Source organism: Cinclus cinclus, chromosome Z, assembly GCF_963662255.1.
Source record: "Cinclus cinclus chromosome Z, bCinCin1.1, whole genome shotgun sequence".
Classification (NCBI taxonomy): Eukaryota; Metazoa; Chordata; class Aves; order Passeriformes; family Cinclidae; genus Cinclus; species Cinclus cinclus.
The window spans coordinates 48,416,691-48,488,779 of NC_085084.1; the positions used below are offsets into that span (position 1 = coordinate 48,416,691).

Genomic DNA, 72,089 nt, shown 5'->3' on the forward strand with positions numbered 1-72,089 from the left:
AATTCTAATAGGATTATAATTTCAAATGTTATTCTGACCTTTTATAAATAAAAATACCTATGTAGGTTATTTTCCTACCCTTATAAATTAAAAATACCAGGACTAACCTCTCTGACACTGAGGTCAGTGGACATGGCAGTGTCTACTTTATTATTGAACTGGATATGCCTTCCAAAACAGAGTGGCCACGATAAAACTGGATTATCCCATCACCCAGACAGTGTTCATTACGACAGAGAATCATGGGAGACGCTAGCTGCGCTGCAACTAATGCCAGGAATTGTTCTAAACAACCTAACAGAGTAGGTAGTTGAATTTTAGCGTCTTTGCTAGGAATTGGCACTTACAGAATCATCAGTTGCAGTCAAGGGGACTGAGAGAAACCATCTGGTTTTGGCTGAGGTAGAGTGAATTTTCTTCACAGTTCCATGGAGCTGTGTTTTGGATTTGTGCTGAAAACAGGGTTAATAACATAGAAACTGTTATTGCTGAGTAGGGCTTACACAGAGCCAAGGCCTTCTCTGCTTTTTTGTACCCCACACTGCTGAGGTCTTTGGGGGTGTCTGGGAGCTTGTGAGGCCAAACAACCAGGACAGCTGACCCCAGATGACCAAAGGTATATTCCAGACCATGTGACATCATGCTCAGTATATAAAGTGTGAGAAAGAAGAAGGGGTGTTTGGTGTGATGGCATTTATATTTCCAGGTCACTTTATGTGTGATGGACCTGTGCTCTCCTGAACATGTCTGAACACAACCTGTTCATGGGAAGCAGTGAATTAATTCCTTGTTTTGCTTTGCTTGTGCATGTGGCTTTTGCTTTCCCTATTAAACTGTCTTTATATCAACCCATGAGTTTTCTCACTTTTATCCTTCCAATTTTGTCCCTCATCCTGCTGGAGAAGTGAGCAAGTGGCTGTGTGGGGATTGGTTGCTGGCTGGGGTTAAATCTTGTCACCATCCAAAACCACTGCCAATGGCGTGTTGACCGGTGATAGTTTTCCCCAGGAATACTGCCTAGAAGTCTCAAGCTGTAGGAATGTCCAATGGCCCTGTGGGCACTAGGCAGCTTAATAGCAAAAAAATCCTCTTGGGATCCACAAGTGAGACATTCTTCCCTCATTCTTTTAAGGCCTGCCCTATTGATGGCACACAGAGTTTGATGCAGAGTTTGCCTAACACAAATAGCAGAAGGTTTCATGATGTGAAACAGTGGCAGCCTTTTACCTAGGGTAAAGTAGGAAGAAGTACCGAATATATGTGTATTTTTTAAGGAGAAACATGAAGGTAAGAGCATTACACACAATACTAGAGAAGAATTCAGTCTTCCTCTCTGAACAAATTTCAACTTTTTTTGCTCCAGGTAAGCAAATATATTTCTCACTGTCATACAGCTGCTCAAATGATTGAATAGACACCATTTAGTTAGAATCTGTGAAAATAATGTAAGATTTTTTTGACAAGACAGAGAGAAATAAAAGATGGATTAGTGATCAATGGCATATGGAAAATTGTCATCTAGCATTTTCACCAAAGACTCCTTTTGTCTAGTTATAATCCACTGTAAAACAGAGATGTCTGGAACAGTGGCTTTGAGCAGCTGTGTGCTTCTTAATTCCATCCCTGTCTCTAGTTTCTTTGTGGTTAGGACACTTGCATGAGGAAAAAGAAAGGTAACCTTAATTTCCTTCAGGCAAGGCAATGATTTAAACTTCAATCTTCTACTTCTGGGGAAATGTTCCAACACATCGAGCAAGAAAGTGACATAGGAAGAGGGTGAAACAGTGACCATTGTGTTTGCAAGGGAAACCTGGACCTTGCTGTGTTTTTGAAGGAGCTTTGGCATCATTTTGCAGAAAAAGGTCAAAGCTAATCCTAACTGGAAGGAGGCATGTCTGTTTGACCTAACACTGTTTATCTCTGTTCTGAAAAGGACACTTCCATGCTCTGTCTTCAGCAGTGCTCATTGTTAAAAGGATTTGCACATAGGGAATTGCATTTTGAGAGGTCTATTTCTTTAAGAATAAAGAAGTTCCATCAATAGATGAGATTTGGTTTTGAACTACTAGAACTGAAAAAACTATGTAGACTACCCAAACCAAGGAGGGCTTCCTGTAAAAGATGAAATTCATAAGTATTGCTAGCTGCTCAAGTTATCCAAAAGCATTACAGATTTTGAGAATTTGCAATGTAATTACATGTCTTTAGAATAGTCTTTAAAAGTAATTTTTGGGGGGGCTGGAGAACTCATTAGCACAGCATGAGGGTGACAGCTAACATACTCAAATTAGGCCCAGCAGTCATTATCAGTCATTTCAGCATCTCCATGACCATTAAGTAGATCAACAGAGAAACTTTTAAAAAGACTTCCAGTACTTAATTTCTGCAAAAGCATCTTGGCTACTTTGACATCAAAATATCAATGGTCTCTTTTGTCTTTTGCAGGCTGAAAATGCTTCACCTGAAAGGTTTATAATTCAGTCATGATCTGGAATTTGTTAGTGTTATAATACCATGAAGGTCTTTTACAACTTCATTGTCTGAACTGCTAAATTTTTATGAGAATTAAAGAAATATCTGTATATCCTGAAACATTTTTGGCTTTTAAACGTATCTCTTCTTAGACGAAGAACTTTTATTGTCACTCTTTGTCTCATTTTTTTCACAAAGTCAAAGCACAAAATTTTGTTCCTTCAAAATATTATTTTTTAATTTCCTGGACTAAGTTTTTAAAGATATAGATTACGCCTTTTCCCCTTAAGAGACCATAATGATGCAATTTATCTGAGAAATACAGTCTACATGATGTCTGCTACCACATACATTACCCTTATTTTTCAATTCCAGACAGTAAGGGTGAGTCATATTCAGTAGACTATTCAATATAATAAAAATTATATACAGCAAGAATGAGAGCATGCAGAAATGTTCCATAATACGTCTCCACACTTGGCATTTAATTTGTCCACCTATCCTATGTGTTTCACACAAAGAGCAAGCCACGATAGAAACAGATAAACAGTTAGTTTAATGCCATCAAAACACAGTTTAATGCATCAAAGTAAAGAAAATGCCATCTAAGTAAAAAAAAAGGGCAAAGGAAGACACCTAAGAGAATGACAGAAAGTGGAAACCAGTGGGAAGGAAGAGCCACTACCAGGAGATGGAGGTCTCCATTTCCTGGAGACCTCCCAGACTCTGCTCTGCACAACATCCTCCTCTCCCCTTGTCCTTCTTGTGTCTGTGGACACTGTGCTTTCCTTCCTGATGGCAAGAAGGTAGAGATGGAGTGTCATACTGGGATTGTGATACTTTGAGATGTATAGTGACTTGTAGAGGTGCTAAAGTTTGTTTTGTGGGGGGAAAGAAATTGGAGTAGGTTTATATAATTAGTTTTCAGAGTGTTGTGGTTGGTATGATACCTGTGTGTGATATTAACTGCTTTCAATATCACTGGTTGAATCTATTTTATTTATGCTCTCTTTACTTATGCTCTCTTATGTCATGTACTTTCCAAGTAGATTGTACAGTTTGTATTAAATTGCTTAAATTGTCCAAATGTAAAACAGTAAAAGGTGAATAAGGGAGTAACTGCAACCACTGAGGCATAATCTCAGCCACCTCTAATGCTGGGAAATTTAGTTCAAGTATGCAGGAACTATCTAAAAGATATATTCTGTCCTCAGTATAAGATCAAAATAGTATGGATACCATTGTAGATAATGCCCAAGTCTGCAAACAATAATGATGAAAAGTAAATCAGTGAATAATTGTTCCAAATTGTGTTCCATTTCCTAACTTTTAAATGCTTGATGTTCCAAGTTAAAAATCTTCACTTAATATGTATGTAAGGTTCCTAAGACAACATATAAGGAGGGATGGGAAGAAGGCTGCTATTTCAGGCATGGAATCTGCCTGGAGCACAGCACTGCAGCTTTTTCTGGCTTCTGCATAGCTATGTGTAATCACTTTCTGGGACCACATACGTTCAGATAGCATTCCAAGGTTCCATAGTTTATCCCACTGGTCAGCTCAGCTTCTCTGCTCTTTTACTTCCTGGGACAATAAATCTTGATGTCATGTGTTGCAATGCCTTTCTTTTCTGATTTACCTGTCTCTTCTAATCTAAGAGGTAACATTTAACCTCTATCTCTGTAATGGTGTCAAAACCCACCTTTTTACACTCAGCACAATAGGACACTTTAGTAGTGATACAATGAATCCTTTCTTGTTCATCTGTTGCCTTAGGTCTCTCTAAAGAATGATTTAATTTACTCTTCTGCCTCTTCAGCCAAATAGGTGCTTAGGTTAGCTTGTGAGTTTCATGGCACAATGAAGCAAAACAGATGATAGATTGAAAACTGAATGCATGGTCTATCTGTAGCTTCAGTACCATATGCACAAATTTAAAACTTCTCTTATGAATTTAAAACTACTATGCCACATAAACAGTGCCTTCTATTTGCATATTTATTTAATTTAGAACTGGATTTGAAGAGCAAGTTGTTCTAAGAACAGGGACATAATTTCAGAGGAAAGCACTGTTTTGCTACCATTCATTCTTTGGTCTTAACAAATAAAACATTTATGATCTTTGTGCAGTTGTGTCAGAACTATTCAATTAAGCCATGCCCTGTCAAGCAAGTGTGGGCTGTGTAGTATCATGAAATATTGCAAGCATGATACACTATGCTTCATGCCAGTGCCTGATATTTGTGTGACATAACTTCTCTATCAGAAAAAAAAAAAAAGAAAAAAGAAAATACCCTACTACAAAGTCTATGCCCTCTACTTAGCAGCCCAAGGTAGTGACTACCACTAAAGAGACACACAAGAATAAGTAAAAGAGTGGGTAGGATAAGGTTAACTGACCAAGGTCAACACATAAATCTGCACAAAAATAAGGTGAGCACAATGATTTGAGTAGGAACTCCCTATCTGGCTAGTCAGACACACTCAGACCTGGATGAGGCTGTTCCAGTTCACCTCATGAGCTTGTCCACTCTGAAAGCCAAATGTCCCAGCTCCTATAAACAGAGACCTGAGTTGTACATGCAAGAGAAATTTCTCCCTTTGATGGCTGAACAAACCTTCATCAACCCCTTAAAGGCTCCATGACACTTCAGGTATGAAAATTTGGTAGACAGAATAGGAAGAAAAGTTTTGTTAAATTAATTCTGTTTTACTAAAACACTAATAAATTGATGATGAGCCCACTTTGCTACTATTCATAATTTTGCAATTGTGTGGTGGAATTAATTAAAAAGTATAAAATCATAAATTTAAGTTTTTCTGTCATCTCATATTTTAAGCTAAAACTTATTTTCCAAATAGCTTGACAACTACATTTCCTTAAAGTATGGGGAACATTTTACGAAACTTTTTATTGTCTAAAGAAAGATTGTTAGCTGTCTGTATAATCCTGATAGGTTAATAATCAAAGGCTGTAAAAAAACACAAGCCTTCGAGGGCATTCCACATCTCAGGCAGACGAGTACTTGATAGATCTCATTCACAGTGTGTGATTTATTGAGGAGAGGTCAGATGGGCTATTTGTGCTTTGCTGGATCACATAATTATGCTGTGTGTTGGTCAATAAGGAAATGCTGTTTTGACAGATTTGTAGTCTGTTTATCCCAATTGTGGTATAACACAATTCACATTTGCAGATAGACAGAAACAAGAATAAGTGTAGGGCAATAAATAATAATTTTAAAATATCCCTTAGATTCAAATGGAATCTGAGTCTTCAGTCTGACTTCAACAAGGAAGGCATCTTGACTTCTACCAAGAAAGATACTTGTTCTCCACAAAACATTGAAAAGCTGTCTCCTCTGGTTAATTGATTTGAATGCCTCTTTTGCATTTTAGTTTAAGATAGCATTTTAGCAACCCACATTTCTACATCACTGGTGGTGAGACACCTGAGAGCACATACCCTCAAGGTATAACCCCAAGACTATTTGTGTCAGCGAGAATTTATCTGTTCAAACTCTGTGTCGTTATACTGGTTTTGGGTGTTCCATGAACGTGAAGAGTATTTTTATTATGTTGGAGAACGGAAGTTAGGTTTTCACAGCTTACGGTGACCGCACAGTATCAGGACTCACATTTGAGCGCTGCAGGGGGGGGGTGAGACATGCTTTATACTCTGTCTGTAGTTACCTGCGCCGTCCGCAACTCGCCGGGCTCGACGGGCACCCCGTGCTCCCGCACTCCGTGGGGCAGCGGGGCCGCTGCCGGCTCGGGACCGCCCCGCTCTCCCGGGGTGCGGACGGCCCGGCCCGGGACCTGCCCGGGCCCGGAGCCAACACCTGCGTTCCGCCTCCCGGCCGCGCCCGGCCCCGCGGGGCGCCGGGGCGGAGCAGGGCCCAGCCCGCCCCGCTGAGCCGCAGGTAGGGCAGCCGCCCACCCGGTCCCATCGCGTTCTGCCCGCGGTCGCAGTCTCCCGGCGCTGGCAGATGGATCCCGAGGCGGCGGGGGACGAGCTGTCCCGATTGCGCGCTCTCTTCCTGGCGTGCGACGCCAGCGGCTCGGGCCGCATCGAGCGGGAGGACTTCGCTGCTCTCTGCGCCGAGCTGCGAGTGCGGCCGGCCGAGGCCGAGGCCATCTTCCAGCGCCTCGACAGCGACCGCGACGGGGCCATCACCTTCCCGGAGTTCGCCCGCGGCTTCCGCGGCGCCACGCGGCCGCAGCCCGCTGGCAGCGAGCCGGGGGGCGAGGGCATGGAGGAGGAGGAGGCGTCAGCGGCTTGGGTCGCCGCGGGGCTGGAGCAACCCTGGAAGGACTTCGAGGTGCGGCTCGGGGACGAGGCGAGATACATCCCCAGGTAAGGTCCGGCCTCGCCAGCTCCGTCCCACCCCAAGCCCGACGGTGGGAGCGGGTCCGCTGCCCCGGGCTGGCGGGCTGAGCCGTGGGCACCGCGGCCCCGCCGCTGCCCAGCCTGCCCTGCCGTCCTGGGGGCGGGAGCGGCCCTCCCGGCGGGGCCGGCGCTGATGCAATCCCAGCTGGGAACGGCCCAGTCGCCTGACCCCTGGCCCCCTGCGCCTGCAGGTGTGCAGAGCCCTCCGCGCACCTGCTTCCCGGCTGCCGTGGTTTGCAGCGCTGTTCTTCCAGCGGGCAGCCGCTTCTGGTTTCCTCCGCTCTGTTCTGCTAGCCACCCACGTGGGAAAGTCGGGCTGCTACAGTGCACGGGATGTAAAAGTTCTGCCGGCTCCGCAGGAACTTCCTCCTCCTCGTGCTATTCCCCGACCGGCCCCCCAGCATTTTTCTTCCAGCTCTGTCGACCTTTTCCTGGTAAAGGCTTACCAGCAACATCGTTGCCTCCACGTTAACGGTGTTGGTAAATATGGCCCTGGGTCTGATGAGCTCACTGAAGATTGTGAGAGTTTTTGTCCCCGGTCTCAGTGAAATGATGATAGCTGATTGTAACTCGGTTTGAGATTTAAACCCGTTTACCACGGGTCTGTCAGTACGGGGCTGTTTCCAGTGTACAGAGACACATTTTGATGACTCTCACGAATCTGCCTGAAAACTGTGGTGCTCAAAATCATATGAAAATGTTGGCCATAGGAAGTATAAAGTTTAATTTAAAATTGTAGTTTATGATGGGAAACAAATAATCTGAGTTTCAGGATTTGGCAGCTAGTCAAGAGAATTAAAAAATGTCGTGTGTGAGAGTATATCTCTATGTTGTCTCGAATATATCTCTGTGGTGTCTCTATATAGTGCTCCTTAAATTCCTACCTATACCAATAGTTTGGTTCCAGCCCCATTAAAAATGTGTTTGGATTATGAGGTGAAAAGTTTCTTCAGAGAAGAAACTTATATGCAAATTTGGAGTAAATTTTCTTTTATTTTTGGACTAATACTCTTTAGTCTTATTGGACTGCCCCATTTCAGACAGATCAGTAAATTCGTACAGGTCTTTCATAATTTGTTCATGGTGCTTTCCTTGTTGTACACTTGCTTTCTACAGAAAGAGAGCAAGAACAAAAGGCTGTTTGAAAGCTTGCAGACATAGTTTATAACCTGAAGTCAGAAACTCAATAGGAGCTGAAAAAAAAAATCTGACTCATGAACAGTGGCAACTTGTGAAAGCATCTGTCTGCTCTCGGTAATAGTTCTGTTTCAGTAGCCTGGTTACTGTTTGCAGCAGCAGTTTCAGTATAGTCTAACTGATTGTCTAAAAGGATTGTAGTAAGGAAGGGGAACAGTTTTAATTGGCTCTACTATGCAGAAACATCTGGTAGTTTTGCTAAATTCATCATGACATAATGTAATGTGTTAGGATTCTTCTACATAAAAACTGGAAACAGCTAAGTTTTATTGGCTAAATACTATCAGGTAGGCAGTAATTTGATGTAAATGTTTCCTATTCAAGTTCAGATTTCATCCTTCATAGTTGGCCATGAACAAGGAATAATCTAACATCCTCTGACACTACAAGAGAAATCCTGTACTTTTGAATGCCCTCTGTAAATTACAGGCGAAAAATGTCCTGGGAAACAGATTTTTAAATTTCAGTGTTGAAGACTTAAGGCAGAAAGAACAATGGCTTGGGACTGTCAAAAGGACTAAGCCCAACCAGGCAACTTTTGTGCGATATTTGGCAAATTGGATAATCTTTTTGGAAAGTGAACTAAATTAATTAGAGCATGAATGGGTGGATTAATCTGAAGCTGAAAGTTTGTATCCCTATTTCAAGTTAAATCTGTTCCTGCATTATTCATACTCCATTGCTTTGCTTTTTAGTCTTTGGGTCTGTTTTATCTGTGTGCCTTGTACTTTCAGCCAAACTTGACTATTCATCAGACTCAGATTTCAGTGCTGCCTGATTGTGAGATTTTATGCCTCATACAATTCCAAAGTCTTTTAACGTGATTATGATAACCGTGTGCCCCCAGTCCTGTCATCTGGAGCTGTATCGAAAATGTGTTAACTGGGGGATGTGACAAAATGAGAAAAGCATGCTGTTCTTAATGTGAGCTACTTAAACTGTGAAAACAGGCGATACTCATGGGACACACCACTGTACTACAGCAAAGAAGAGAAGCTCTGCTGCATAAAAAAACTGTTCAAAACCTGTCATACTCTTGCTGTTATGAACTAGGATAGATTTTTGCCAAAGTCAGTATAGAGCACAGTATTAACTTTTGTCAGCAACTTAGATTTACTTCCATGAGATGATGACCCATGATGTCAGAAGTGGAGAGGTTTTCCTAAAAGTTGAAGCATGTTCGCGCTAGAGAGGGCATAAAGGTAAATACTGAGGAGAAACAAAGTCTGCCTTTTTTTTTTTTTTTTCATGGCCACAGTGGTGGAGAGGGGATCGCTTCTGTAAGAATGTTGTCTTGTTTTTTAATACATATCATGATGGGTGTCTTGGTTTGAAAGACAGGTGTCTGCCAGGGAGGGCAGAGCCTCCCTTTGGAATGGAGAATTCAAATCCGCTCCCTCCAAGTTATTATAATTTAGAAAATGAAAGAGGCTTTCAGGCAGAGGCCTGGGAATAGGAATAACAGTTCTTTACTAATATGTATAGCAAGACCAACAAACAACAATAATAACTACAGCATTAAAAGTAAACAGAACTAGGGACCTTGAGGGGCTTTGTTTTACTGAACCTGGGGCAGTCAGATTCCAGTGCGGAACTCCAAGAGCACCAGGCTGGAGCGGTGGAAAATCCCGGGCTGGTGGTAGCAGTCCAGATGAAACACTCTAGTTGAAGCAGTGATCTCGTAGAGAAGGTCTGGTGGCCTTTGCTCTCTGCGAAAGATCTAGTGGGTAAGGAAGGGCCCAAATCCCACATTATATCCAGGTGAGGATCCCTGGCTCCTCCCTCTACTCGGAGCATATCCCAATGGGATGCAGCAGGTCCTTGATTGCCCTTGAACAGAGATAGTTCCTGGGGGGAGTTATCCATGAGTCATGGCAAGGCATTGATGGGCCCATTAACAGCTCATGAAGGTGGTGATAGAATAGATTTTGGGCACATCCTGGGTTGTAACCTAGGATAATGGGTTTGAGAGATGTGCTCTGCTGGAAATGTGATGGATGCCTTTCTGTGAGCTAGAAGAATTTGTGAGTTACCTTATGTTTTATTGTTCTTCTGCTTTTTGCTTTAATCAAAACAGCATCTGTGCCAACTAACTTAAGCACTATAGCATTCACTTTCCTGGATTATTTTCCTGGTATCATCATGTGATCATTTGCCATAATGTCTTTGAGGTGCTCTCCTTTTCCACAGATTTCATTTTTCCCTGCCTGTCCCATAGTCTTTTCCATTGCTGCTCCACTGGCTCTAAATCACATCTCTGAGGGAACAGCATTTGTACTTTGGAAACATTAAAATCTTTCCTCTGAGAATCCGACCTTGTCTGGGCTGTCCCATCTGAGGGCTACTGATTTGATCATCTTCTTTTAATGCAGTCTGTTTCTGAAGGGATGGATACAGAAAAAGAAAAGATAGTATTAAAAACCCCATAGTGTTTCAAGTTGACAAATATTTTGAACTTTGCACTGTGTTAAAATTCTGTGTAGTCTGTTTTTCTTCAAGGCACTAAATCTAAAGAGTTAGGCACTCAGCAGTGACAAAGTTAGATCCTTTCCCATCTGTATCAGATTTCATTGTTCTTTCCTGCTGACTGTTATAGTGGCATATCCAATGTTTCTGCTTTTCAGAAAAAGGTACTTCTCACTCTCTTGGAAGCACACTTGAGGTGCTGGTCTCCAGTGTAAGGACAATTATCAGATGCTTAATGCTTGAGGTTTGTTTTGTTCTGACCACCCAGCTCAGAACACCTTATGCTTCATCTCTTCATGTCCATACCAGAACAGAACTTCTGCAAGTGATGAGAGTAATTTTACAAACTGTGCTACAGTAGAAAGAGATGATTAAAATAGTGTTCTAAAACCAAATATTGCCCTTAGGGTGAGACTGCAGGGCCTGTGTAACATAGCATATTCTTTCTGGCAACTGCATAAGGGAGCATACATAAGGTACTGAGCAACTGTGGACTTGTTATTAATTGAAAAATTCCATCATCTTCCTCTGAACTGCATTCAGAGTGTAGGTTATTAGGTAAATGGTTACTGTACAATCAGCAAACCAGAAATAATGCTATGAATTGATAAGTATTAATATTGTTGTGTGGATTAAAGGAAATTGTGATGCAGTATAATCTAAATATCTGATATACCCAAAATCTGTGTTGTGATCAGTCCCCCCATTGCCCTCCTGCTCCTTTTCTATTCAACCATGGTATTTTAAATCTATCATACTAGAAATTGCATTATAATCAGAGCAGTTTTATTTTCGTTATGCAGTTCTCACAGGAACTCTCTGAATACTGTCACTTTGCTTAAGTTAGCTCATGTGAAGCTGTGCAAATATTGACTAATTACTCTTACTAAGTACTAATTTTACAGATGGTTTATGCTATAAAACCTTTGAGATGAGGTAAGGTAAAGCCAAAGCAGTCCTTGGCCACAATGTTATGCTTTTTGTGGGTACTAGAGTTTGGTGTCTGCACTTTGCCGAAGCAGCAGAAATAAATGCATGTATGATGAGTAGTTTAACCATAATGCCAGATGAAGAAAATTACAGACTTTTATGCCATATATTAAAAAAAGCACTCTCTATGCATTAGTACTTGTGAATACCTTTAAGTTCCACACTAACACAGTTATGTTAAGTGTGGAACTTAAAGGTGTGCAGCTAAATATACCAAAAAATGGGTTTAGGATTTCAAGAAAAAACAGTTTTAAAGGGCAAGTCCAAGCATTTGAGATTAATTTTGCTGAAACACTTTGTCCAGCAAAAGGCCAGACTGTTTAGAGTTCAAGTCAGCTTGGTGAGATCCATTTGTAAAATCTTCTTTGATAATTAATTCTGAGTAACTAAAGAATTTGCAGAAAGAAAGAGCATGCATTCAAGAGGAAGTGAGGACAAGCATATTGGGAAATATTCATTGCAGCTAATCTGCCCTGCTGCAGCAGTGTCACTGATATTCACCAAAGCATGTGAAAACAGAGGAATGATGAAAAATATAAAATTTAAATTTGGAACAAATGTTCTTCAAATACTTACTGAATGTTGATACAGAGTCTATGTAATTGCTGCTACCTTCATCATGGATTCATGGATACTTGGAGTGACTAAATCACTAACAGTCTTCTCAATTAATCAAAGTGTATTACATCTTCCTGAAAGCATAAGTGATTAAGTAATCCTGCTAATTTTGTTGCATGCTTTTGATTTCTCATCTGTTTTATTGTTGTTTGTGGTGGTTTTGGTGAATTTTTTTTTTCTTCTTGATATAGTAGTTATGAGCCTACTTTTTAATTAGGACGTCCTGTATCATTGCTGTAGAAGCACTCATATAAGTATCATTGAGAGTTTCAGTGACCAGTTGTGATCTTTCCAGGCCCTTTACAGAATCACATATGGTTGTGGTGGTATGGATATTGCTTGACTTCTTAAGCCTAAGTATTGCTCCATAAAACTGTGTTACTGAAATATTTCGAATCCAGCTGTGTGGTAGATGGTCACTGGGCTATGAAGGAATATGAAATATAAAAGTTTTTTTAATCCCAGAGGGAGAATAAAACCTCACAATAACTACTTTGAGTTTCTGGCTACTGCATCATAAAGCAGTCTTAGCTGTGTGGTAGAAGGTCAGCATCACAGGAATACTGATTTCTAGCTTCAATTCAGGCATGTCTATTTCCAGATCACATAATATTCTGAGTTGGAAGAGACCAGCAAGGATCATCAATTGAATGACCCATACAGGTATTGGACCCACAACCAGGTGTTATTAGCACCATCCTCTAATTAACTGATCTCAGGTTTGCATATACTTTGAAAATAATTGCAAAATAGTTACAGCTGGAAGGAGCCTTTGGAGATCATCCAGTCCAACCTTCCTGCCTAGGCAGGGTCAGCTAAGAGCAGGAGTCTGGCCAGGTGTGTTTTGAATGTCTCCAGAGTGGGAGACTCCACAGTATATTTGGGCAGCCTCTTCCAGTGCTCTGCCAGCCTCAATGTAAAGAGGCTTTTCCTCATGCTGAGGTGGAACTTCCTGTGTTTTTGTTTATGGCCATTGTTCTTCATTCTGTCTCTGGGTACCACTGAAGAGTCTGACACCATCCCCTTGCACCCACCTTTGAGATATTTCTATGTGTTAATGAGATCCCCTCTCAGTATTCTCTTCTCCAAACTGAACAGGCCCAGCTCCTGCAGTCTCTCCTCATACGAGAGATGCTCCAGACCCCAAATTATCTTTGTGACCCTCTGCTGGGCCCTCTCCAGTAGCTCCTTGTCTGTCTTTTACTGAGGAGCCCAGAACTGGATACAGCATTCCAGATTCAGCCTCACCAGGGCCAAGTAGAGGCACAACTCCTTAAGCCTTCTGGCCATGATCTTCCCAGTGCATCCCAGGATACCCTTGGCCCTCCTGGCCACGAGGGCACTGCCAGCTCATGGACAGCTTGTGATCCACAAGAGTCCCAGGTCCTTCTCCACAGAGCTGCTCTCTAGGAGCGACCCCTGACCTGTGCGGGTACTTGGGGCTGTTCCTCCCCAGGTGCAGGACCCAACTCTGGCTCCTGCTGAACTCAACTTCTCTCTGTCCAACTCTCCAGCATATCAGGGTCCCATGGAATTGCAGCAGAACCTTCAGGTGGATCAGCCAACCCATCAGTTTAGTGCTACCAGCAAACTTGCTGAGGGCATGTTCTATCCCTTTCTCTGGGTCATTGAAAAGTTGAGCAAGACTGGTTCCAGGATTGATCCCAGAGAATGCCACTGACTGCAGACCTCCAGGTGGATTCTGGAAATGTCCTTAACAGTTTTTAAAGTGCAGATTATTACCTGAATAAGTATACAATTGAGGAGTTCTTTAGTGTTACATTATTTATAGAGTTTGTAGCATCTGATGAATCAGATAAATCTGTTCCTTATTGCTGACATTAGTGAACCTCAACATTGCTTTGTTAAGAGTACATTTTGAAAAAGAAATTGTGCGCATACATTGGAAGATATTTAACTTACTAAATGCAGGCATTAGCCTTTGTAAAGGAAATCCTTTGTGAGACAGAAACATATATGTACATGGAAATTTCTCAGGCATCAGTAAATCTTTATCTCTTTTTGCTGGTTTTATATTTCTCTATCTCAAAATGAATGTTAACATTTCAGCTGGAGACAAATTTTACAGAGTCCTGAAGTAGTTAAATTGTTTTAAAGGGAATTTGAGCTATAACAACAATTATGTACTGTTTTAATAATGTAAGTTAGACCTTCAGTGAAGAAATCACATACAAGAAGCAGAGGGCTACATTATTGATAATCAAAGCCGTGGAATTGCTTCAAGTGGGAAAAGTGTAGAGAATATACAGTGATTGTTGGTATCATGTGTTTGGTGAAGGTATTAAATAGCACTACTTCCACTGAAGATAGGAGAGCTTCAGCTGTCTAACAAGGAGGATTGTTTAATCAGAGTTCAGGCATTTGTTAGCAACTAAAAGAGGGCATGTATTTGTGATGCTAGATATGGCGTTAGACTTGAACTTGCAAAACATTATTTTTGGTTGTATTTCTGCTTCTGATAATGTGTATTTCCTCATTACTGGCCTGTTTTCTCCACTTTTATAGACTTGATCTTCTCTGTTCCTTTTTTCCCATTTGGCTTTGAAGTTGTTGAATACCTGTTCATGTTCTAGCATACAGTCTATGTCAATCACATTCACTTTCCTTAGGACAGGTAAATTCTGTTACAAAATATTTTCTGGTATATTGCCTAATGTAATCCAGAATTTGGAACCTAGGATGCAAAACAAAGGTTTGCATGACATACAAGTAGCATGAACTGAAATCAGTGCAATTTATAATAGTAGTAATATATAATATTACTTATAGTAATAATGTACTAATAATATACTAATATAATATTAATAGTAATAATATACTAATATAATATTACTAATATTATTAATAGTAATATATATAGTAGTAATAGACTTTGTAAAAGCCTTTTATTTTTTTAATCTTGCAATGGTTCTTCGCTCTAATAATTAGAACAGGGTGCAATCTATGCAAATGAGTCCAGATTAAATAGAAATCAGAATATTCTATTCCTGCATTGAGACAGCTTTGCACTATGAATTTTAGGAGAGCTTTTAACCACTAAAATACCTACAGAAATATTTTATTTCTTCTTTGAGATATAACTGTCATTTTTTACATGAGAGTCATATACATAATTAATTTCTTATAGCATTATTTCTTATAAATTTATTTGGGTATAGACCAAAAATAATTTGTCTGAAACTGAAGAGCTATATTCTTATTTTGCCTAAAGCCCACCTCCATCTCCTTTCCCTTTTAACTTAGGTAGCTGGCATTCATACGCATTTTCAATCCTTATGCAACCTCCTGGAATCTTAGGTTTCTTCATGGATTATGATTAACATTAGAGCTATCAAGAAACTTGATGTGCATTGTGGGTTACTCCAGTGGCATTCTCTTCATTACACTATGAATGGAAGTAAAAAAAAAAAATCATTAGTTTTTTTTTTTTTTTTTTGCAGTAGCTATATTAAAGCAGAGAAGTGGAAATGTAAACATAATTTAAAAGAATTTACATATACTGTACTGAGTGTTCAAAGCCTGTATCTAGCTTATTAAATTTTGAAAATAGGCAAAGAGGGGAATATCTTAATTTGTAGTAAGGTTTTTGAGCCTGTAATAGAACATTGTTCCAAGTAAAGTGCATTAAAATGTGCATGTCTCTCTTTTTTAGACAGGAGCAGGTCAGTGTTCTGTATCAGAACATACACATAGCAGAACCAAGATTAATCCAGCCATATGAGCATGTCATTAAGAACTTCATCCAAGAGATCAAACTTCAAAGCACAGAGATGGAAACTCTGGCCATAGCGGTAAAAAGGTATAGTGGATTGTGTTTCTGGTTCAGTCCTGTAGTTTCTTTTTATTTTTTTTTCTCTCTCCTCATGCTTCTTTTGATTAAATTTCTGAGAGTTAATGCCAAAATATGCCATGCAAACTATTTCCATAAACTGAGTTCTGAAGTTAACTTGTATGCATACTCTCATGTATAAACACATATAGCAGCCTGCAAATGATTATCTGTTAATACTTTTGATAAATTCTGGACCAAATTTTTGCAGATTCTACTGTTAGTTAATTGCCTTAAAAGATGTTGACTCCTCTTCCCTGGCTGCAATTTTGAGTTTTATCATGCATATCCACTGTACTTTCATTTTAGAAATCATACTTTTGCTCCATGAACTTCAAGGAGTGTATTTGCTGTTTTAAATACTTGGCACTGTCAGTCTCACATCATAACTGCCAAAACCAAACAGATTAGCTCAGGACAGAGATCTCATATGTATGGGTGATGGAAGTTGCTTTTGAAGTCTTTTTATAGGATAATGAGAGGCACCTTTTATCTTTGTAACTTAATTTTAAAAATGCAGATGTGATGTATTTCCTGCTAATCATCAGCTTGCAGCTACTTTTTATAATCTGATTTGCCAGTGTCTTCAAACTAATTTGGGATTTAGGTTCCCAGCCACACCAGTTTCAAAGTCTGGGCAATGTTGAACATGTTTCCATGTCTGTCTGTCTAATTTGTTTCAGCTGAGGTAGGCAGATGTGTTTCTTTCAAGCCAGAGTGCAACTCCTAAGAGAATATTTTCTACTAAATTTTAGAGCTCAGGACAAAGCAGCAGTTCAACTCAGTGAGTTGGAGGAAGAAATGGAGCTACGGATACAGGCTGCAGAGCATAAAGTTAAAAAGGAAGTGAGTATTTTATATTTACAGAATTTCATAATTACTAAACTCTCAGTGGTCTTAAGCAGGACTGATAACCACATATGGTCCTAATGGACTGACTCAAAGGGCAGTAGGCAGGGCCTGGATGAAAAAAGCTATCTGTGAGATAAAAAATGAATGATCTTAATGCTTTCCTAAAGATGAGTATCTGCTTAGGTGTAATAAACCAAGGGGAAAAAAAGTCTTTTCCTTTTGTGGGAGCGTGCTGGCCAAGAAGAGCATCTTTCTGGGACCAGTATTGGAAACAGACTGGAGAAAATATTTCAGCACTAAAGATTGTAATCTGTTCTCCTAGTAAAAGAATTTATGTAGGATTTAATGCTTGGATGATTTGGTGCTGCTTTGTCTATCTGCCTGGAGTAATGATCTTTCTTTCCTCCATTCTCCTGCAACTACATTTTAGAGACTTAAAAGAGGGTAACTGTAATAACAATATGTGAGGGCCTGGGCCTCTCAAACTTCACGGGAAATTCTGTTTTGATATGCTCAATTTTAGCTGTTGTTTCAATCTTTTTGCAGTCTATATGAAAAGGTGTAAAAATCATCTTCTCTTACCCAGGGAGAGATATATTAGAGCCACATGTGACTGCATAATTCAAAGGACCAAGACCAGCTCCCTGCTTCATTTTGAATTGTTACTTCATTCATCAACATAAGCTGAACTTTACACGGGCATAAGAATAACAGTTTGTGAAGGTGTTCCGATGTGGGCATTAGAAATAGTTAGAACATACACCATGAGCATAATTATTGCTTGGTAGGATAAACAATATACTGAACATCTATATGTATTTGCTATAGGTTCTTTCACCAGAGTATTTGCAGAGCCAGAAGCAGCAAAATGCTGTCTGCCAACTTGCTGATTTTAAGTAATTCACACTAATTGATATGTGAAGGTAAATGGTATTCTGATGGATTTACTTCAAATAGGTTTTTTTTTCCTGTACAAGAGAAAACAGTTCTACCACACCATAAAAGCCTATTGTGTTCCTAAAAACAAAAATATAATTGCATAAAAATGTTAAAGATATTGCCCCTGTAAAAAAAAAATAAATGTGTGTTTTAGTATGTTTAACTAGTAATGCACTTCTTAGTAGAGATAAATGTTCTCTTCTAGAGAAGCTAAGTTGTTAATGTTTAGAAACCAAATACATTTTCTCTGAAAAATGTCTGCTCTTAGAAAATGATACATCACTGAAAAAGCCCTGGATACTCTTTTTCACTGCTTTAAAAAGACAACTGGGATGTGTGTGTTTGCTTACTCTGAGAACATCAACAATTATGTACTAGTGTTATACAAAAGTCAATCTTCCGTGTGTTATCTACATCTAGTCTGTATTCTCAATCACTGTTTGCATCTAGCTATAGGTATGAAAGATGATCTGTTAACTTGTTTCTCACAAGACTTTTTAAATTTTCACTCTCCAGTGTTCCTTGTAGCTCTTAGCTCCACATACCGCACCTACTAAAACGCCCTGAGAGTAAATGTTAAGTTATTTACTTTGTGGGAATGTACTAAGCCATTAATCTTAATGTCTAATCAAGGCTATTGTTTGTCAGAGTGATCTCACTCATGCCACTGGGACACCTGCTTCTGCATGAGCCTATCCTGGATTTTGTTTCTTCAAGGGAAGCAAATAGTTACCAAACAATACTTAGGAGTCTATGCAGTTGGCAAGAGTAGGGGAAACCAGTTTAAACTGATTGCTTGGATTATTGTTTTAACACATGAGTACCAGTGTCACCTATGGGAAACTCTAATTCTGAATTCTAAGCAAAGTCCATGCCTGCCTCCTCCATGTGAAAACTCAGCTTGTCTCATTGGCTCAACCTGTCTCTGCTGCATTCTGATTTCTTGTGTTGTGAAACTGGAATCCCTGGAGAGTGATGAGTGACTGAAACATATCACACCATGTGCACTATTCTGATTGTGGTTGATACAGCCTCTTTCTAAAAAAATTCTATTTTGATGAAAATAAATTTCAGAATGCTGTACTTGGTTTGATACTCAAACTGAGTACTATATACAGATACTGGTATTTAGGCTGAGCACGTGTGCTGGTTTCAAACAGTGAGAAAATTAAACCCATTCCAATTGTCACTTTTTTACCCCCTCTGCTCCTTTGAGTAATAAAGGAAACTAGGAGACATTATAAAATAGAGCTCTAGTTTACTGGAAAGGTGCCATAATCACAACAATATTAATAATGTAGGGCAAAGAGAGAAGGTTTTACCCACAAAAGGACATTCACCATGAATATCCCGTGGGCAGTACAGTCTCTAAACACAGGCAAAATGGTGACCATCCTGATCCAGTTCGTCATTCTACAGGGAGGACATCAAAGGCAGCACACCTGGAGGCTCTCACAGGTCAATCTCCTTCCCCTGGACCTGAAGTAGGGGAAGCCAGGAACAACCCAAAACCTGGAAAGAGAGTTTGTCTTAATAAGGAGTTGTGCTGCCAAGATGCTGACTCCAGTGGTGGTGGCAGTACCAGTGCAGTGGTGGTGACAGCAGGACAGGTCTCTGGGCTCTCTCTCTGTGGTGATAGCAGCAGTTGCAGGACAGTGGCTCCAACAGTTCCAGCAGCTGCTGCAGTAGCTCTGTCCCAGTGCTCAACAGCAGTGCAGTCCTGACTCCAGTCCAGCACACACCCTGCCATGCACCCTGGTAAAACATGGCACTGTTTCCTTTTCCATTATGGCATTTTTCCTGCTGAGATCATCCTGGTGATGTAGGTGGTATTGAACAGACAGAGAGAAACCACCCCCTTGTCTCTGTTCCCGGGACAGAGGCGTTTGAACCTGGAGATGCTGTTGTCTGCTTGCCTTTTACTGACATGGCCTACGTTCCAACACTTGCAAGCAAAAAAATGTAAAAGAAAAGCAGAAGTAAAAAAAGTGACGTTGAGAATGTTAAGAACAGGAATCATGAATAAAAAACACTGAATGGACCTGTATCTTTGCTTTCATGCCACCCTTTTATTTCTGAGTGTTTTATAAGTGGGCTGCAGTTATAGAATCGGAATCTATGGATCTTAAGGAAGGGATAGAGTGGAAAGACACATTTGTCTAGGCGAAAAGTATGTGCTTTCCAAACTGCTGAATGAGTTTTTTAATAAACATTTGAAACCTGTCTCAACTTCTAATGAGATTAAAAATATTGCAGGAGAAGCAAAAAGCTGAAGAAGCGCTAAATGAGCTGAAGCGCCAGTATGACACCGAAGTTGGGGATCTTCAGGTGACAATAAAAAAGCTTAAAAAGGTGAGTTGAAGTCTGGTGAGTTTTTTAAAGTGTTTGAAGTGATTTTTGACCTTATGAAATGTTTCCCTCAGGATGGATAATCATAATTGCAAGTTTCTATTTAATTTGTATTAGTAAATGGCAACTGCAGATAATTTTTAGGTTGTGTTGTCATTCTGTGCTTTTTTAATTCATGCTGTGTAATTTGTTGAAATACTTAGGAAAGGGAGCAGCAACTATTGCCTCATTCTGTGGCTTAAGAATTTTTTAAGTCCATCAGGTTATTAACATTGCAGCTACCAATTATTGTATTTGGTCCTTTAGAAATAGTCCAATATATTGCCACTAAGTACTTGTGATTTATAGATAAGGATGGATTTACAACCCAGATACAGTAATTTACAGTAGTATAGTGCCTTTTAGAACCCAGCTGCAATCTGATCTTGTCATTTGATACCTAGTAGTAAAGTAAACTGAAGTCTCTGATCGGAATGATGTTTGGGATATTTTGCAATTTGGGTTTAATTTTCACCTTGGTTTTTTGCTGTAGATTTTACCAGAATTATAACAAGCAAAGTGAATATATTTTTGGGCTTTTGTATTTAATTGCGCTTAAAAGAACATTTGTAGAGATGGAAATTTTCACAGGAAACACGAGAGCTTCTTGTTCCAATACTGCATAGCGGAAGTAGTAATAATTTTTATATTTTTTTTAAGTTAGTGTTTCTATCTGTTTCTATCTTAATAGCTGTCTTCCATGTCACTAGTTACGAATATTTTTTACCTAAACAGTGCAAAATGCATATCAATTTTCTAGAAGGCCAGTAATTTTTGAAATAATGCTGTCTGCTAGTACATTCAGAAAAGCTCTTAAATTTTAAAAACTTTATTAACTGTAAAACCTTGTAAGCATTACTTATTGTGATTTCCATAAGGCTTTTTTAAAAATCGGAATAATCAAATACATTGATTGTGCATTTTTTTTTAATGTTTCAAGCTGGAGGAGCAATCCAAATATGTCAGTCACAGGGAAGATGTAGTTGAACTGAAAAAAAGAATACATGATATGTTGCTGGTAAGAGATCATTATCATTAATGTGTTAATTTATCCTCAGTTTTAGTGTCTGCAATACAAATTGCTATACTTGTGAGGATTTGGATTTTGATTTTTGTTGGTTTGTTTTTGTTTGGTTTTTTGGGTTTTTTTTTGCATTTACTGGTAACCTAGAAAGTAAACTTTTAAAGTCATGGGTAAGTGTATGTGGATCTTTTAAGTTGAAAAAGTACATGTTTAATTGCATACACATTCTATGTAGGACATTTAGAAGTGACTTGAGATGATGTGGTTCCATTTTTTTGTAACTAAATGGAAAAATAAAAATTAAGATGTTCTTTCATCTTAATTTACTGACTTCTCTGTTGATTTAGCATTCTTTAATTTTCTTTTGCACTTTATGCCAAATTGTATAGTGTTTCATTTTTATTTAACTTCGATGTTTTTTTATTCTATTGTTATAATATATCGACATTTTATGGAGGTGACTATGACAGCTAACATCTTATATCTTCCTTTTTTAAAGGAAAATCAGAGACTTAAGAAAGATCTTTTAGAAGCACAGACAAATATAGCTTTTCTACAGAGTGAATTAGATACCTTGAAAAGCGAGTATGCAGATCAGTCTTTGAACACTGAGAGGTAAGGTACTTCTGCATGATAATATTTTTACCTGGGAAAAAACAAAATCTATTTTCTGATGTAATTATTATGTATGCAGTTGGCAACTGTTATTTTCTAAATTTGCCGTAAAGGGTAGGTACATGTTTGACACCGTGTCATCATTGCTGTTCATTGTTCATTAACTTTCTTGTCAGGTGTCTAAAAGAAAAAGTTCTGGCTGTGATGCAAACCCTCACAATCTTGCAAAAATATCCATTGATTTTAGTGGGACTTTATTAGGAATAAAACAACAGTACAGCATCTGGCTTTTTTTTCTTCACGAGTATGAACATTACGGAGAATAGTTTTGGAAGCCTTCCATGTCTGTCTTAACCATTTGTTTTTCTAAATGAATGAAAGCTACTCCTGGTTACTCTTTTAAAGGAGCATAAAAGGCAGTTTCATTCTGCGGTTATCTTCAGGTAATATAAATTATATTTCAAGGGAAAAGCAGGCAGTCCCTGTGGTTATTTTAATCTTTCATTTTTCATTCACAGTCTTTGTTGAGTTATAACAGCAGAGATTAATGATGTCGCCAAGTGATCTTATTTTGCATAAAACTGCTTTCAGCATATTTCCGTGTAAATGTAAACTTTGGCAAAAGGAATGTGGTGAAAATATGGGAATATCCTGTTAAGTATTTTTAAGATCATTTATATTTGATGTTGGTTTTGTTTTGTTTTTTTTTTTTTTCCCCAGGGATTTAGAAATCATCCGAGAGTATACTGAAGACAGAGATAATCTGGAAAGACAAATTGAAATACTTCAGTAAGTTTTTAGTAATTCAATTTTTTACTATCAAACTTTGTCCTAACATATTTGGTATAAATGTTTTTGTATGCAAAAATCAGGTTGAAATTTGGAAAAAAGTGCCAAGTGAAAGTACTGAAATGGCCTAAATTATCAGAAATTGTGTTGTTTTCAACTGTCATAAATATTAATGGTGTTAACTCTACTTTGGTACTGATCCACTAACACTCCAGTTGCTTTCTTTCCATTTCTTTTCTTAACCCCACTAACTTTCGTTTCTTTCTAATAAGCTGAGTGTGATTTGAGTCTATCCACTCTCTCGTAAAAATTACTGCCTGGCTCCTATTTCTATTGGCTTTGCTTGTCCAGTAGCTCCCTGTCTTCTTGTTGTCTGGAAAGTACTAAGACTGCACAGTATTATGCAATAGGTGCACAAGAAGGGTCACAATGAATAGATTTGTTTATATCTTCATTTAATTTCCATATCCTAAAAAATTCTTTCTTTCAAGCAGATTAATTATATTTGTCTTCAGAATCACCTCAGCATTATTTAAAGGGTAGTAATTTTGTGCAGAAATGGCTGGACTGGTTGTTTTGTTGTGTGTTTTTTTCTGCCGTTCCTACAGTATCTTTTTTTCTACTCAGCTGACCAGACACCATGCTGTACAAGTGAAAATGGGCTTCCTGGGCTGCCACTGAAGCCTAAAATTCATAGTGATTTTTTCAGATAATTTGTTTGAGTATCTGTCAATGTGTTTCTAGTCCTCTAGTTCTGTTACTCTTTAGAGTTTAGCTAAAGGAAAAAAAGGGGTCTTTTAGAAGTATTTTTAAATTTTTTCTTTTTGAGAAGTTACATAGCTTTTCATATTTTCTTTAATTCTGCAAGTTAAACTGTGTTTCCTTGTTAGATCAGCTAATAGAAAATTACATGACAGCAATGATGGTTTAAGAAGCGCACTTGAAAACAGTTTCAGCAAGTACAACAGATCATTGGTATGTATTTATGATTTTGTTGCATTGTCATTGAAGGTGTAAGAATCAACACAGCAAATTTAAATTTGTACCTCAGTGGGTACTCAGAAAATTGAGTTTTATTCAGTGGACTCACTATGGGAATACTTCTGTGTAGTTTTGTTAGATTTTCCTTATGTTTTGTTAAATAATGGAAGTTTTTTTAGAGCATAGCTGCTTTCTTAGGTGCTTTGGAAAGTAACTTTCTTTTTAGTATGCGGTGATATTTAATGAGGTGAATAAATCAACAGTTGCTCTTGTGCTAAAGGGAATGTATTTGTGTTGTGTATGGGAGTGTCCTACCATTGACAACACATTTTCTCAGAAATCTGTCCTGTTTTACTGGCAGGGTCTTTACCTGACTTGAACTTTTGTCTGGGCATGTCACTGGGAAAATGAACAGCATGGACTACTGATAGAGACCTTAGTCAGACCCTTTTAGGCTCTCAAAATTGCATTGGAGTCTCTTGTAACAAATGTCACTTGGATATTCTCCAAACTATAGAGGGAAGGCTTGAAACTAAGAAAAAAACCTACTCTACACTGTCATTTTGCTATCCTATGAAATCTGTTAAAACTCTTAAAACTAATGATTTGGCATCATGAGGAGAGCAGATAGCTTTTTTAGAAGGATGGGACCAGAATAATGGGCCCACAAAACAATACTGGACAGAAAGGAGGAAAATAGGGGTGAGGTCACTGCCTGTTTGCAGTATTCCATACCAGTGAACCAGTGCTTTTTGCTGATACAAACTACCAGAGATGTGCTACAGATGCACCAATGGATACCATTCCCTATTGTCATGCCTAGAAATACAGACGAGCATATTACAGAGAAGACAGAAGAAGCTGTTTCCAATGAATAAACCTATGGTGGCACAGCAGAATGTACAAAATACTTTATCACATGCTATTAGTCTAGATCTTTCCTTCACTATCTCTCTCAAGAGGTAGGAGGTAGCTCTCCTGAAACCAGCTCAGCTAGTGGCAATTCCACCTTTTTTTAAGTAGTCAGCATGCTTTTCAAAGCAGGCAGCTTTTCAAAGCTTAGCATTTCAGAGTCTTCAGGGGTAGTCAGTGAAATCATCTTCCTTGAAATTCTTTTGTGATTGAACATGTCTAGTAGTATAATCAGTATAAAGCAGTGGTGGAGCCTAAATGCTATAGGTAATAGAGAGCTTCTGACCTTCAGTCATATATGAAGTATGGGGTTTAACTAAATGTAAGTAGCTAAATATATATGTATGTATGTAAAATATAAAGAAGCGTATAAATACATCCAGTACATCCAATTTGTAATTTTGATGTTGCACACTTTTTTCTTAACAAATCTAGATACTTCCTCTGTGTTCATCAAAGTTGTAATGCATTTATTATGTATCTATTGCAGCGGTTAGCAAATACCTCACCAGGAAGTACCATTTCCAGAAGCAGTCTTAAATGTAATGGTGAACATTCTCCTTTAAACCCACGGTATGACAGGTAAGCCAGGCTTGCTGTTATTTAAAAGTGGCTTGTCTTAGAAGAGCAGATTGCTGTTAAATAAGATAGAATAGTTCTGTCTGATTTAGAAGTAATGTGTGACCATATCACATAGTCCAAAATATATTTAAATCAATGGGAATTTTCCCAATTACTTCAGAAGGCTCAGGATAACCCTCTTCAGTGGAAACCATAAACTTCTGAAGAGTTCAGACAGACTCTTCTCTGGTCTTGGCCTCTTTTGATTCTAGTTTTATTCTCAGTTTCTTTGTCTCCAAGAAACTGTATAACTCTACTCAGGGCCTTTGTTAGCCTTACTCAATACCTGAACATAAAATCAAAAATGTTTTATTTCTCAGCCTGTATGCCTTTTTCCTATGTAATAATTGCTACAAATGTAGGCCTGATTCTTAAAAAGAATAAGCCACCTCATCTCACACTGACATGCAGGAATGCACTTGGATATTAATGGGATAAGAGTTCAAAACCAGTAAGTTATCTAAATGCAATTAGATGGTCAGAGATATTTATTTTTGTATGTACTGGATACAGATCATTGATCAGAAATTCCTCTCATCATTTCAGAGATTCACTGAAGACAGTGGGTGTTGGAGGCAGCCCTGTCAATCATGCTATGTTTTCACATTGGGTTCATTAAACAGTTAGGTCCATCAGCAAAAAATGTATGTCCTTACTCAATTGTTGGATTATTTTGTCTTCTTTTTATTCCAGTGGTATTACAAACCATAAAGAGATCTCCAATAGAGGCCTTAGTAGTCTGTATTTTATATTTTGCCACAAAGAAAAATATCTTGGATAGGAATTGTCCTGGTTTGAAAGACAGGTGTTTGCTAAGGAAAGCAGAAGCTTCCCTTTGGACTGAAAAATGTGATCCTTCCTTCCTACAGATTATTATGATTTTGAAATTAAAGGAGCTCTCAGACAAAGATATGGGGGTAGGAATAACAGTTCTTTACTAGTATATCTAACAAGACAAACAAGAACTATGAAATTACCCACAAACAGAACAGTAACACAGTCCTAGTCCCTTTCTGGCTGCAGGCACCTTTTCCCTGAGCTGCAGTTCCCGGTGCTGGGGGCGGGCGGGTCCCGCAGAGCTGCAGGAGGGCTGGGGGTGATGGCAGAGCTGTCCCAGGGGGAGAGAGAGATGGAGAGAGAGCTCTCCGCTCACAGTGTGGGTCCTGGTGCTCAGCAGAGTGCTGGATGGTGGCAGGTTACAGTGAGAAGGCAGCAGGGCAGGGTCTGACAGCAGTGAGGATGGGTCTTGGTGCTGGATGGAGCTGAGGCAGCGATCGTCCTTCTCGTCCAAACTCTGCGGGGGAAAATGGGCCGAGGCCCAGCCTTCCGCTTCCTCTTCTGGCTGTTTGAATCTCGCGGGGTTTCCCTCCCCTCTCTCCTCCCCCTTGTCACCAGGGCCCAGTCAGCAGGTATCTTAGCATGACAATGGGAAAAATTCCATAGAGGGAAAAGGGAAAGAACCAACCCCCAACAGGAATAAAATTGACTTCTGCTTCACATTTATAATATCCCCATTCATTGAGTAGTGTCATTCTTATTCTCTTGTCTCTGTGTGAGATATGTTTGCTGGCTGTAAAGTTTTGGTTGTCACAAGCTGTTTCCTTTTTATGAATGCAGATAAACACAATTCCCTAATGTTGGACCCTCTGCAAATTTTTAGAGACATCCACTCGAAGTTGCATATTAAATTCAGTAATTTTCTCAGGGGGCTTCTCTGGAGGCTTAGTTATGTTGTTCTCCATGAATATTTATTAATACCTGCCACATGGTGCAATCCTTGCATTTCTGCAAAAGTGAGAAATACAGGCTACTTCAGAGGAAAGTTTATGTGGTAGGAGTAAATCTTAATCCTAACATGTGTGACTTGATAGTATCAAAAGATAGAAAGAGGTGTGAGTGTCACAAAACCTGTTTGTTTTTAGTACTTTGTCTCCTGACATAAGATCAGCATTAAGAGTTTTGCATACTAACATGTTTTAAGCAATTTGTTCTAAAAAGCATGATTTTTTTTTCTTTTTTTTTTAATCACTAAGATTCATCTTGGTATAACTTGCTTTAAGCATATATTAAATTCCCAGCATTGAATTAATGGTTCAGTGAAGTTGAAAATTGCCTACTAATGTGCTTTATTTCATGGAATGCCTGACAAGCTTAACTTTGTTATAGCAGAGTTTCAATGATTTGATATAGGCTAGTAGAAGCATGAGTACAAAGACCATGTATGCTTTTATATTCTAAAGCAAAGAGGTCGTGCATTCATATGATTATTCATCAGCCTGAAGAGGTGTGGATTAGATGGCTCTGAATGTTGCTGCATGGGACCATGATGCCACTGTCCACCCCCATTTGGCCAGTTGCAGGGAGGAATTCGACTCAGTAACAACTTCATAATTTGGTGATTTTCCCCAGTGTACTCTCCTGTGTTGTGCCATCACGGGGGAGCCCCTCTGGGAGTAAGCTGTTATTACAAAGATTGATGCTGACCTTGTCTGGTTTAGCAGACAAGGTTCTGTGCATCACATCCATTCCCAACTGGGCTATCCCAGACCCTTTCTTCTCTGCTATGCCTTGGAGACCTTTACTGCCTCACTTTAGCTGATGAATGTCCCTGTCTTGCTGAAGGAGCATGATAATGATTGTAGATTGTAGCCATCGTAACCTTTTTTGGAAGACTTTTTTTTTTCAAAGATTCACTCTATTAACCTTCATTTTCTGTGGTTTTATTTATATAAGTAAAACCTTTTATTTTTCTGTAAGCCATTCTGGCATTGCAGCATTCATTAAAATATTTTTGTGTATTACAGTATCCAGAATGAAAAAAAAAAAAACCTTTGAAGGAAGGTTAAGGGAAAAGAGAGGAATTCTGTGTAAAGGTTTAGGTTTTGCATAGCCTACCAAACTGTAAGAAAAAATTTTAAATTACTTTTTCCACCATTACTGATGTCCTGAACTTGGCTACTACTTTTTCTATATTTATAGCTGTTTCTTACTGGCATGTGTGCCTCTGTGAGCAAGTGCATTCATATGAACAAGATACAGTATGTCAAGGTCATGTTATGAGTTAGAATAGATAGAAATCAGCTAAAACATTTTTTTTTCCTTTTTCTGATGTCTTCATAGTACATAACTTTCTGTATGGTTTTTTAGATAGGCTTTTTAAAATTAACAAATAATCAAAATTACTGAGATTTAGAAAGTCACCATCAGTAACATAGATTAAATAACTTCATCTGAGCATCCCAAGACATATGATTGAGAAAGAAATTCTTTATAAAGGGAAGACAGGGATTGACATATGTCTTAAACTTAACAACAGCATTTCTAGGAATTGGCTATTCCAAAAGAATCAGATTTTGTTGGAAAGAGCAATTATTTATTATTGGAATTTATTATATGGAATGATTTATTCTTCCCCTTCCAATATTTTCTTATTAGGTCATCTCATTCGTCTTGTGTTGATGAAGATTATGATTCTTTAGCCCTTTGCGATCCAATGCAAAGGACAAACTGTGAAGTTGACAGCTTACCTGAGAGCTGTTTTGACAGTGGTTTGTCTACCCTGAGAGATTCAAATGAGTATGATTCAGAAGTGGAATATAGGCATCAGAGGATTTTTCAAAGGTCACAGTATATGCAAGAAGGCTTTGGTGGTGATGCTTCTGATACAGATGTAAGTGCCAGATTTACTCCTTCTCTGAAGAAGGCCTTTGATTGGAGACAAAATTGTTTTCCTATCTTTAAAATAAAATGGATCTTTGTCCACAGGCCACTTAAAAGTAAATATTTGGGACGTACACATTTAAGTTAATTAGTGATATTTTTTTTGAGAATGTATGAATACTTAACCTTTTGTTTTTACATTTTTGATACATTTTGAGGTAATAACTTCATTTTTGAAGTTTATGTGATTTTTTGAAGGTTGTTAAACTGTATGCAGAAAGGAGCTCATTTTCTAAAGATAGAAGAAAGCAGAAGTGAAATAGGTTTCCATTCATTTTCTCTTACTGTGCTGTGTCAAAAAACACATATGAGATAGAATACTCTTAGTGCACACATTAATTTACAGGTTAAGTCTTGGAGAATTAAAAAAATGTAAGATGGTGTTTTTTACTATGTCAGTTTTATTGTTAGTAACATTCAAAGAGTTACTGAGTACTACATAGCCGAAACAGTATCAAGCACAGTAGAAATTTTTTTTTGTTTTGTTTTGTTTTGTTTTTTTTTAAGGTAAACCATTTTCTGTGCCTTTAATAGACATTAATATTGTGGAGACTTTGCTATTAATAATGTTGATTTCAGCTGTGCTCTACTTAATTTAGTTTGACTTGTAATAGCATACAGAGTAATGTATTTGGGGAAATTCTTAATGTTTGCAAAACAAGCTTTGAAATAAAGTATTGTCGCAGTTGTTTATTGTGACTATGTTTTAAGCTGGGATTTTCATATAGAAATTAATTTACTTTATTAGAATACTGAAAGAATGGATACTAAACAATAAAAATGTTGAAAGACAAAATGTGATAACAATAAAGAGCAGAAATGAATGAGAAGAGAATAATCACATTATTTTGATTAGAATTGCACAGAATTGTATCTGGTCATTTGTCTCTGTTTAATCCAAACTGTTAAAATGTTTTAATCAGTTTTAGCTGTTCCTTTCCAAAAAAAGCATAGTTTTCTCACCTGAGAACTAACTCATACTTTCAGGTTCCAGATATCAGGGATGAAGAAGCCTACAGTCCTGCTAACAGCCCTGGAGTTTTAGACTGGAAGCCCTCACGACCAGTTAGTCGAAGCAGCTCAGTTGCTTCAACGAGAAAACACTTATCTGCTCTCACCCCTCAGGTAACTGGTTCTTCAGGGGAAAAATGGAAAAGAATGATATGGAGGGTTTTGCTTTATGAGTTGTTATAGAGGGATTCTTTTCATTTTCAGTCAGATGCAACTGAATGCACTCCAAAATACCCCAGTTCAGAGAAGGCTTACAAGATTGTTCTTGCTGGAGATGCAGCAGTGGGAAAATCCAGTTTTCTTATGAGACTTTGCAAGAATGAATTTCAAGGCAATACCAGTGCAACTCTGGGTATAGTTGGTGTTCTTCTTAAAATATTGAAATGAAATTTCATTGCTATTTTGCAGGGAAGTGGGTGAACAGCTTGCCTTTGTCATTGCTTGCTAGGGTTTCCTGGATATACACATGCAGCTTCTCACGTGGGCTGTGGGATCTAATTGAGTACTAAAGCTTAGTAATAACAGCTGTTTGTAGTGTACAATGGAGTACTGATCTAATTTAGTTTTCCTTTACAAAGCTTCTTTCTGAACAATACAAAGCACCAGAGAAGGAATTGTCAGTGTAAGGAACTTTCAGTGTGTATATGAACTCTTCTGCATTTTTCACTGCTTTCTTGTTTTCTCGATACTTCCCTCTTTCCTTAATATTTCATACTATCCTTTGATGTCTTTCCTATTGTCTTTTGTTGTGATTTCTTCAAAGCATTATTGAAGCTTTGGTTTAAATATAGCTAGAAGGACTTCTGACTGACTACTTGTGTGTATTAGTATAGTTGTCAGCCAATAAACTTAAGTCTTAATAATTCCAAAGACTGAATTTTGTCTTTCAGTCGAGTCATACGTATATGTTTGTTTTATTTCCTCTTGTCAGGATTTTTTTTTTAATTTATCTTTTTCTCCCTAGGTATTTGAAACCAAGTTTTTCACAAAATATTTTTGCTTCTTTGATAGAAGTGTTTAGCAAAATAAAGCAAGAGATCTTATTTTTTGTTCAGAATGGAATTTGTATCAATTCTGGGAAAAGACAAATGCAGTCTGGGGATTATTGCAGTTCAGAACTATGTGCGTGACTGACTGAAATCTCATAACCTATTAAAAAAGAGATTAATTTTGGAAAAACTGTTCTATATAGCCCATACCATTTAATTTTCTGTCTTTTTTATAAGACTGTTGATGGGGTTTTTTAGACTATACACATGATTCTTTCCAGGTGTGGATTTTCAAATGAAAAGACTAATTGTTGATGGAGAACCTACAGTGCTACAGCTGTGGGACACAGCTGGGCAGGAAAGGTTAGTGATCCTCTGCACTTGCTTAATTTGAATTATTTTGTTTGTAAAAGTAGTTTGCCTTTTTTCATCTAGCTGAAAAAAAAACCCCATTAATTGTATGGTCCATATGTAAATATCTGTAAACAGATGCAATTTTTCTCTGCTGAGACCTCAAGACAGGTGGAATGCTTGTGTTAGCTTCGGTGATGCTTGAGGTAATCTTTTCTTACCACAGAGAGAAACAGTTGAGGTTCACCACAGGATTAATTAGTTAAATCCATGTGTCCTTCCTTGGATATAGTAAACAATGGAGTAGATGCATATGGTTTGTTCTGTTTTTAGTCTTTGGCTTTCTTTGTTCTTACATGCTTGTATTTTTAAGCAGGATTTTTCTTAGAGTTTCCCTTCCCTTCCCTTCCCTTCCCTTCCCTTCCCTTCCCTTCCCTTCCCTTCCCTTCCCTTCCCTTCCCTTCCCTTCCCTTCCCTTCCCTTCCCTTCCCTTCCCTTCCCTTCCCTTCCCTTCCCTTCCCTTCCCTTCCCTTCCCTTCCCTTCCCTTCCCTTCCCTTCCCTTCCCTTCCCTTCCCTTCCCTTCCCTTCCCTTCCCTTCCCTTCCCTTCCCTTCCCTTCCCTTCCCTTCCCTTCCCTTCCCTTCCCTTCCCTTGCCTTGCCTTGCCTTGCCTTGCCTTGCCTTGCCTTGCCTTGCCTTGCCTTGCCTTGCCTTGCCTTGCCTTGCCTTGCCTTGCCTTGCCTTGCCTTGCCTTGCCTTGCCTTGCCTTGCCTTGCCTTGCCTTGCCTTGCCTTGCCTTGCCTTGCCTTGCCTTGCCTTGCCTTGCCTTGCCTTGCCTTGCCTTGCCTTGCCTTGCCTTGCCTTGCCTTGCCTTGCCTTGCCTTGCCTTGCCTTGCCTTGCCTTGCCTTGCCTTCCCTTCCCTTGCCTTCCCTTGCCTTCCCTTCCCTTGCCTTGCCTTGCCTTGCCTTGCCTTCCCTTGCCTTCCCTTGCCTTCCCTTGCCTTCCCTTGCCTTCCCTTGCCTTGCCTTGCCTTCCCTTGCCTTCCCTTCCTCCCCCTCTCCTATTCCTTCCTTGAAAATCCTGGTCCTGATTTGCATTGTATTTAGTATATAAAAGCTTCTTTCCAGACTCTTTGGAACTTGGCCAAAAATATCTTTGCATGTTGCTGAATTTGTATCCAAGATTCTTCAAAATATTGTGTAAAGTTTTCTCAAAATCCCATGACATCTTTACTTGAGTGCCTTTCTTTTACCAACAACTTTTAAGGCTTATTATGAGGTTAATCTAGTGCCATGGAAATCAGTTTAGTATGTTCATTGACCAAGATTTCTGTTTGGCTGTATGTTGGTAGGGATCCAATCAGTCTCCTCTCATGTAATGAATTTGTGAAGAATATTTTAATATCCAGTGTAAATACCTAATTATTGTACTTGGTTGAGTAGTGTGTATAAAGCTCATGGCAAAGACGACAAATTGATCATGAAGTCCTGTAATAATTTTATTGTATTTCTGTCTTTTTCAAAGGAAGTAAAGTGAGCCAGTCAGTTTAGGAAGTTCCATGTAGCTGGATCATAGAATCATAGAACCATTAAGGTTGGAAAACACCTCCAGGCTCATGGGGTCCAACTGTTAAGCTAGTACTGCTGTGTTCACCACTAAAACATGTCCCCAGGTGCCATATCTACACATATCTGTTGAACACTTCCAGAAATGAAGGTTCTGCCACTTCCCCAGACAGCTCCTTCCAATGCCTGACCACCCTTTCAGAGAATAAATTTTTCCTATTATCTAATCTAAACGTCCCCTGGCACAGTTTGAGACTAGTCTGTCTGTAATAGATACACTGTAGATTGTTTTGAGATACAAAATATTGATCCTTGTTTAGGACAGAATCCCATTGGTCCTTAAGGAACATTTGTAGAGCTGCATCAGCAGTTTTCAAGAATTCATTGTATTATATGAAGAAATTTGTACTCAGTAGTGAAATTAAATAATGCTGTGTTCTTAATGATGTTGAACTGAACTGTTATTTGATAATGTGGCCTTATGCAAATATTTTCTTCTTTTTCGGAAAGATTTAGAAGTATTGCTAAATCATACTTCAGAAGAGCAGATGGTGTCTTACTACTATATGATGTAACATGTGAAAAAAGCTTTATTAATGTGAGAGAATGGGTGGATATGATAGAGGTAAGACCCTTACATGTATACAACTTAGAAGCTATGTTTCACTCCATTGTTAGCCTTATTATTTATAAAATTATATTAGATGTAAATTGTAATTATCCAGACTAGAGGCTGTCATAGAAATAAAAGCTACACGGAAGTCATAAATGTATCCTGACATACTCAGTTAGAATTTAATTGATACATCTCTTTGTGATAAAGTATGTTGTGTAATGACACTCTTCTCTTTCACTTCCTTTTGAGCTGGATGTGTCAGCACATTTCAGATAACTTCTTGTGGATGGCTTGAATATTCCTTGGAGTTTTTGTATTTTAAACCAATACATTTGATTCTGTAAATTAGCTATAATTCAAGTGATATTTTCAGTATTTCTTTTTACTTGTAATTCTTGTTTTTTAATTTGAATATGAATTTTCATTTAGTGCAAGGGTTTTTTCTCTTGTGCTGGGGATGCTTAATAGGAGGGAAAGTGGCAAGCAAAATACATAAATCATCTTATATGAAAGCATTTTCTTTTAGCTGTGGTATAGAAGTTGGTTACTTTTCCCTTAGTAATTTTGTCATACAGTATTTAGATGCAGTAACTAATTCCATTAGATTAACTTCACATATTAAACTTGTTTCTGGGAAACAAGGTTTACAGGAATGAAAGCCCATCTTTTCAGGCTGATAGTTTAGCTGACTGCTTATATTTTGAGTGGTTTATAAAAGGTTCTCAGCATAACTTTTGTAATTAGTCAATGTTTCCTACTAGTGTGCATGACTTTGTGGATATGAAATTGGTATGACAGGATGGTGTTAGCCACTTCTTCACTTTCTGAGTGTTCTAGCAGTAAGGATATAAAATTCCCTTTATAGGATGCGACTCATGAGAATATTCCAATTATGATGGTGGGAAACAAGGCAGATCTCCGTCAAGATGTTACAGAGCAAGGGCAAAAGTGTGTGCCTATAAACTATGGAGAAAAGCTGGCTATGGTAAGGTCCAAGTGTACCTCATTAGTATAAAACGGTTTTAGGAGTTTTAATCTGAAAACCATGTGGAAACTAGTAAACAAAAGTACTTTTCTGTTCATTTGTCCAAGTCAGGTAATGAGGATTCATGGATACTTTGTGTTAAACTATGGTGTTTTGATGGTGTTTGCTGGGTTAAATCACTTACCGGTGTCTGCTGAGCTGAACTTCATTTTTGGCTGTAAAAGACTTCCCAGTCTTTTCCGTAAAAAAAGTGGATGGACAGAAGACTGAGTTTTTCTTCTGCCGAATAGAAGTTGCCAGTTCAGATAGGAGGCACACGATTGACTGATTTGTGTCTGTCCAGATACTGTGTGGATAATTTTCATCTTCAAGAAACTCTTCTGTATTTCTGCCACGTGCAGAAAGAAAAAGGAATTCCATGCTATAAATAGAAGTGTGGACAAGTGTTTTTTTGCATGTATGTATATGGGGTAAAAGAGATGCACAAATCCTGTATTTCTAGAATAATAGCAAGAGTCTTAAGGGTCTTCAGTGGCTGAGCACTTGCACAATTGATTGGTTATACTGGGCTAGATAGTCTGTTACTTGTGGAATGATGTTTTTTGTTTAACCTACAATAGCTGGTTGCTGTAGTTACAGTAGCTAGCAAGTTAGATTAAGTGACCTGCCCTGGCAACTTTCTTACTAGATTGCAGTCTTCTGGACAAGAAGATTGAATTTTGTCATTAAGCTTATAGTATGGCTTTTACTCAGTTTAATAATTCAGAATGTATTGATTATAAACCAGAAATAATTAAAACAATTACTGTTTTAGTTCATAGTACTAAAGAGAATGTGTTGAACTATGAAGAGCACTAGAAGAAATGTTCTTTTAAATATACTGTCATTCTTTGTGTTATTCAGAAAGCAATTTGTAATTGAATGTACCCATTCACATGGGAACCATCTCAGATCAGTTAGCTTAACACTTTATTTTCACTCACAGACTTATAATGCGCTATTCTGTGAAACAAGTGCTAAAGATGGGTCTAATATTGTGGAAGCAGTTCTTCATCTTGCACGGTAAGTAACTGTGTTTTCATTTTCACCTGACCACATCTGAGTATATTTTACAAAAAGGACGCTGTGTATGAGTATACATAGAAAGATACACACACAGTTTTAAAATCATACCAATGTTAAAAAAAAGAAAAATACTCTCTTAAATCATTACAGGTAAGTGCAGGGTGGGATATAGTCTTGGTTTAATGAAGTAACATTTTTGCTTGAAAATGTTACAAAGCTCTCTCAATTAATATTTAAACCAGGACTCAGTTACAGAGCCTGCAGTTTTAATACCTCTTTGCTGAATGAATTGTAATTTTAATTCTACATGGATTCATTTTCTTAACTCTTTCATAATTTATTTTGAAATGTAATAATTCTATGTGTAATTATTTTTAATTATTTAATACATATTAATATATATTCAGTTTTATTACTGACCATTCTAATTACACATATTTTCTTTGATGTCTCCTTCTCTAAATTATTTACAAGATAGAAATTTTATTAATGTCCATTTAGCACCCTGGTGTTTCTGTGATAGTATGTGAGCAAAATATTACAATTCTACTACCTTTTCAAACCATTTTTTCTTGAAGTTTAATTTTGAAAGCCTAGTTGTGTGTAATCCATAATCAGTCATATGTGCACAGCTTTTAAGTCTGCATTTCTAAAAAACACCCAACAACTTGCATTTTTTCTATGAAAGTTAATTTATACTTGAAACTGGAGTTACTTGGTCTTATACTTAGAGCTATGAACATACTTTCTATGGTAAAATACAGAAGAAAAAAAAAGAAAAACTTCCCAGAAGAAAGCTGAAGAAAAATGAGAACATGGGGCAGTTACTAGATATTAAAAAAATTACATTTTTATCACCATGAATTGCATAGAAACATAAATATTATTTCCAAATTGGAAACCTGTGAGACATGTTGATTCTGTGCTTATTTACATTGTATTAGCCATACAGTAGATGGTACTGAACTCTGCAGCATATAGTGGGAAAAATAGAAGAGTGAACATGAATAGAAATATTTTCATTGAGCACATTTTTTTTGGTTTTGTTTTTTGTTTTTTACAGCGAGGTGCGAAAACGAAGTGGTAATCAAGATGATACAAGATCAATAACCAGCCTGTCTGGGACACCTGTCAAAAAGTCAGCACTCTCAAAAAACTGTTGCAATGTTTAAATGACAGATAATTTTCCTTTACTAAAGAACTTGTATATTTTAAAAAAACCCAAGCCAACAACCAAACTGAAATATTTCAGTAGTGTTTTATTTTTATTATGGATTTATACATTTGTATATCTAGAAGCTACACATAATGTTCAAAATCCAGATTCTATTAATTTAAATTTGTGAAATTGCTTTATCCCATTCCCTTTCTTAAGGAATATAATTCAGTGCAATGAGCTCAGAATAAATGCTACAGTAGTCACTGCGTACAATATTGTAATATATATTATTGTCTCTACCTACATGTTTCTTTATGGCGTGAGTATTTTGTATATACAGAACTTAATAATATCCAATATCAGTCACAGGTAAATAAAAAAATTACAGCTTCAGTTAATTTAATCTATTTCTGATCATGTCTGCTTATCTAGTTTTTGACAGCTTTAAATATATGTTGGTTAAACATTTCTTAGGAAAACTCCAAGCTATTAAGGGTTGCCTAAGTCCAAGTAATCCCTAGGTTTAGGGGAACCAGAATGGTCTTTGTCAGGAGAAGACAGTGGCAGGTTCATGGTGTTCTGTTGTAGTTCCTCAAAAGTTGGCTAGTTAAAATGTATTTCATTTTGAGTGTTGGGGTTTGACTAAGAACTGAGAAATAGATTTGGCATCTGATCCTACACAGCTCTTTAGCTGGACTAATACAGTTCAAAATTCCAGAGAGATTGAAACACCTATGATATGTAGTATTGCTGAAATGAGTTATGATCCATTATCTGTCTGCCTGTTTAGGCTAGATCATTATTGTTACTACAGAGAGCTAGGAGTTGTAATTTTTCTCTTGTTTTTTCAAGTATCTTCTATTCAGTCAGTAATTGAAGGATTGTAATAGTACATAGGAGTCTGATTTAATAGATATTTTTAATGCATTTTTTATAAGTTTTAAATCAACAGGTGAAAGAATTGCTGCACATGCACAAGCATTTGTATAGATTTTTCATTAGAAGAGATCCCTGGAATGAACAGCAATCACCTTAATGAGAATACCTTTACCTGATTTTAGACAAGATCTGAGAAACTCAGCAAGGGGTGGTAGCTTTAGGTGTCAGAATCTCTAAACACTGAGTTATTATTGCTTAAAATAGTTCCAAAGAGTTTTATAGTGTAGTAAAAAATTATGGGCATTTGTACAGTTAGCAGTCAAAATTCAGTTCTTAACTTTCACTGATTTTGATCAAAATAGGATAGGACTTGTTCAGAGCCAGCAAACTATTGTCTCCTCCATTAATAAAACATCTCCAGGCTGAAGCCTAGTTCAGTAAATCAAACTTGGATAAAGTTTTATCAACAGATAGAAAACCCGTATGACTAGCAGCTGTTTGCTGCATTTTATCAGCACTAGATGTGAACACTGTATGGCCTGTACTGGGTTGTCTCTTGTATAAAATGTGGGGATCTGAGAAACGGGATGGTTCATAATTGCAAAAAGAAAAAAAGGTTTCAACTAGGAAGAGTGTTTTCTTTAGGCATCCTTTCAAACCTGTAATCAGACCATCTAATCCTTGGGTAATTATCTGCAAATTTTAACAAGAGAGAGAAATCTAATGCCAGAATGAATAAGACATTTTATTTCACTTTATAACAGTTCTGGGTTAGGGTTAGGTTAGAAGACAAAACATATTTGGTGAGGGTTTTTTTAAGTATTGGGAGAATCTTCACATGCTGTCTAATTCCATGCAGGAGATTTCAGGGTTGTAGCAGCTTCCCACGCAGCAGTACAGGAGGCCTTACTGTAGTTCTGAGACTTATCTGAAGCAGGTGGCAGAGAATGCAGGACACTCAGGTGTGTCAGGAATATGCCTAATCACAGACATAATGTTTGCTGTTAACTCTGTATTGTTTAAAGTATATAAATACAGCTTCAGTTAACTTCTTCGAGGAGAAAAAACAAATTTAACTGACTGCATTGATGCAGTCAGCACTCTTCTGTGTTCTTTGTATGAACCCTTCCCTCTGTCCATATGAGTGAAATGGAAGTAAAATGAATTTGGGATGTGTTTGCAGTAGGGAGAACAGAGGAAGATGATACATGGCTCGGTTTGTGAAGTGTGAATCTTCAACATGTAGGTATTTGCATTTCCTCAGGATAGGATCATGATTATAAGCTGTTACTTACATTCCAAAATGTTTCTCCTTCAGTGTTACTAACTCAGAGAGCCTGGACTGGGATCAGGGTTCTGAGTGTGTGTCCTGAGCTCTGTGTTTGAGTAGCTCTGTGGTCTTGGTCTGCAGTAAATGAGATGTAATGTTTGCCTAAACATTATTGACAAACCTGCATGAGCAAAGTGCTTTAGCTGGATACAGAGAATCACATAAAGTGATTTATAGGAAGGATTTCTGGAAGTGGTTTTGTCCAACCTTCCAAGGACCCAAACAGAGATAGACTTCACCAGCCCTAAATTTGGTTATCTGTGGGTTTGGGTAGTCAGCCTATGAAAATGCCCCAAGACAGAGGTACTACCACCATCAGTCTAGGCAACATGTTCTCATATTTGTCCTCCTTTTCTGCATAAACATTTCTCTTCCTGTCCAACTTCAGTTCCCCAAATGACTACAAATTTATAACAGTTTTCCCCCAATATGTCCTCTACAATCTTGGTGACTTCCCTTTCAGTATCTGTAGATCTCCCTTGACCTTCTCTCCACCAGTGTAAGAACATCAGGAGTATCTCTTGCAAAGTATCTCTGGGCTTCACATTCCAGAATTAGCAGCATGTGTGCATGTGTAGTAGTTGCTTTCCAATCTAATATTTTTACTGTACAAAGGTTGCCATGTTTGTAGAGAGGCTGGTTGAAGGATGTGAGTTCAGGGACCTGCCTTCACATCTTCACACCAGTTTTCCCCTCTCTGCAGGCCACTGATGTTTTGGGTACTTTTGTTTTACATTTATTTTAATAACCAAAATCTGTCTTGCATTATTCAGCCAAATTATGTAGCCTGAATTAATTTATTATTTTATGGGTTTTTTTTTTGTGTCATGTAAAGCAACTTGAATTTGAAACAGTGTTGTTTTCTAAATAAGATTCAGGGTAGAAGGTTGTTAGCTGTTAACAAAGTTTTGCCTTGGAGTAAATTTATGGTCAGTATCTGGATGACTGAAAAAGCACTATTAAATGGGGATATAGCTATAGCTCAGTTGGAACTCATTTTAGAAATCCTGTGATGGTGAGATCTGTTATGTCTTGTTATGTTAAAGCAAAAGAAATTAGAAAAATATTTAAATCTAGAAATTAAAGCATGTACTTATACATGGGAATAATGAATGCATATTTTTTTCTGTTTTACTTTAAAAGGTCACCTTGTCTTCAACCTAAAAGGTAAAATGCAAACATCAGCTTTATGCTCTGACATGGTTGCACTATTGTCCTTCGAATGTTTTTATGGTTTTTTCAGGACATAAAAACTATTCATTTAATCGCACAAATTTATTTTTTTTAGTTAGTGGAAGTATTCCCTTAACACGTGTATTTATTTGAAAAGGAAAGGTCTTCTGTGTTTTTCCTCATGATCTGTAGGTAAACTATTTTTATTCAGTTGAAATGGAAACATTATTTTATCCTGTATTTTTGACCCTTTTTAATTGTAATTTATTACACATTTCTGAGGTAATAATTTCTGTGACATGCTTCAAATATGTTTTGAACACGTAAATTCTTCTAACTACTTTTTGCCTATTTAGCATATCTTAGTGGCTTAATAAGACAAACTTCTGCTTGTAAGTTCTGTTATGGCCTTACATAGCTTAAGTGTTTTTCTGTACAACTGTACAACTTTTGTATTGACTAGAAAATGCTCTGTTAGGAAAAAAATTTACAGTTATGAATCTTACAAGATGCTAAAACATAGTTTAAGGAAAATACCTATAGGCTACCCTCCATGGAACATTGTTTAGCTGTCCATACGTGCAGATCTCCAGATAAACTAATAGGTTCTATGCTAGTGCAGGCAATTGACATATATATAATTTTAAAGTGGTTTTCTATTTTTTCCCCTATCCACTACTATACAGTGGTAGGGGGTGGCATTTTAGGTAAAAATATTGCAGTCAAGGATCCCCAGTTCATAAACCAAGTGGAAACATATATTCACGTAGTCATGGTACTTCATTATGTTATAAAGAAACATATTTTCAGCATGTTCCTATGTTAGATAATTATAAAAATGGACCAGTATCTCATGTACAGTTCCAATGGCCTTTACCACTACCTCTGCCAGACTTAATACAGCATGTAATTCTCTCTAACCCTGTCGTGGGCTACTTATAGATTAGAGAAGCTTTTTGGATTACCAGTTATTTTATTATTTATCTTCCACTGTATTACTATCAGTCCTAATCCTTTCTTATTGGTATCCTTAGGACTAGTAATATCAATATTCATCATTATTAATTTTTTTAACTATCTCTTATTTTGAGAAAACTTCCTGTAAAAGAAAATCTGACTCAATATGTAAAATGTTACTGAGTTTGTACACAGAAGTCCTTTCTCTACAATTCTTCTCCTTGAGTTATGGCTTCAGATAGCTGGACTAATAGGAAATTGGTCATTAAGTGGCTAAGTAACAAATAAAGCCAAGCTGTGGAGGTTTCCCACTGAATATAAAAGGAAGTATACAAAATGTAAGTGTATTTTCATATTAATATGAGGAATACATTGTGCCCATTGCATGTTCACCTTTCAATACAAGTCTGTATATTCTGTAAGTAGGGTTCTAAATTGTGAAAAGTTTTCTAAAATTTTATGCTGTTTACAAATAAAACTGGATTTAGTGCAGCTTGTTCCTCCTCAAAACAACTGATCACTTCATTCACTATAAGTTTTTATGTTTAAAACTGACACCTTTCCTGTATTACAAATCACTGTATAATAAAATAGACTTCAGTAGCCGTTTTTGTTCAGTGTATTTTCTTTTTGTCAGTGCTTATGATCAGCAGTCCAGCATAACATCTGTGACCTGTTCACCAGCTTCTGCAGCCAGTTGCATGCAAGAGTGATGCAACCAACCATTGATATCTGGCTGCCTCCAGATTTTTAGCCTTCATGAACAGTCATCAGCTTTGAGCTGGGAGATGTCCCTTGCTGTGATTCTCAAATACATCTTGCTGTACCTCTTTACAGAGATGCTTCAGCCAGGCTGTCTCTAACCACTAAGATGTGATTTTGGTGAAGTAAGAAAGAAAAGAAGAAAAGCAGCCCAAAATAACCAGCCTCGTGCAAATACACTTTATATAGGACTCCAGGCATCAAGCAAATAATACTTAGAAGTATGTATATCAGAGACAAAGAATGCTCCAAAATGCAAATTTTAAAAGCTGTATCAGGTAAAATTGGCCAATTTAAATGTTACCATGAAATCACAGAAGTAAGTTAGAAAAGACCTTCAAGAATGAGTCCATTGTGTAAGACCAAGTCCTGTTCTTCTAAGCTCACATATGACTTCACTAGTGATTGGAGCTGGAGCTGAAGCATGAATGTATGCTGCTTTCCAAAGCAGAGCAATAAACCCTGGAAGGGGGTGAGGAGTGTGTCACAGTCAAAATGCCCTTTTCAAAACCCTATTTCCTTTCTTTTAGAACACAAAGATACTAAGACATCAAATTTAACTTTCATGTTCGTTTTCCTTCTAAGTGTTTTTCCATTTTATTTTTATAACCTATTCTTCACCAACCACAAAAGCAGTAGGAATTAAAATATGGTTTTGCTTTCTTTATTTAATTTGCACAGATTAAAAATTATTGTTGAAACTGAAACATTTAGCCATATTTAACACATGTTATCAACAGTTATATCAGAAACAGGTTTTATAATCTTATATTGGGAGCTATATCTTCTTATTGATATTGTAGTCAGCAGTGAATTCTTGTTCACAAGCTAGTGGTGTAGTCCAAGGAAAATTAGCAGCAACAAAAGCTGGTCTTACTGCAACAAAAAATATGCACCTGGTTGTTTTCTGTTTACATTTTCCTATTACTTTCTGCCAATAATCACAGATTTGCTAAGAACTTGCTGTTGTTTTCATTTTGAAAAAGGTTTTGTCAAAAATCTTAAAAATAGGAAGGAAATCAAAGACAATCAAGGATGTAGTCCTTAAAGGAATGGAAATACTTTACAAGTTGCTTATTTTTCTTGCTCCCCAGAACCAAATGAGAGCTTCCACAATTACAAAATTTGAAGTGTTTGCACCAGAATAAAAGATCAATGACAAAATGTAAGACACAGGAAAAAGAAGACAGGGACTATATTTAGTACACAATACTGACAGCCTTGTGATTGTTTCTTCCTGGAAGTAGCTTTCCACTTCAGTCTGTATCCATTCCTGTGGAGTGTTTCGTTTTTGTAGCTTTTAGGGAATTGTTCTTTTCATATAACAAACATATTTTTAGAGTAATAACTGTAATTGGAGTAGTTGGAGAAAATCTGCAGGCATTTTGCAGTAAATTTATTGAAGTTCTCTTTATCAGCTGAATAAGTCAAAGTGCCTGAGATTTCCAATGGTTCCACAAAACAAACTCACTTAAGATTTATATACTGAATAGAGGCACATACTAAGATAAAGAAGCGAGTTAACTGTGAAAGATGTCAAACTAAAACCAGGCCTGTGGGAGCAGATGGTACTGTATTAAACTGTGTGTGTAAGTGATGGAAACAAAAATGGAAGCTATTAATTGAGTGAAATGTTCCAGATTAATCTAAATCCAAAATCATGAATTATAGTAACAGTTTGTGAACTAGCTCATATTTTCCAAAATACTTCTGCTAGTGTTTATGCTAAAGTGAAGACATTGTTCTGGCATGATAAGAGCTGTAATATTTAACTTGGCCATACCTGAGTTCTGGGCCAACAGAATCCTAAGTGAACCATACACAGCCCTTGCCAATTCTTGCATTTCTTATTCATTGTACTGGATCAAACTGATGGAAATCTGTACCAAAGCTGTGTAGATAAATTCTACTAAGAAAGTTCTGCAAATGTGCAAGAATATATACACTTCTTCCACATTTATTTCCAAGTCATCAGAAGTGACCAAACATGAGTGATAACGTAAGGCTAAGCAGTGACTAGTAAACTTGCTTTGTATAGCAATGTTCTAATTCTGGAAAATCAGGTTTAGGGAGTATATACTTATACATACCTGTATACAGGTAAATATTAGAATATATGCTCTTTCTTCTTTTTGTTTTTATACAAACATGTACATGTATTAATTCTGTATGCATACATACATGTGAAACTATGACTACTGTCTTTCCCTCAAAAACATTAAAATCCTAGATCACAGGAGCCTTCCTGTAGTGGTTTTCATAAAAGATGATAGTGATATCTTGTCATGTTTTTCTCTCAGTGTATGTCTGTTCTATATCCAAGGCTGTGTCTTGCTAAACGTGCACTGGCAACTACTTTTGCTTTTGAAACCCAGAGAATTTTTAGTGCTTGGTGTATAGAATCACAGAATCATTGAGATTGGAAAAGATCCTGAAAATCCTCAGTCCAACCATTAGCCCAGCAGTGCCAACACGAAACCATGTCCACATGTGCCACATCTACTTGCCTTTTAAATCCTTCCAGGGCTGGTGACTGCACAGCCAGTCCCTGGCCAAAGCTACTGTAACAATTTTTGTATCCCATTTTGTTTTTACCTGAGACTGTGTATCAACATGCGAGTATAGAAGTGCCTCCGAAGAATTTTTCTCAAGATTTAGATAGATGATTTACATTGCAAGGTGGTTCTAAGGAACAAATAGTTTATTTTCTAAATAATTCATGTACCATTTGAACATTACAGTCATCACAGAATAGCTGTGCTTTTTGAAATGGAAAATGAATAATTGTAGCCTCAAAGTGCCACGATGGACATAAAATCTGTCTTTCCTATGTGGGGAAGATGCACAGATTAAATTATATGCTTAATGGATAGTTTCTTTTCCTGCTAAAGAAAAAGAAAGTCTTGTGTATTTTTAATATTTTTTTCTTTTTTTTTCTTTCTTTTTTTTTTCCCCTCTTAGTTAATTTTTTTACAAATAATTAAGTACAAGGGTGGGTAGAAGTCATGCAGCCTGTGTGTAGTTGCTTTCCCAGAGAGCATGATGACAAATCAAAGTTTTAAGTGAGTTCAAAATAAATATGACACTTAAAAGTGAATGAAACAAATAGGTACTTTAGAGTGTGAAATATCTTTGGTGATCAGCTGCTGATAGGATTTTATTCAATACAAGTAGTAAAATTTTACTTCCAAAAAATACATTTGAAGCTAGATAGGGAGCCTTAAAACCCAACCAGTGAAGATGGACATGCCTATATAAGCTTGAATGAAAGATGTATAAGCAGGTTTAACCTTAATCTTTCTCTTTAAAGACATGTTCTAGAAACATTGTGTTAAGTCATAATATTTTGTTAAATTCCATCTTTTCTGTATACTTGCATCTTAAATTTGAGATTTAGGCAAGTGAGTACTTTATATATCAAGAATCTGAAATATTTTCTTTTGGAAGGAAAGTCATTTATTGAAAAAATACAAGCAAATATTTGAAGACCAGAAGTCTATCTGCAAAGTGCATGGAAAAAGACTTTCTGTTCTGCTCCCAAGTCCTGGAGTTTCCTCATTCTTATTTCCATATTTTATCTTATGCTTTGTCCTGTGTCTGTCTGTCTGTCCATCCCATACTCACTATCCTCTTTCCATGCTTTTCCACACCCTTCCGTTCATCTACCTGCAATTACTCATCTTTTCTGATTTTCTTTCACCCATAGCTATTTTCTTGCAGACATCCCTCCCTTCTGTTCAACAATGTAAGGGCTTTGTCTCCTGACACTCCCAGACCTGTGTCACAGAAAATTTTCTGAGATAATCGTGAGTTTCTTTGCCATATGAGGGGAAAGATGCACATTTATAATTTACACTGCTTTTGTTGAAATGTCTGATGATGCTTATTGTGAAAGTCTCCAATAGTGAAACACTACCACATTCATAAGAAGTTTCATAGCTAAATCATACCTGCTTGTTATTTAACTAGTTTTCATGTAATACAGATTTCTTGCTTTCAGCTTTTCTGAAATGCTTGTCATGCACAATTTTATTCCAACACAGAAGTGTTGCTGATTGTAATTCCATTGTACTACACATTGAATTTGCAGAAATATGTATTTATTTACATTCAAATAATTTGTTTAATCAAACAATATTTTAAGGCTAAGGTCAATTAAAATTTCAGCATAATTTAATTCTGTCATACTTTAATGATAAGCTGATCACTTACCTTGAGAGCAAAGAAACCTTTTGCAGCAAAGCTCTCTTCCCCAATTGCATGTCCTGTGCCATCACTGGAGGGCAGCAATGTCCAACATAAAACTATTTCATTCCTCAGGTTTGGCTCCTGTTACAAAAGCTGTCGCACAAACCCCCTACCTTAGAAACACATGCAGTCCAGATATGGGTTTGTATAACAGAAGATTCGCCCTATGTTAGTTAAATTCAGTTCTGTTCTCAGTAAAACAGCCTTTCTGAACAGTGTATCACTTGCTTGTGAAAACTCCCCCAAGGCTAAAGCTTCACATTCAAGAATCTTGCACCATTTTCCCACCCTCTTTCCCATCCCCAGCACATTGGGTTTTTGCTATAGATTGGTTTGGCTGTTCTATTGTTGGAGTCTGTGGTGGAGCAGATACTTCTGGGACTGTGGATGCCAGCTGCTGCCTTGCAAAAATGGTTGGATGAATTTCTTTAATTTGTCTTTTAGGTTACTATTATTATGAAAAAAATAAACATTGCTTAGGGTAATTTTCTGTAATGACAAGCATTTTATTATAGATTTGAATGTAGGGGAAAAAACCCCATTCTACCTTCTCTAATTGATGTTTCACAGAATGAGGGATGTGTGCTGCCTTTTGTTCCTAGACTATCTTGTGGGTTTAAGAGATTACTTCTTCTAAGAAACTCTTTATATGTGTATCTTGTTAGCCTATGTTAATTTTGAGTAAGGAAATAATAAAAATGTAATAAATAGAAGACATTCACTTTGAGACCATCCTGATCAAAGTTTTTGGTAGTATAGAGGCATGCATTAATTGAAAATAAACTCAATTCAACTAAAACAACTGTAAATGTTAAGAGTGACCAGTCCCAGGGTATTTATTTTTGCTCCATTTTGTGGATGCAGAAATGTTAGTTCTTTACCCTGTTGATCAGCCTAAAGTAATGAACAAATGTTTGCAGTTGGAAACAAGCTCCAAATTCTAGCTTTACTGTGTGCAATGGAAAACACTTGCAAACATAGAAAAAAATTACTCATTAAGTGGTGAACTCTGACCCTGGAACAAAAACACTGACCTGATGCTGCAGTAGCTTTTGCCTTTGCTGTGGAGGCTGTGGGCTAAGGTGAGAACTCGTCCACCACTGCTCCCACAGCCCCCACCCACGAGGTTCAGGCTAACTGCCTGTGGCTGTGAAGAGCTTGATGCCCCCATGGGATCATGGTATCCTTGAATTAAAAATTTCCATATGCTTTATAAACAAAAGAGAAAAGCCCAAATCACCTTTCTGTCCACCCATAAGATCCCAACCCTGTAAGGTGCTGGTTGGTACTGGTGGGATAAGGTAGGCTGAGGATCCTGGGAGGTGGAGAATGAGGGTGAAGCACGACTCTAGCCCTGGGGGCTCACCCAAAGCTCCCTCTCAGCAGAGGGGCTCCTGAGTGGGAGTGGGAGGGTGGAGCTGCAGGGTTATGCTGCCAGTTAATATAAAACATTGTCTCCTGGCCTGAGTGGTGTGGTGAGTTGCTGGATTCTGATATGTACTGCTGGGTGTATCCTGGGTGTATACCCACAGTGTCTTTTTTCCAGTCAAGCCTCTCCTATGCTGTATGTAGAGGCCCTTTCTATGGGAGAAGAGAGAGCAAATGTTACTCTGTTGCAGACTAGTGAGGCTGTGATGAGTGTGGAGAAGAAATCAGCGTAATGAATGAAATAATTTCATAATTAATGAAAGGGAATAGCTAAGAGGCCTGGGGAGAGATAATGCACGAGTGGAGGCCTTGAGAGAGTGCTGCTTATATGGACAGCCTGCAACAACACCTATTTTTGAGAGGGCTGTAGACTCTGAGCATGCTTTTTCTGCAGTACTAGGTGAATTGCATGAAGAAGAATAATATTTTGTGCTCAGCCAGCCAGTCTGTGGCATGCTGGGTGTTGGTGCTGCCTTGACCACACTCTGTGGGGGAGCAAGGGACAGCCCTTCTATGGGACTCTGCTGTACAGTTTTATGTATACTCCCATTGGTTTACGTAAGTTCTACGGAGTTGTTTTACAACAGAGAATTTCAAGATTGTTTCACATCCACTGTCTGGAAGAGGCTCAGATCTGACATCACTTAACTCTCTGAAGGATGTGTTGGTGGCTGCAGCTGCTGGGGATTGGGAGCTGGGGCATTCAGGCTTAAGTATCCAGTAGACCTCTCCAGTCACCCTGGGGAGCAAATGCTGAAACACCATACGAACATGGGCATAAAATTGACTGTGCAAAGGCAGGGTCTAATCCCAAATTAGATGGTAACTGAGTAGAAGTTGTATTAGAGATAACTTGGAGACCCCACGAGGAGTTTGTGAGATGGTGGGTGCTGAAGCTACTGTGAGGTGATGGTGTTTCCAGAGACAAAATTGGTTGTGACTTTTTACTTTTCCTTTCCCTGAACTTAAACCATGAGAAAAAAGGAATTTTTTTAAAAAAGTCTCATAGAAAGCTTTAATTTCCAGCTTTTTTTCCCTGTGTTTTTTGGGAGGAGCTGAGTGAGATAACATTTTTTTGAAGCAATCCAGGTGTACCTCTTGTGGAGATTTGATATCAAATGTTATATATATATGTGTGTGTGTGTGTGTGTGTGTGTGCGCGCCTATTAATATATATATATATATATATATATATATCTATACCCACACACCCTTTTTTCCAAAATGAGTTGCTTATGAGGTTTCAAAAGCCATGTTTCTATGATTGTTTTTGTGTTGCTTCAGTAACTCTGGAGCATTTATCCATGTAATAGCATGGTCTTCTGCTTCACTGGTTATATAGAACTCATGCCTCAATAACTTTGTTTGATAGGATTCAGATGAATGTTGCTTAGTATATTTTGTGTTTAAAAGCTTACTTTTAGCATATAAGAAAAGCAGGCATTTAAAAAGACATAACCAAGTTGACTTAATAGGCTAATTAAGTTTAAACATATATATTAAAATAGATGGCTGAACCACTTGTTTTTAATTGATGTAAATGTTTCTTTTTATTGTGGTACAATTGAAATGTGGACTATTGCCAAACATAGTTTTTGTAAAAGAAGAGATCTTAATTCCTGTATAAGTAGAAAATATCCTAATTGGAAGTGTATTTTATGAATTGATTACAAGAGTTGTTTTAGGGAGACAAATATTCATGTGACTTTTACAGAGTCTTCACAAGATGACAGTGGAACAGTTACTACAGGGCATTGTGATACTAACTTAAATTAGCCTACAAGAGCAGGCTTAACCCTTGTATTACCAGTACTCCAAAATTATTAAACTGACAGAGCAGAATGGGTTGTCCTAGCAGATGAGTGAAACTCCATCAGACAAAAGTCAATCAAGGAGTGGGAGATGCAGAAGGGTGGTCCCCATATTTCAACTAAGTCACTGGTCATTCTCCAGTTGCTTTCTTGCAGGTTCCTGGAGTTCAGCAGTTACTCTCAGTGTGTTCCAGTGATAGATAAAGGTTGATCTGGAACAAGTAAGGAAGTAGTTATTTTTGTTCCAACTGTGTCTTCTCATATATCACTGAAATTCCATCTCAAACTCTGGTGTTAGTAATTCCTCAAGTATGGCAAAGCAGAAGGGTTGTCTTTCAAGTGAGTTCCACACATAAGTCTAATAGCTTAAATTCCAAACCTAGAATTCAATCCAGACTTGAAACAACTGCACATGGGGAAAGAAGTATATGACAGGTATTTGGGCAACTATTTTGGAGTGCTGTAGTCAGTAGAATCTATTAGATAATGTCTAAAAGATTGTTAAATTCACTTACCCCCTCAAAACTTAGTAAATAAGTGTTTTTTGGTTTTTTTTAATGAGAGACTACGAATGCCTGGAAGGGTTTTTTCCTAACAAGCAAATGACCATCGATTAGAGAACTTCTTGGGAGAAACGTGACAAATCCTGGTTATTATACTGTCTCCAGAGTACTCTCCAGAGTCTACAAGATGTAGCTGTTTGCCACAAATGACAAGAAATCTACACCAGTGATTTGCTTTGCCTTTTTTAACTATCAAGAAATGTGTTACTCAGTGGATATGGAGTTGACTGGATGGCCACACTCAGAGAATTGCAGTCAATGGCTCAATGTCCAAGTGGAGACCAGTGATGACTGTTGTCCTCAGGGGTTGGTACTGGGACCAGTGCTGACCAGCTTTGTCAACAACATGGACAGTGGGATGGAGTCAATCCGAACAACACCAAGCTGTATGGTGTGGTTGACACACAGGAGGAAAAGGATGCTCTCCAGAGGGACTGAGAGAGGTTTGAGAGGTGGGCTTGTGGGAGTCTCATGAAGATTGACAAGGTCAAGTGTAAGGTCCTGCTGTGGGGTCAGGAAAATCCCAAGCACAAATACAGGCTTGATGAAAGTCTTGATGGAAGCTTGATACAGTCTTGATGAAAATGGCTTGGTGGTGCTGGTGGATGAGAGGCTGGACATGAGCTGGCATCCCAAAAAATCAGTTATGTCCTGGGCTGTATACAATGCAGTGTGACCATCAGGGCAAGGGAGGGGATTCTGTCCCACTGCTCTGCCATGGTGGGACTCCACCTGCCATGCTGCATCAGCTCTAAGGTCCCCATCACAGGAAGGACGTTGGAGCAAGTCCAGAGGAGAGCCATGGAGATGATCAGAGAGTCATGAGCACCTCTCGTGTGAAGATGGACTGGAAGAGTTGTGACCATTCAGTCAGGAAAACAAAGGACACCAGGTAGATCTTATAGCACCCTTTCAGTATCTAAAGGGGGGCTACAAGAGAGCTGGAGATGGACTTTTTTTACAAGGGCCTTAGATCAGATAAAGGAGTTTTCTACAATGTGGTGCAGAGACACTGGTTCAGGTTGTCAAGAGAATTTGTGGGTGGTCTGGAAGTGTTCAAGGCCAGGCTGGATGGAATTTTGGGCCACCCAATCTAGTGGAAAGTGTCCCTGTCCATGGAAGAGGGGTTGGAAGTAGATGAACTTTGAGGTCCTTCCAAACAAACCATTCTATGATTTTATTAAATATTGATGTCAGATGTTTGCTATTCCTTTCTTCTGCAGTAATCTTGGACCCCCTGTTTTCCATTCATGATTCAGGAACTCTTCCACGAGACATGCATTGAGCTATGAAAAATAAAATTTTGGCTATGTACTATGAGTAGGTACACTTCAAACCCTTGGAAAAGAGAACTTCTTGTTTGTTGTTTTTTCCACATAACTCTTCCTTTATTTAATCTTATGGATTTTTTTTAGTGTGTGCAAAAAGGTAAAGCTATTCTAGCACTTTGAAAATCATTGCAAGACAACTTTGACTGGGATGCTGAAAGTCTAAACTTCATTTATAATTTGTTTTTATCTGATCAGTTTTTTCAGTGTGTAGTTATCCCTCCCCCTCTTACTATTTACAGTTTTTTCTGAAACTACACTGGTAAATGAAGTATAGAGCAGGAACAGTTTTACTGATATTGCAAAACTGTTTATTTTGAGAAAGTCCTAGATATGTTCCTCCATCTAAGTGGTTTTTCCTGCTGTCTGGGTAAATGAGGTATTGGTGAGGCTGGGTCCATATCAGTCAAGCTCACCAAACAGCTGCTTAAGCTAAGGGTTTCTTAATTACAGCTTGATTACCTTCAATGAGAGATAGCTGAATGCCCAGCGGTGAGGAGGCAGAAGCATGTGGGTTGTGGAGCTGGTCTCTACTAAGTATTGGAAACATGTAAAATGTATAATGGCAGAACATACGGTCTAAAATAAATTGCCTGAAATAAATTATTCTGAATAGTAACCTCTCTTCAGTGGTGAATACTATTTGTCTAGAAGAAAATATGTTTTTTAAACCTTGCTTAGACTGCAAGTATATGTTGTGAGCCACTTACATTGCTGGAGCAGTGGTCTGGGTGTTGTAGTTTTAGTTAATCTTTTTCCTTCCACTGTTTCAGGGGAACTCAACAGGGCCAAAGAGCCTGTAATAATCATTGTTCACATCTCAGCCTTGGATTCATCTTGCACAAGAGAAATTCTTACATTTTATTGCTTAAGTTGTTAAGATAAGTAGCTAGAGATAGGGTGTTACTCGAATTACTAGAGTGTGTTACCTGGAAACCATAGGGATGTTGATACCTGAAATTCCTGTAGCCCCCCCCTGATTCTGGGGTAAGACTAAAACATTTTTTTAAAAACTCTAGCAGAAGATAGAACAACTAAGTGTAGGCTTAATCTTTCCATCCTAGATGTTACAGTTCTGTGTAATAGAAGACTTAGTTCTCTTTTGGTTTTACAAGAAGATATTGCAAGATGTGTATTATTATCTCTGATAAATAAATGTATTTTTTCATAAGAGTCCCACATCAATAAGTACAGAAGGCCAAGTTGCTGGCTGAAGGGATTTGGGAACGTCAAGGAATGCCAAAGCTTTTGAAGAGTTAAAATACAAATCTCATCCTGAGCTTGGACAAAGGAAGATTTCCAACTCTTATTTTCTTCAAATCTGTATGCTTGCATCAACAAAGAAAATGCAACTTTATGACAGTTTTCTTAAATTCTGCAGAATGTATGTTGTGAAGTGGCTGGTACTGTTAAACAAACCATCTGATACAAATAGGTAATTTAACTTTTTATTTTTTTGATAGTTTTTTCAGGGAAATGGCTGAGTAATACCTGATGATACATTGAAATAAATTTAATATAACCTTAAGCAGGGAGAAGCATGAAAAATTCATTCTTAACTAGTAAAATTTGCTGAAATTATAAGCAAGGGATAGAATTATAATAAGTATAATGCAATATTCCTCTTTCTTGCAAAACAAATAAGGTAGAACTGAAGTGAAAGTAGAATATGCATCAGAGTCATTACTTCTATACATGGTGAAAAATATATAAAATCATACTTGTATGTGATCTGTTACTGCATCAGTATCCAACATGGAAAATTCAAAATGATTTTACAAAATTACTTGATAGTTTTCTGTGATTCTTTTTTTGATTTGAATTGCTGTGAATGCAGATCTTATTATGTGGTAGGAAGGACTGATCTGTGCATTGATTTTTGATGGGTGTCTAAAGTCATGTAGTCTTTTTTCCTTCATCTTCCCTTTTCCCTTCCCTGTGTAATTCCTCAGACAGAACCTTTCCAATACAGATGAAGCATGTTTTTCACTTGTAGAACAGCAACACTCTGACTCTCTGAGACACAACTATCCACCAGGAAACAAAACAAGATCAACTGGACTGTCTCATTCCCCTAACAGAGAGAAGGTAGTAGGGCAGAAGGTCAAAAAACAAGAGTGAATTGAGACAATAGATAAGAGGGTCTGCATGTGGAAGGTCAGCCAATGAATGATCAGGATGGATGAAGACTCAACTCCATTGGAGGTGTTACCAGTGTCTGAAAGACCTACATCTTGCACAACAACCACTTCCTCAAATAAAAAAAAAAAAAGAAAAAAACAAACAAAAAAAGTCAGGATGTAGTTGCAAGCATGTGCCTTGGAATTGGAATGTAATTCAATATGCCGTGTGAACCTGGGGCCAGGGTTAAGGACATCACCAGGAGGCTTCCTTGTAAGGCCCTTGGGCTACTGCTTATTACTAGTCTGCCATGGGGGTAGCAGTGAAGTTGCAATGCATAGGTTTTGGTTGATCAGAAGAACCTTCAGGTTGTTCAGATGATTGGGATGGAATGATTATGTTAATGGACAAAGGAAGGGTTGTGAATGTCACCTGTCTGGGTTTATGTAAGGCCTTTGACATGGTTTCCCCACAACATCCTTCTCTCTGGATTGGAGAAATGATTGGATACGTGGAATGTTTGGTGGGTGGGAAATTGGTTGAATTAAGTTTGTTCCCTAGAGGGTAGTGGTTAATGGCTCTCTGTGCTTATTAACATCAGTGACAAGTGCTGTCCCTCAGACACCCATACTGGGAACAGTACCATTTAATGACTTAAATAATGACAGAGAAAGGGAGCAAGTGTACCTCCAGCAAGTTTGCAAATGACATCAGGCTGAGTTATGCCATCGGCACTCCTGATGGATGGGATATCATCCAGAAGGGCATGGTCAAGTTTGAGGAGTGGGACCATGGGAAACACGTGAGGTTCAACCAAGACCAAGGTGCTACACCTGTGTTTGGGCAACACTCTGTTTCAACACAAGCTGTGGGATGAACAGATTCTTCTGAGAAGGACTAGGGGATGCTGGTGGATGAGAGGCTGGGCATGACCCAGCGATGAGCACTTGCAGCCTAGAAGGCCAAACATGTCCTGTGCTGTATCCAAAGAATTGTAGGCAGCAGAGGTGGGAGGGGATTCTGCCCCTCTGCTCTGCTCTGGTGAGACCTCACCTGAAACAGTGGATCCTGCTCTGGGGACTACAGCACAGGAAGGACGTCAGCTTGTTGGAGCAAGTACAGAGGAGGGCCATGAATGCTAGTAATAGCACAAGGTGTCCAATTAAATTCTTAATGCCATATTCTCAGGAAGAACTTAAGATATATGCTATTGAAACTAAGGAAATACACCAGATAATTATCATGTTTCATGTCTACTGTACTGTGTTTATTTGATACAGAGGGTTTATTTTTGTTTGTTTTTGGATGCTGGTTTGGGTTTTATATATGTATATATATATATTATTATTATTTTTAAAAAAGCAGGGAGTATGGTGTTGTTTTAAATTTGTAACTGAAACACTGTTGCCAACACACTCATGTTTTGGCTGTTGCTGAATAGTTTTTGCCCAGCATCAATGTTTTTCCTTTTTCTCACTTTCCTCCCTCACCATCCCCTCTCAGGGACTAGACTGGACCTGGACAGGAAGCTGGCAGGAAAGCCAACCCTAAGAGACCAAAGGGATGTTTTAGGCTGTATAACATCACAGTCAGCAATGAAAGCAATAAAAGGATAGGAGGAGGGATTAGGAACATTTGTTGTTTTGGCTTGTGTTTCCCCAAGTAATAATTGTGTGTGCTAAGGCTCTGCTTTGCATGAGGTTGCTAAACATCTTCTAGCCCATGGGAAACAGTGAAACTGTTTTGCTTCCACATGTAATTTTTCTTCCTCTATTAAATTGTCTGTTTTAATCCATGAATATTCTTGTCTCCATTCTGTTTTCTCCTCTTTCCAAGGGATAAGGGAGTGACTGGCTGGATGTGTAGGTACTTGCCCTACCCACCACAGGACTTCTTTGTTGCACAATGGGGCTTAAGAGGTACAAGATAACATCAGATTGATTGTAGTTTGAATTTAAAGCTGTTATAACTGCTTAGGTGTTTGTTGGCAGGCTCTCATGCTTGCCATGAGGCTCATTTACTTTTACTGTATACTGGAGCCTGGGCTTGCTGATGGCTATTCTTGGTTTTTGCTGTTTGATGATCTTACTTTGCCATGCCTGATAACATTTTCATAATAATATACTCCCATGTGCATAGGCTGGTGTATGACCCTGGCAATGCTTCCATTCCTGCACTGCTATACCAGACATGAATGGAATCAACTATGAACTAGATCAAAAAATCCCTAAAGGGACTATGGCTCATGGAAAAAAACAGGCTGGAGCAGGCACACTCTCAGAGGAACAAGAAAAATTCATGCTGGCACAAGTGCAAAGTGTGGACATTGTTGCAAAGGTAACTCTATCACCTGGTCCAAAGCGAAAAGGGGTGAAGATTCTAATGAATATACAATTAACCTTAGCATTTATACATATTGTAACCGATGGCTTGGGTTGCATGTTGTAGGAAGTGATAAAGCAGGAATAACCCAAGTGAATGGAGGACAAGCCTCAGAAGGAATTGGGCAAGTGAACTGGTGACAGCCTGAGCTTTCTTCTCAACAGCACAACAAGCCTTGTATTCTATTCTGTATTCTATAGACGGAGCCCCATCTATGGGCTGAACAAACTCAATGGACTTTAATTATATTTCTCCTATTTTCTCTTCATCCTAAAGGAGAGATGGGTGAGTAAACAGCTGTCTGCATATTTGCGTATTGGCTGGGATTAACCATTACACTTTCCAGTTACTAGACACATTTAAGAAAACCTCTCCCCAGATGTGTGTCACTTCTCCCTTGCAAAACCCTAGAACCACTTTAGACAGCTAGAAAGAAATTAACTATTGGATGCTATTGGAAACAGAAACTTAACCAAAAAAGAACCTTTCATGTGATCAAGTAGAGTGTTTTTTTTGTTGTTGTTGTTGATAGAGAAATGCTCCTTCTTGATCTCCTTTTTGTTTTTAATTGAGTTATGTTACTTGGTTTTGGTATCTTTTCAGGAGAAAGACATGTTGAGTTAAAACTTAAAATAGTACTTAAGATTATAGTATGTAAGAAATCACTCAAATTCCTCACAGTTTATAAATGGACAGTGAATGGGATATTTATGCAGAGACTTCAGTTTTGGCTTGGGATGCTTTAATTTGTAATTAAACAAGGGGTAAAAGCACCATGAAAGAGGAATTTCTTATGTTTGCAAATCAGCTTTATGATGATTTTGGAAATGGAATTTAAAAAGAAGTGTTGAGAAACTTCCACTAAGAGTTGTACAATTTTATAGGTATTAAAACAAGGCTGACATCCTTTTCTATCCTGTAGAACAACAGTTCTATCCTGCTCAACACTGAACAACATGACTAACACCATTAAAATCAAGCTAGCTATAATACTAAGGACCATCAAAAATGGATGGAAAGTCAATGAAACTAAAATTAACTTATCTTTCTTTTCCATTTGTTTTGGTTCTGAATAAATAATTCTTCAATTTAGAGTATGTACAGTAAGGACTTCAGCCACTCTTGAACTATGCTTATAACTGACAAGGTATACAGAATATCTTCCACTCCAGGATAGGAAATTTTAGATAGAAAATGATAGAATACGATACTAAGTCTTTTTTCCTTGTAAGAATATGGCAATGTCATTTAATCCCAGTATCTGATTCTACTGACTGTCCTTTTATTTTTGTCACGAAAAAGAAATATACAAGGTCTAGCCAAACAATTGTATAAATATCAATTTGACATCAAATTTTCTAATATTTTTGTGGCCTTTTTGTCCCTGTTTACATCAAGAAAGAAAGTTTATTTTGTGGCAAAAGATGTCTGAAATCCAAGCTCTTTGACAGACAAAGCTCAGGCTCATGTGTACAATTATTTTCTGCTTAAGTATGAGAGCTGTGGAGCTGAGATGGTTTTCTTTTAGGTCTTTATTGATACATATTCTTGTTTTTAAAAGGAGATTGCTAATTGACAGAGATTTTAAGTGATTTTGTACTACTACATCAGGAAAAAGAATAAGCTGTATCAACTCATGCCAAGATAATTCTTATTTGTGGCTTTCTTGATCAAATCCCTTGGTTGAAGAGAGAGAGATTTAGCCTTTTGGATCAAATATAAGCATGTGTGTTGACCTGGATTTAGAAATATCTGATAACTAAGGCATAGAATATCACACCTTAAGTTCATTCAAACAATGGTGCCAGTATTCAATGGTTCAATTGCATTTAAAAGCAAAACTAACTAACTAATTAACTAAATAAATAAACAAACAAATAAATAAAGGAAAGCGGAAAGGACCTTCTAGGCATAAGGTAAGTTTTCTGATTCATGTTCTAGCAAATAGGGCAGTGTTGCAATCAGTGACAGCAGAACACATGCTGGGACAGTCATTGGAGCAGAAATTCCATGTTAGTGGATTATCTCTTTCAAATATGAAAGAAAAAATTAAGCAGTGTTAGAAAATAGTAATTTTTTCTAGGTGAAAAACTGATTGTATGTGAAAACACTGATTTACTTTCAAGTGTGAATCATATCTTTCATGTGGTAAATAATCCTACATTCCTTTGCAAAGATACAAATTTAATTGAGATCAGCTTGTGGCTGCTTCTCTCATTACTCTATTTTCTCTAAATACAGTGAAGAGTAACCTTTCAGAAAGTGTGTAATGTTGTGATATATGATGACAACTACAAGAAAATAACAGAATGAGTAACAAGTCAGGCCTTAATAGAGTAACAGATGATCTGTGATAATAACTTTGAAACATGGATTGTGTGCAACACCATCCCCTTGACAGATTCTAATGGTCAAAATCTTCACTGTCCTCTCTCTCTAATATCTATGTCTTTTCATATTTAACATGACAATATTTAATTGCTTTACTCTTATACGATTCATTAATATATTTGATTTGTACTGACACACTTGAAGGCTCTTTTAATACCATTTTTGTGTGCACAAAATCCACTGATATCTCACTAGACTGCCTTGTTTTTCACAATGGCTTTGTTGTGGCTTTCTGTGTTTGAACATAAAAGCTGTTACAGAGCTTCTGCATTTGAACTTCATGTCCCTAATAGCCAGTAAGTTGACAAGCCTGTCAGTTTAAAGAAATGCTGAAGGTAATACATCCTTCCACAACAAAGAGGGATCTTTCAGTATAAGAGACTACTTGAAAAAAAAGAAACTTAAATTGATTAATGATGGTACTTACTAATTGTACAGTAGTTTTCCTCTTTGAGATACTCCAGCCATTAATTAAATTTCAACACCTTGCAACCTTCCTGATTTGTTCCACCATTTGCTACTTCACACATTACTCCTATTTTCTACCATCCCCTAATTTTCCACTGCAGGTAATGCAACCTCACTCTGTTTTCCTTGCATCCACTTGGTGGTTATCTATAAGCACCATCTGGTTCTTCAGTACATGTTTTAATGCACACTCATCACTGAGCATAAACCAGTGAAAGCTATAGAATATTTAATATGCTCTATTTGACTGTGCATCAGATTCTAGCAAACTTACCATGAATAGTTCTGAAATATTTTCAGTTGGCTCTAGATTTAGCACTGCTGATTCACTGGGATGTTTTCATATATAAAAATTGGTGGTATATAAACAAATAGATGATAATAGCATGTCTTCAGCCTAGAGGTGCTCCAGTTCCCTTTGAGAACCCACTAAGTATAGCAATGGGCTTTCTTGCCCTTTTTTTGTAGGGATATTAGGTGTCCTTTAGGATCAGGATACATTTAATACAATTGACATCTGTGACAATTTGTAAGTTCTTGTTAATGCTTCATATCTACTTGAGGATCACTATCTCTGGTCATTTATAATGTTATGAACACTATCAAAAGTAAGCAGGTCATTTTCCCATTCTCCATTGACTTCACTTACAGCTGTTATTTCCAACACTAAGTAGTCTGGTTGCTTTTTGTCTTCATTACAAGTAGTTTATTACAGGTATATAAAACCATGCAGGGTATTCTGTGTACCTGGTATCCTCCCCATTCCCAAAACGCGCATGTTACAGAAGTGTTATCAAAACCAAAGATTTTTACTTAAGGTAACAAGCAATGAGTTAGTGTCACTTTATTAACTAGTGTCTTCAAAATGGGGAAAACTGATGGTTGTACTAGATGTTTGAATAAACATTTCTGACTTTGTCTTGGAGGCACATTGCTAATACACTGCATATAGAGAAGTTGTGTTGCTTTAAGTTTTCTGAGGCTGTTTCACATGGGTTTATTAGGACTGAATTCTCAAAAACTGCTTAACTTTGGTCTTGAATTCAGAGTTTTGCAATCCCCAATTATATTTACCTAATCCAGATTACGTTAGGTCCATTATCTTTCATCTACTTTGCAGTGTTGGTCTATAAAGTATTATTTACATTTATGACGTGAAAGGCTAATTGATTAGTTGTGTTTGAATTTTTTTCTTCCTTCCCAGCAGAGTGGGAAGGGTTTTGTGGTTTTGATTTTTTTTTCCTGTTTTCTTGTTAATCACATATTTAATTTATTTTTAGCAGCAGGTTTGCTTCAATGAACCTGTTGACTTGAAGTATATAAAGATAAAAGGCCAATCTTTTTGTATGCTTAAAAAATATAGGAAGTTCTGTTTATTTATAACTGAGTGGTTTTTTTAAATCTACAGACAAATGCTTTATAGCCCTATCATATCAGAAGAATTTCAGAAGAAAATCAAAACAAAGTCACAGGGGTTTTGCTCCTACCCAGAGAAGCGGAGGAGGTGAAAACATGTGAGGGAAAAAGTGTGGGAGGAGGTGCAAGAGCTGCTCCTGGCACCGGAGCCAAGATTCCTCTGGAGACCACAGTGAGACCATGGTGAAGCCGCTGTGCCCCTGCAGCCCAAGGGAATCCACGGGGGATGCAGAGATCCACCCACAGCCCATGGGAATCCATGGGGGATGCAGAGATCCACCCACAGCCTGTGGGGATCCACGGGGGATGCAGAAATCCACCCACAGCCCATGGGGATCCATGGGGGTTGCAGAGATCCACCCACAGCCCGTGGGGATCCACGGGGGATGCAGAAATCCACCCACAGCCCATGGGAATCCATGGGGGATGCAGAGATCCACCCACAGCCCGTGGGGATCCACGGGGGATGCAGAGATCCACCCACAGCCCGTGGGGATCCACGGGGGATGCAGAGATCCACCCACAGCCCATGGGAATCCATGGGGGATTCAGAGATCCACCCACAGCCCATGGGGATCCACAGGGGATGCAGAGATCCACCCACAGCCCATGGGGATCCACGGGGGATGCAGAGATCCACCCACAGACTGTGGGGATCCACAGGGGATTCAGAGATCCACCCACAGCCCATGGGGATCCACAGGGGATGCAGAGATCCACCCACAGCCCGTGGAGGAGGTGCCCACACCAGAGCAGGTGATGTCTGGAAGAGGCTGTGATCCAGTGGAGACCTGGAAGAGAGAGGGTCCTGCTTCCAGGCTGGAGCAGCCTGTCCTTGGAGGACTGCACCCCGTGGAAAGAAAGAGCCATGTCTCAGCAGTTTGGGAGGACTGTGTGCCCGTGGGAGGCACTCAGGTTGCAGCAGCTTTGGCAGAATTGCTGCTCATGAGAGTGGAGCCACGCTGGAGAAGTTCATGGAGAACTGTGTCCCATGGGAGGGACCCCACAGTCTCACAGGGGAAGGACTCCTCTCCCAGAGCAGCAGAAGAAAATCTCAGTGATGAGCTGACCAAAACCCCCATGCCCTGTCTCCCTACACTGTCAGTGGGAAGGAGGGAGGGGATGGGGGAAGAAAAGGTGTTTGAAGGGTTTATTTTACTTCTTACTATCCTCCTCTGATTCTGTTAGTAATAAATTCACTTTGCAACTTAGGGTTGAGCCTGTTTTGCCCTTGAAATATTTCTCCTGGTCCTTATCTTGCTCATGAAATATTCATTTTTTTTCTCCTCCTTTGCCCAGCTCTAGCATGGAAGGGTGAGGGAGCAACTCTCAGGGGTGCCTGGCATTGGGCCAGTGTCAAACCACAACAACATGTGATAGGCATACAGCTGAAGAATGCTTAGCATGGTCTAAATAGGCTCATTTAAACAACAAATATGAGGAATAGAAATATTCCTCATATACTCCTAGTGTAAATGATCAAGGCCATTCAGTCTTCCAACAAAAAGCCCTAGAAATGTAATGTTCTAGCATTTTATTTCCTGGGCCTGAAATACTGCCCAGTGATAATCACTATTGTTCTATCTAAAAAATAAAATTATGATTAAGCTACAATCAAGAATCTCTTAATTATAAAATTTTCTGGAAAGATTATGCAAGACTGTCCTAGAATTGATGGGGTAAAATACAGATTAGATTAGATTAAATTTCTGCCATAACCCTTTTTAACTGGGATAAACAGACTGAAAGGAAAAGATGGATGTTATTTTAGTAAACTGATAAGGTAATTACCCACAGGACTCTGCTTTTCTGATAGGTTTGCTGATGAGCAATATTCTTATTAAATTAAGTGCAAGAGAAGATTGGTTTGGTCTTTATAAAGAAACTTCTCATTAACATAAAACATTTTGTTTTCACTACAGGTTTAGAATTTTAAAACATGGGGGCTAATTAACATATCTATATTCTGTGGTGATTTTAAGAAAGATATGCCATGCTTAAACTCTGGCTTGTGTAAGTTAAGTGTAGTTGTTGTTCAGAAGAGTAACTATAGACTCCTCGGTGTCATAATTGCACCTGTTTGTAGCTCTATCAAACCCACAGGTAGTGTTAAAATGGGCAGGTTTTACTGAGGTTCTTTCTAAGAAAGTGACTAACATGAAAGAAAAAAATTGGTCCAGAAAATTGTTATGTAATGAGATAGAACTCCTGAAAATCTCAATTTTTAGAACAGCCTGTGAAGGAGAGAGGTATGAAGTAAGCCCTTTGTCAAGACAGAAACATTTGTTTAGTTGTTGGACCACTTCCACTTCAGGCTAACTGGCCTATAGCAAAAGAGGAGAGGAGAAGAAAAACTTCCTAGTATCGAAAGGAATCCAAGAAGGTCTTTATTGTCTTCAAGCTTTTTGACTTTCCAGAAGGGAGGGCTTAGAGGTACTATCTGAAGGCAATCTTGTCACTGCTCAATTGTCACTGCTCAATTCTTGTTTAACCAGATAATAGTTGTTGATCTAGTATCAATGTATAATTATCAAGTAATCTGTCAAATTCAAGGTCAATATCAGCAATGAAACATAACACTATCTCTAGATATTTATACAATTTCTACAACTTTCTCAACATGCTTCTTTAATCCTCAGAAACAGTAATTTTCCAAAGTCCTAACGGCATTTCCAGAGAATCTGTGGATCACTAGCGCACCCACATTCTTGAACAGGCAGGTACCTCTTTCCACCACCCCTTCTGGGAGAGGTGCAGGTGCTGCAGCTCAGTCTGTATCCATGTAACCTTCCACAACCTCCTGACCACACAATGGTGAGATACCCCCTACAAGGTCACAAAGGTCTGCTTGAGGTGGGTGGGAGGCCCTATCAACCCTCTGAGTAGTGCAGGCTACACCTCTGGAGTGAAGCTGCTTCATCAGGTCTAGACAAAGGTCACAACAGTGGTGAGATGTGTCAAATCCACTCTGAATGCCTGCTCTGTTAGCAAGGTCTTTCCCATTAAAATCTCAGCCTTCTCTTCAAGCTCATTCTTCTATCTTAAAAGACTTCTCATATTCCTCTGGTTATAGTGTTTAGTCTTGGCTGATGGTAGTCTCATGCAAACCTTGTTAAGTGCCTCACACTGTTATCAGGCTTTTGGCAAGTGCTTTGTGAAAATTATGTGTGGGCCATTCATATATGGTCTTCGGTAAAACAAATTCTTTTTCAGATAAGGATAGATGTGTGGATGTCATGGATTTTTTGATTTCCATTGCTCTTGAAAATGGTGATTCTGATTTCTTAGGTGAAAAACATTTAATATTACAGTATTTCTAAATGAATTTTGGGTTTGGTGATGTGATTAAATATGACTATGATGAAGGCAATAATAACAAGGTCAGTTGGTCTCTGATTCAACATCAATGATGCACAGTCTGTTGGAGGGACAGATATAGGATGAATTTTGTAAAGGTTCAGGTGATATTATTTGTTCATTATTTTCCACTGTCATGAACAAAGATAATGATTTATAGTTACTCAACTTGTTAACTCAGCTCTTCATTACCTGAAGAATGTCTGTGTACCCAGACCTCTATGCAGCAGCAAATTGGTATAGTCCAAAAAACGTGAATGGCAGCTACTCCAGAATCAATGCAAAAATCTAAATACAGAAAGTACTCTATTCAAAAAACCCCTAGTCTGAACTAGGGAATGTTTTATTAATTCATGATGAAGGAAGGCTGATGTTCAATTGTAATTTTTTACAGTGTTTTTCAAAATCTGTAGCTATGCAGTACACAATTTAGAAACATGATGTATGGAATTCTTGGTTACGGTTCAATGCATAGATGTACTCCTTGCTTTTCCAGGTAGTGTAGTATAACTCCTGATCCCGACTCCATCATTTTGGGGCTTCTGTAGCAGATGATTCTTGTGTAATTATTAGCATAAGAAAGACTATTGCTTTATCAACCCCTTGTCTTAGGATCAGAATTTAATTCATTAGAAACCGTTGCAGAAAGTGAAAGGTAAATACAACGGAATGAAATTAATTGCTTTTATTCACAAAGAGACTTCATTGATATATTACCATTCTTGAAAGTTGTTTTCAGAAATCAGTTTCAGTATTGAAAAGTACATATATTTTCTAATTATATTAGAGAACCAGGGTGGAACTGTCTTGGTTTGAAAGACAGGTATCTGCCAAGGAAGGCAGGAGCCTCCCTTGGAATGGAAAATATGACCCATTTTTCAAGTAATTATTATACTCTGATATTAAGGGCCTTTCAGGCAAAGGTTTGGGGAAAGGAGTAGCAGTTCTTTCCAATGTGTGTATGTACGAGCAAACGGACAATGCCAGTGCCAGCCCCAGCAGAGCAGAGCAGCAATCCCAGGGAAGTCTCTCCCCGCTCTCCAAGCCCTCTCCCCGCCGGTGCCAGCCCCGGCAGAGCAGAGCAGCAATCCCAGGGAAGTCTCTCCCCGCTCTCCAAGCCCTCTCCCCGCCGGTGCCAGCCCCAGCAGAGCAGAGCAGCAATCCCAGGGAAGTCTCTCCCCGCTCTCCAAGCCCTCTCCCCGCCGGTGCCAGCCCCAGCAGAGCAGAGCAGCAATCCCAGGGAAGTCTCTCCCCGCTCTCCAAGCCCTCTCCCCGCCGGTGCGGTTACGGCCGCAGCCGGCAGGGGGCGCTGCTGGCTCCCGGCGGGCAGGGCAGGGCGGTGGTTCCCCCGCGCCGGCAGGGGGCGCTGTGGCGCGGGGCCGCCCGCGGCTCCCTCACGCGGTCATGGCGGACGGGCTGGCAGAAATGGGCCCGAGCAGGAGCCTCGGAGCAGCGCCTGAAACGTCAGGGCGGGTTCACCCGGGGCAGCAAGAGGCAGCAGAAACTGCAGCTGTAGCTGGAACCGCGCCGTGCCACCGCAGGCAGGGGGTGCGGAGCTACAGTGTGGCAGCAACGCGGAGCTGTGGCAGAGGAACGGCGGGGTTGGGCAGTGGCAGCCCGGCTCCCGAACACAGCTGGGAGAGCTTCCCTTGGAGAGCAGAGGGTCTCGGGGTCCCGGGGTTTTCCTGACGGACCCGAGCAGGTGGTGAAGGCTCCTCTTTGTAGTGAGGTAGTGTGTTAATAAGATCCCAGTGTCATGGCAGCTCTTACGAGTGGAGCTCCGCTCGCGGTAGAAGGCGGCAGCAGGAGCCAGAACCACACAGTGGTGCTGAATTCTCCCCACAGCAGCTGCAGCCTGTCTCCCACTCCGAACCCAACAGTGCAGGGAGCTAGGAGCTGTGCCCAACCCCTTCCCCCAGCCCAAATGTCAAGGTATCTCTGCTGCTCCAAGAGAAATCCCTCAGACGAGAAGTGCAGCCAGGTGCCCATCTACCCTGAGCCCCGGCAAATTCTTTTGTCTCTCCTAAGTACCAATTGTTACGGTCTCTTAGTGACAGATGGGACAAAATTCCATGACAGAAAGAAACAAAAGGGAAAATTCTAAACCGCAACAAGAATTTATGTACGATAATTTGCTGTGATAACGTCTATGAAAGCTTTTAATGCACTTTGGCATAGAAGTTATTAACTCTGTTTTTTTTTTTTTTTGTTTTTAATAATATTAGATTGTATAGGAAACTTCCTGTTAAATGTCTTGTTAAATGCTCAGAAGACAAGCCTTATAGATATTATCTACCTATTGATATGTATTAGTTAAAAGATTCAACTAACTTCCTTGGCTAGAAGTAATGTGTAAATCTTAATCTGTAAATTATTACTGAAAACAGTTAGGCTGTGCTTTCACGTGCATCAGCTGTATTATCCTTGCCTATACAATATTTGATGTCATGCACAAATGCTGCTTGTAGACATACTAGTGGTTTAAATCATAGTTGACTAACGCTGTAAATGATGGATTTAGTGCATGTCCTCAGCATGCACTAAGGACATTAATATTCCTATGTGTTTTGAGAGTATAAATTTGAGGGATGACGAAAATATTAAAAAACCTCCAAAATTATATGGATAGTCCAATTTTAAAAAAATAATCATTACCCTTCAATGGCCTTACTCATTAAGATGAAACCATAAGCTAGACCATATAATCTGTGACTTGCTTCCTGTTGGGCTTCTGTGCTACATCCCAGAAGTCTTGTCATTCTGCCATATTTTTAGCAATACAACCTGGATCAGGCATGAGTTAGAAGCAAGAGTGTGGGATACTATAACAGCATGGGTCTTGCTTAGAGGTTCATAGTAAAAGTAGCCCTATTTACTGCACATGATTGCCCTGAGATCTGCATCTGCTCTCTTCCTTTCTGTCACTAGCAGTTAGTACTTCCTATTTCCATCCCTATGCTTCTCCGCCAAATTATTCAGTGCAAATGAAGTCTTGAAACTTATTTGATCTTAATATATCAGACATGCATGCCAAACTCTGAGGTATCTTGTCACACATATGTAGTCACACACTGTTTCTGGCAACCCACAGATATTTTACTTGCTGCTGAGTAGTGCTTACCCTAAGTCAAGGACTTTTCAATTTCCCATGCTCTGCCAGCCAGCAGGTGCACAAAAAGCCAGGTGGGAGCACTACCAGGACAGCTGACCCAAACTGGCCAAAGTGGGAGTGGAATGTCATGCCCAGTAGACAAACTGGGGGGGAACTGGCCAAAGGTACTAACTGCTGCTGAGGGCCATTCCTCAGCATCACTCAGCAGCTATTGAGCAGTTGTATTGGGCACCTCTTGTTTCTCTTGGGTTTTAGTCCTCTCTCTCTTTTACATTTAATTATTATTATTTTACTTTCTTTCAATTATTAAACTCCTCTTACTACAAGCCATGGGTTTTACCTTTTCATGGTTCTCCTGCCTATCCCTCCAGGGAGTGTGCATGACTGAGAGGCTGAAGGGTATTTAAGGGCAAGCAGGGGTTAAACCATTACATGCCCATACAGAAAATAAGTCTGAAAGTATGGTTTGAAAAGAGAAAAGCCAGAAAGAATTCTATAAAGTCCATGAAGATGTGTGTGCCTGTTTGATGATGTAGTGACAAGGAGACACTTCAGAATAGGCCGCCACATGGACGGGTGGCATGCTGTGATCCCCAGCTGATATGAGGACTGCTCATTAGAAGCAATGTAGGCATGACCAGTGGGAGTTGGCACTGCTTTGTAGCAAAAGTCTTTTTTTCTCCCTATGGGCTAAGTTTGCCTCCACCTCTGTATTATCATATTACCTCTAGCTTTGAAGGACTAGGCTTCTGCAAACATTTCAAAACTTTCTCTTAAGTATACGACAGGAAGTGTTTCAATACAACCTACAGGCCCAGCCGGCATTGGTTCTTTATACTCCTGAACACCTCTAGAAATATATCCCTTGGGCACTTTTGAAAGTTGGCTACTTTTCTGTGTGCACACAAACACACACTCAGACGCGCACACACATATATATATAACTATATATATTGTATGCAATAATCTCTAATGCTAATTGACAAAAGGTAGTTTCCTAAATTAATGTGTTGTATCTGAGCCTTGTTCCAGTGAAAATGTTCACTAGATGCTTCTCTGGCTAAAGATGTGGAGAACTAATAGGCAGACAGTACCAAATGGGCAGAGCTTCTCCTTAACATTGGAAAATGCTTTTTCCATGCTTTGATGGGGAAGGAAGGAGTAAAAGCAGCATCTGCTCCCAGATTGTGGAAAGAAAGTATTAAGCGAAGAGAAAAGATAACTTCTAACTAAACAAATTTTAGGTTAGTGTCTCATATGCATAATAGTGGTGTTCATATTTTATCCCTTGTACTAGATTTTATTTCAGAGTGAAAAGATGAATGAATTAATAGCTCAGCAGCTATGATAAAGTCACTTTTAACCAAAGTTGAAGTTAATTTGGAAATTCTTAGGGCACTTAATAAGAATAAAAATAATAAAAATAAATGAATAAATAAATATGATTGCTTCTGAGATGCTAAAAAGACACTGCAGTGGTAAAACAGATAATGAAAAAGATTTTGTGGGTGGTCAATATTTAAAAAAATTAATTTCTGTATACATTAGAGAACTGGATAGCTTTGACTGTGGAATTGTTTGGAATGCTTTGGAATATTTTGAGTTGAAAGTGGCCTTTAAAGGTCACCTACTCCAACCTCCCTGGCATGGGAGGGGACATATACCACTACACCAGGCCCCTCAGAGCCCCATCTGATCTGATTCTGAATATTTTCAGGGTTGAGGTACCCATCACCTCTTGGGCCACCTGCTTTGGTGGTTTATCACCATTACTGTAGATGAATTGAATTGCATTTTAATGTAGGTATAGGTAGATGAACTTTCCCCTCTATTTGATATGGCAAGTAGCACACCTTATCCTAACACAGAGTATCTGAACACATCTTAATATTCCATGTATTTATTCTCCTTTACAAAAATGTGTAGTGAGTAAGAAGGAATTCAGCAACAACTTAATATGGAAATGTGTATGTGTGTGCTGTATACATATCATTACATATATATAAACATATATATCTGGAGTGATACTGAAGGCTGTAATCTACTCAAGATGGCTAAATGAGGTTTGAGCTTCACACTAACAAAGAAGCCCATGTCCAAATTCTTTTAATATGCTAACATCTGAAACACAGTTTACTCTTAAACCATTAATTAACATGGGCAAGAGTCCTTCTCAACTCCTAAGCTGCACCTGGATGTTTTTTAGAAGAGCAATAGGGGTTATTAAAAACCTAGCATTTGAAATTCCCTGGTACTTTAATTTACTACTGTGCATGTTACCAAAGAAATGGTTGATTTGCTTAACTTGAGTGTACTCATAACTACATGGGAAGCATGTGACTGTGTACTTTATGCCATTTCCAAATGGCATGCAATTCATCCTTTGCATTAGTTAACAATCAGAATTTCTGGTACTAGAGCACTTTCCTTTGGTGTATATGAGTATACATTAAAAGAAAAAAAAGGGAAATCATTAGGAAATCCTTGCTGGCTGTAGTCTGTACCTTATTTTAGCTTGTTCAGCAGCACATGGGATAACATTTCTTCAGTCCAGCATAAGTCTTGCCATTAGCAAATTAAGAGGAAGAAATGGGTAGGTAATGAAGAATTTTTGGTTTGAAATATTCAGAAATGAAGTTCAGTATGACATGTAATAGCATTAGCTTGTCACAGATTTATGCAACATATTGATTAGCTAATTGCAATAAAAAGAAAAAATTGGGGTGCTGCAGACAGCCTGTGATATCTGAGCCAGAGACAGTGTGATCCATCACTGATTTGTGATATCCTGAGAAGGAGGACATGATAACATTAATAAATCCACTGCAAAGAAAAAACTCTCATATGCTGACACTAATTTTACCACGTTCTTTATGGAAATATATGCTGGAGAAAAGAAAACGTTTTATAGAAGAAGACTGACTGTATGAACAAGGGGATGAATATCAGAAATGCTTCTGGACTGTAACTATAAGAAATTCTGTAATAATATTTACATTTGTCTGAATTTTTAGAAACATGAAACAGCAATGATTTGTTGGTACCCTGAGAAGAGTGAAACATTTCTTGACAATCCACTTGATTCTATAGATGACAGTTGTATATTTGTGGCAGAAAAAGTTCCTGATTTCCTGGAGTACTTTGTTAATTTTGATTACAAGACTCATTCTCCCGGTTTATGTTTTATTTCTGTGGTGCTTATATGGTACATTATGAAGAATGTATATGGGGTTCACGCTATAACCACATAACTGTATGAAGGCATTCAGGGATTGCCTTAAGTGGTTAATAGGCAATAGACTGAAACAGGGGTGGCTGGCCTTCCTGACCTTGCAGGCTACTCATCAGAAACTTCTATGCTGGAAAACTCTGAGATTCATGTCATGTCTTCGACTAATGAGGAAAAATGGAGCTTTCAGGGGAATTCAGAGGAAGGAGGTGCTAGAGGTGTACTAGAGTAGAACAAGCCAGGAATGGCCTTTCCAGGATTTACTTACTTGTTTCCTCTACAGCTGGGGATGTCTACTTCCTGTTCCATGGCTTCACTCCTAGCTGTGCTCATAGCCTCTATATAGGACCATCACTGCTAGAGAAAAAAGTGAGAGACAAAAGTTGACTGTAGTATAAGAGAACTTCCTGATTTCATACCTGAAACACCAGATAAAATTCCAGGCTTTTATGTATTTATGCTGTTCAGAACTTTACATAACAATCCGTATTTCAGAGGGGAAAATTTAAAGTTACCAGCTACTCTCACTTCTGATTTTTAAGTCTGACCATACAGTTGATGTGTCATATATTATAGTCATACCATACCATTCGTCCACTGGCATTGCGAAAAAATCCAAAACCTTCTAATGCAAGATCAGAAGCTGATCACTATTGTGGATATGAATGCAGGAGAAACCCTGATTTTTATTCTCCTTTGACCTATAGCAAAGGTAGTGACATTATTCATGATGTGAAAATACTGCCACTGTATTTCTGCTGCCAAAGTGCTCTTTCAACCCCAGCCTAACAGAAGACTAGTAGTCTTTGCCTAACCTGTATGTAAAAGCTGTATAACCTGCTGTGGCCATTTTACAACTCCTCTGGAAATAATTCTTAAAGATCCTGAAAAGCAATTTTAAATATGGTTTGTATAAGAATTTTTTATTGCCTCTAATATTTAAAATCTCTATCAGGAGACTAGACTATTTGTGTTTAAATCCCCTAGAAAAGCAATCCTGTCCTCATTATCCAAGCCACCAGTCCACAGACAAAGGGTAGAAACAAGAAACAAATTACCACATTGACACCCAGATCTTTCCTATTTTGTCTTGACAGCATTTCATTTATATGATGGTGTATTTTTCCCTTGCAGCTATTGCCTCCTGTTACTCTTTAAGGTAATTGAAGCTGGGCTCAAAAGACCTTAGAGGCTTGTATCTTCTCCTCACATTAGTGACACTTCAGTGATAAACTTGAACTTAAAGTTACTGAGGCGTAACTGAGGGTTCATTTGATAGCTAGTGGTTTTCAGCAGCACTGCAGGGCTTCAGAGGCTCAGCGTGAGCGAGATTGTTAATGTCCTGTGAGGGAAAACAATAACACATTTCATTAATGCATTCATGTGTGAAGCATCCATTAGTGCACTGGAGGTATTAATGACGTTATGCTTTAAACTGACATGTGGGCCATGACAGGAATTGCAAGGTCTGATGAGAACAGATGACAAGATAAGCAAATATTTGAATGGCTTCATTTGCCTGCAGGTCAAACCATGGTGCAGGGGAACTGAGAAAGCTAAAACCTGGGAGAGATTAGTGTTTTGCTAGCATGGACTGAACCACAAGAAAACTTAAGAAAGATTGTTTACTAAGCAAATAAAGAGGTCAGTAAGGACAATAAATATGTAAAAGGTACAAGCTTAATTAATCCTGAGTCTCAGTTTTGTAATTTGTGTTTAATTGCTAAAGCCATGGCACAATTCAAGGTATAGATACATAGAAAAATATTTTGATTTTTTATCCATTGAAATAGATATTCTTTTAGTTTTCAGTAATTCACCTCTTTCTGCCTGATATGAAGGTTTAAAATTTATAGCCAATTAAGATGCTGACTAAATCAACAGAACCATTGCACTCTGTGCTAGAACTGAGTTTAGCAGTGGGATTTTAATGAACTGGTTTGTCTGCAGGCAAGCAGAAGTTGTTAGAGTTGATAAGATTATTATTCTTCTCTCATTGTGATACACATGCTTTATTTGTCAGGTTTGAACTAGTCGTAAATTAACAGATAAAGGCCTGCTCCTCTGTTTTGGACCAGTGTTGGGTTGCTGCAGGAGGCTCACAGTGCAATGGATTTGACAGCTGCAACTCAGCCATTAAATGACAGCAGTGCATATCTCAATGCCATCCAGCATAATTTAACATGGACAATCTGACATGCTTGGCAGATCCTTGAAGAAGGGGGAGGAAAAGGCCACTCCTTTGCTACCTCTGATTCAGAATGATTTCGTACAGCCAGACTTTTCAGAAGCAGTAACACTCACTAGCTGGCTAATGCAATGAGGTTGCAGATTATGACTTTTGTGTAAGTGCTGCTGCGCAAAACCAAAGCAAAAAGCTTTTGCATTGCCAGTTCTCTAGGATCTATGAAGAAAAACCTGCATATTTTGTTTTTGTATCTTCAACACATCTTCATCTAACTTATTAATGAACACTTTTCCATGCCTTAATATCCCCTGATTTTCATCTTTTAGTACAATGTAGTGATTTCCTGTCCAGGTCTTTGTGCTTGTACATCAATTAGTCTTG

The 72,089-nt window shown here is 38.5% G+C and overlaps 1 protein-coding gene across 1 annotated transcript; it reads left to right on the forward strand.

The window, feature by feature from the left end:
* Positions 1-6,461: 6,461 nt before the first annotated feature.
* RASEF (RAS and EF-hand domain containing) lies at positions 6,462-36,578 on the forward strand. Its single transcript, XM_062513307.1, has 17 exons — positions 6,462-6,829; positions 15,807-15,953; positions 16,739-16,829; positions 20,031-20,126; positions 21,103-21,180; positions 21,686-21,801; positions 22,522-22,590; positions 23,481-23,565; positions 24,974-25,065; positions 28,540-28,774; positions 29,812-29,949; positions 30,040-30,187; positions 31,106-31,187; positions 33,251-33,365; positions 34,222-34,341; positions 35,327-35,403; positions 36,470-36,578. The coding sequence occupies exons 1-17, from the start codon at positions 6,462-6,464 to the stop codon at positions 36,576-36,578; spliced, it is 2,166 nt and encodes a 721-aa protein (XP_062369291.1).
* Positions 36,579-72,089: the final 35,511 nt, after the last annotated feature.

What these genes read in the sequence shown, in the direction of transcription:
- RASEF (XM_062513307.1), top strand. Translation starts at nt 6,462, where the DNA reads ATGGATCCCGAGGCGGCGGGGGACGAGCTGTCCCGATTGCGCGCTCTC. An exon ending in GAGGCGAGATACATCCCCAG is followed by an intron (nt 6,830 to 15,806) that starts GTAAGGTCCGGC and finishes TCTCTTTTTTAG; the next exon opens with ACAGGAGCAGGTCAGTGTTC. An exon ending in CAGTCTTTGAACACTGAGAG is followed by an intron (nt 21,802 to 22,521) that starts GTAAGGTACTTC and finishes TTTTTTCCCCAG; the next exon opens with GGATTTAGAAATCATCCGAG.